We start from the raw sequence: 72,089 nt of genomic DNA on the forward strand, positions 1-72,089 counted from the left end.
ATACAAATAAGAAATCTAAACAAGAAGTTCAAGAAGAAATGACAAGAACTAGATTATCAGATGAGTACAAGAGCAACGCCAAGAGAATTGAGCTAGAGCTTCAAGAGATGTTTTGTTGAGACTGAAGAACTCTTCAGCCTCGACTCCTATATATACTACTGGCATATGGTTCTAAGGAAGCGCATCAAGAAGCTTCCCAAGAACTATAAAGCTTCTCGAGCAACTACCCAAGAGCTAGGAAGCTTCTCAAGTAACTTCCTAGAATCTACTAGAATATTCTAAGAATCTTCTAGAGCCTTCTAAGGGAATCTTTAGGGAATCTTTAAAGAATATTCTAAGAGAATATTCAAGGAATCTTCTGGAAGTTTCTAGAGACTTCTTTCTAGAAGGTTCTAAAAACTTGTCTCTAGAAAGGTCTAAGGACTATGTCCCTAACATCACCTCCTCCTTTAGCTTTGAGGTCTCCGAGAAGCAATGTTATCGTCAGTCAATACCAACGCAAGAAAATGAAGATTTGTCGCATAACCTCTGCTATGAACTCCAATTGTTGTTCACGAGGCAAGTGATTCAATGGTCCTTGAAGCCAACGGTAGTGGCCCACGCCTTCAACTTCTGACCAAGCATGAACCTCCGTGTCTTCATTGTGAAATTGTCCTACAAACACTCCTTCTGGCTGACCATTGTAGGCAGGCTCGACCTCAAATACAATCACTAGCGATCTGTTGCTCGGAATCCTTCGACGTCATCGTGGTGCAAGCGATTTTTCATCTCGCGATCATCTTCGTGAGCTAGTTGCTTGAGATGACATGACAAGTGTAGTATCTTGGCTATCCATATTCAAAGGCTAAAACAATAAGAACAAACTTGGGCTACTAACAAAGTTCTACGCTATCTTGGAGAGAATGACTACATCAACTATGGATTTTGGTGGTGCTCTCTCCTCTTTTCTGTTTTCTGGATGAACAAGCTTCAGTAAGAAGCTATCGTCGAACCGGCTTGGGTTTCTCAGGATATCGTCGATGAAACTCTTGTACCTTTTGCGGCGCATTCGCGAGATTTTTGACCGGCTCCCATGTTCGTTCATTAATATCGTAACCGCTCCAATGCACAAAGTATTCTAATTTACTCCGTCTTTGCCGTGAATCCAGGACCTTTTCCACCTCGTATTCTTCTTGGTTCTCTATTTCTATGCTAGGTGGTGGACATTGTACTCTTCCAAGAAAAGACAATTCTCGATAAGGCTCCAACTAAGAAACATGAAAGACAGGATGTACCTTCATAGTAGCTGGTAACTCCAGACGATACGCTACAAGATTGATCTGCTTCTGGATAACAAATGGTCCCAATCTCCGATAGTCCAATTTGTCACATGGCCGCTTGGTCTTAATATTTCGTCGAAGCAGCCAAATTTTGTCTCCAATCGTGAATTTAGGTGCCTGATTCCGAAAATTGTCCGCGGACGCCTTGTAAGATTCTTGGGCAGTTAGCAATTGAAGCTTCAATGTAGTTTGAAGCTGCGAAAGCTCCTTCACCAATCCTTCAGCTGCCGGATTGTTAATCGTTGACAAACTCCATAAGTCAAGCTTCAGATGGTATCCATAATTGAAAAAGAATGGCGTTTGTTGAGTTGACGCATGAAGGGTGTTGTTATATGCGAACTCGGCTAGTGGTACATATGCGACCCAATCATCTTGTTGATAGTTGATGGTGCAACGTAAATATTGCTCTAAAACTTGATTCACCCGTTCTGTTTGGCCGTCCGTTTGAGGATGAAATGCCGAAGAAAGCTTGATATCCACCTTCAATATTTCAAAAAGAGATTTCCAAAACTTTGACACAAACTAGGTTCCTCGATCCGATACGATATCATCTGGTAGACTATGATATCGATACATATTATCAAGAAAGAGTCTTGCTATGTCTTCGCTTGACGATGTCTTCTTGCAAGGGACAAAATGCGTCATCTTTGTAAGCCAGTCTACGACAACAAAAATGCTGTCAAATGAATTCGATGGTGGTAGATCCGTAATAAAGTCCATGGAAACCGAAGACCATGGTCGGCGCAGAATAGGCAATGGCTGTAGAAGTCCATAAGGCCGATGTCGAGGGTTTTTGGATCTTGAACAAATGTCACAAGATGTAACAAAATCTTTCACATCCTTCCACATTTGAGGCCACCAGAAATCGCGGGAAATAAGTTCCAAGGTCTTATTGAATCCAAAATGTCCCGCAGCTGGAAAGTCATGACGAGATTGAAGAACTCGGAGTCGTGTTGGTCCTTTTGGGATATACAACCGCTCTTCGAAATATACTAGATCTCCTTCCATCTTGAATTTATCATCACTAGCATGTTGCTTGATATCAAGGGCTAGAGAATCTTCAATGGTTACGGCCCGTACCTGGTCGAGGAAGTCAGCATCAATTGGTACAATAGCTGCGTTGAGCCAAAATTTCTTTGGCTTCAACAATGTCATGCACTGTTGATCAAATGCTGCATCTCCAGCCTTTGGCGCGAGATATGATCTCCTTGATAATGCATCGGACAACACTTGTTGCTTCCCAGGCCGATAAGTAATAACAAAGTCGAACCTGGATAGCGACATACTCCACCGAGCTTGACGCCGATTCAAAACCCGAGCCGACATAAAATACTCCAAATTCTTGTGATCCGTATATACGGTCACTGGATGTGCAGTTCCTTCGAGAAAGTGGCGCCACTCTTGGAAAGAATCTACTATAGCAAGGAGTTCCTTATCGTGGATCTCATAGTTGATCTCAGCAGCAGAGAATTTTCGAGAATAGAACGCAACTAGATGGAGCTTCTCATCTACACCCATCTGTGAAAGTACAGCTCCTAAAGCAAAATCCGAAGCATCTGTCTCCAAATAAAAGGCCTTTGTAAAGTCCGGATGTACCAAGATTGGAGCTGTAGTAAATACCATCTTCAAATCTTGAAATACTTTTTCTGCGATAGGTCCCCATTCGAGCTTGTCCTTACACGTTAACCGAGTGAGGGGGGCAGCAACTTGAGAATAATTCTTGATGAAGATCCGATAGTAGTTAGCAAATCCAAGAAAACATTGTACGTCCCTAACCGTCTTCGGAACTTCCCAAGACATGATTGCTTCCACCTTCTTTGGATCCATCTTCAAGCCTTCCGTAGTCGCGATGAATCCCAAAAACTCCATCTCAGTTTGGTGAAATAAGCACTTCTCCAATTTGGCATAGAGTCCTCGCTCCCGTAGTTTTTTGAGTACCAGACGAACGTGCTTCTCATGTTCTTCCTCGTTTTTAGAAAATATCAAAATATCATCTAGATAGATGACAATAAAATCGTCTAGATGCTCTCGAAAGATGTCATTCATCATGTGTTGAAAGACCGCTGGAACATTAGTAAGACTAAATGGCATGACATTGTATTCAAAATGGCCATACCTTGTTCGGAACGCTGTCTTCCATCCATCTCCTTCTTTAATTCGCACAAGGTTGTAAGCTCCCCTTAGGTCAATCTTTGTAAAGATCCTTGCACGCCCAAGTTGTTCTAGAAGACCAGAGATCAAAGGCACTGGGTAGCGATTCTTTTTTGTCACCTTGTTGAGACCTCGATAGTCCACGCACATCCGTAGTGAGCCATCCTTCTTCTTCACAAATAAGATTGGTGCCTCAGCTGGCGACTTCGAATGACGGATGAAGTTCTTGGCTAGATTCTCGTCAATGTACTTCCGCAACTCAGTCAACTCCGTCTGCGACAAATTGTAGATTGGTCCAAAAGGTGGTTGTGCTCCTTCTTGCAATTCAATGGCACAGTCATAGGGTCGATGCTCTGGCAGCATATCACCATTCTTCTTTTCAAAGACATCTTTGAATTCTTCATACTGCTTTGGAATAACCAAAGTCGGAGTTGCATCTTCTCGAGTCGGAGTTGCGAAGATGACAAGAGGTGTATTTTGCTTCGCTTCCTTCATGAAAGCCCTTGCACCTATAAACAAGGATTTGTTTCTAGACATTGTCTTGGCAGATTCCACCTTCAAGGAGTTTGTTGGAAATGTCACTTTCCGCAACTTCCAATCTATCAATGGATTATATCTATCAAGCCAAGATAGTCCCAAAATGATAGGACATGAAGGGGTCTTGATAACATTAAACACAATATTGCTCTCATGGTTTTCAAGACGTACCTTCAATGGTTTAGTTTCATGGATAACATTGCCCGAAGACAATGGTCGTCTGTCTATGACTTCTACATGGACACGCTTAAGTTTCTTTACAAGAGAAATATTGTGAAGCTTGGCAAACTCTTCATCTATAAAGCAAGCGGATGCACCCGAGTCTAATAAAGCATCGACTTGTAGTTCTTGAATACCCAGATGTAAAGGTACCATAAAACAATCTGAAGGTTGAGCTGAGAGAAAGGGACCTTGATTAATTTTGGATGTTGAGATGTCCAGCCGCACGGTCCCTATTGTGGCTGGGCGTCCTTGTTTTTCTGCATGCTTGTACTCCTGAGTCTTGTTGTTTGAGGCTTCTGTTTCTTCCGACAATCTACAGCTTTATGGCCCGCTTCTCCGCAATATAAACACAAGTTTTGTTCAAACCGTCGCTTCCTTTCCTCAGTTGTGAGAGGTTTGAAATGTACCACATCAATTCGCATGGGTTCGGGATCTGTGGAGTGATTCTCTGGACCTTTTGAAAATGTAGCAAATGCTCCATCATTTCTCCAGCCTGATCGTCTTTCTTGTCGTAATTCAAAGAGGCGGTTGTCACAAATAATTGCCTGAGATATAAGTTCTTCTAAAGTATCCGCCTTAAGCATGGTGATCAATAAGTTCTTGACATCATCTCTCAGTCCATATCGAAATCGTGTCATGAACGCCTTATCATTCCAATCAAGATCACATGTAAGCTGTTGAAATTCTGCAGCATAGATTGCAGCAGAACGTGATCCTTGTCGCAGATTTTGTATCTTTCTTTCAGCCACTCTTTCTCGATCGCTATCTCCAAACGTAGGAGTAAGTCTCTCTATGAAAGCCTCTAGGTCGTACAATATTGGAGAATTCTTCTCCAATAGTGGAGCAAACCAAGAACGAGCATTTCTTGATAAAAGAGTACATATGAAAGCAACCTGGGTAAATCCATTCGGATAACGAGAAGGGTATAGGCGTAGGTAAAGTCGTACTTGTTGCACAAAACCTCGGAAGTTGGGTCTTGTTCCGTCAAACTTGTCTGGCATACTCGCTTTTGGTTCTTTCGTACTAATCCTTGAAGTATCCATAGGGGTCGTATGTGACACATGTCTTGCTTCTCTCAGTCGAATAATCTCTTGTTGTAGGCTATGAATTTCGCATCTAGCTTCTTTCGTCACTAGATCAATTTGAGGTTCTTTACTTGGATTGCGAAGAAATGCAATCTCCTTTCGTACAATATACATAAGAGCTTGAAGATCTGCAAGAGTTGCCACTCTATTGTCTACTTGTGGAGATGCACTGTCTATGACCTGGTCTACTTCCATATTTAGAGAATAGATGGATTAAAATTTTGAGAGAAGAAGAAATTACTAAGTCTCTTGGAGAAAATTGTAGCACTACCTGTCACTAAAACCTACTCGGAGAAAAGAAAAAAAAACACTAAACGATTTCAGTTTTAGAGGAGGGTAATCCGCAACCTCTAAAAATGCCTCAATGCTTTCGAGAAGAGGGGTAATCCGCACTCTATCAAGAAGGCAAAGCTCTGAAATCGATGTTAATAGTCTTTTCTACTAGCTATGCTAAACAAAAAGAAGGAATTAATATCAGTCCAAGAGAGGGTAATCCGCAATCCTTAGAACGCTCAAGTATCTCTAAGGAAAGGGGTAGTCCACTCTCTGCCTCAAAGAACTAAGCTCTGATATTGTGCTTGAGAAAATATCAGTTTAGAGGAAGGTAATTCGCAACCCCTAAAGCGCTAGAATACCTTCAAGAAGAGGGATAATCCGCTCTCAAACAAAAAGGATTCAGCTCTGATATTAAGATAAAGGGAGTCTCGACAAACTGTCACGGACCAAAAATACAAACAAAAAATCTAAACAAGAAGTTCAAGAAGAAATGACAAGAACTAGATTATCAGATGAGTACAAGAGCAATGCCAAGAGAATTGAGCTAGAGCTTCAAGAGATGTGTTGTCGAGACTGAAGAACTCTTCAGCCTCGACTCCTATATATACTATTGGCCTATGGTTCTAAGGAAGCGCATCAAGAAGCTTCCCAAGAACTATGAAGCTTCTCGAGCAACTACCCAAGAGCTAGGAAGCTTCTCAAGTAACTTCCTAGAATCTACTAAAATATTCTAAGAATCTTCTAGAGCCTTCTAAGGGAATCTTTAGGGAATCTTAAAAGAATCTTTAGGGAATCTTTAAAGAATATTCTAAGAGAATATTCAAGGAATCTTCTGGAAGTTTCTAGAGACTTCTTTCTAGAAGGTTCTAGAAACTTGTCTCTAGAAAGGTCTAAGGACTATGTTCCTAACATAAAGAACTTCTTGCTATAATGGATTCTTTCAAAGAATGGCATCACTTTCTTGAAGGAGCTGCACATCCAGTAACCGTATATACGGATCACAAGAATTTGGAGTATTTCATGACGGCTCGAATTTTAAATCGGCGTCAAGCTCAGTGGAATATGTCGCTATTTAGATTCGATTTTGTTATCACTTATCGACTTGGAAGGCAGCAAGGACTATCCGATGCTTTATCAAGGAGATCGTATCTTGCACCAAAGGCTGGAGAAGCAACGTTTGATCAACAATGTACAACGTTATTGAAGCCAGAGAGATTTCAACTTTGTGCTACTATTGTATCATTTGATGTTGATTTCCTAAACCAGGTATGTGCTATGACCATTAAAGATTCAGTAGCCATTGATATCAAGCAACATACCAATGACGACAAGTTCAAGGTGGAGGGAGATCTTTTATACTTCGAAGAGCGATTGTAAATTCCAAAAGGACCAGCACGACTTCGAGTTCTTCAATCTCGCCATGATTTTCTAGCTGCGGAACATTTTGGATTCAACAAGACCTTGGAGCTTATTTCTCAAGATTTTTGGTGGCCCCAAATGTAGAAGGATGTGAAAGATTTTGTCCTCTCTTGTGACATCTGTTCAAGATCTAAGAATCCTTGACATCGCCCTTATCGACTTCTACAGCCATTGCGAATTCCACGTCGACCATGGTCTTCAATTTCTATGCACTTCATCACGGACTTGCCATCATCAAACTCATTTGACAACATCTTTGTCATGGTAGATCGGCTTACAAAGATGGCACACTTTGTTCCTTATAAGAAGACATCGTCCAGTGAAGTCACAGCAAGACTCTTTCTTGATAATGTGTATCGATATCATGGACTACCAGATGATATCATACCAGATCGAGGTACCCAGTTCGTGTCAAAGTTTTGGAGATCTCTCTTTGGGATATTGAAGGTGGATATCAAGCTTTCTTCAGCTTTTCTTCCTCAAACTGATGGCCAAACGGAATGGGTGAACCAAATCTTGGAGTAGTACTTACGATGCAGCATCAACTATCAGCAAGACGATTGGACTGCATATCTATCGCTAGCCGAGTTTGCATATAACAACACCCTCCATACGTCGACTCAACAAACACCATTCTTTTCCAACTATGGGTATCATTCGAAGCTTGATTTATTGAGTCCGTCAACAAATAACAATCCAGCAGTTGAAGGATTTGCGAAGCAACTATCAGAGCTTCAAATTATGTTGAAGCTTCAATTACAATCTGTTCAAGAATCTTATAAGATGTCTGCAGATAGATTTCGGAATCAATCACCTACTTTCAAAGTTGGAGACAAAGCCTGGCTTCTTCGACGAAATATCAAGACCAAGCGACCATGTGATAAGTTGGACTATCGAAGATTGAGACCATTTATCATCCAGAAGCAAATTAATCCAGTGGCATACCAGCTGGAATTACCGGCCTCTATGAAGGTACATCCAGTCTTTCATGTTTCTCTGTTGGAACCTTATCGAGAATCATCTTTTTTTGAAAGAGTGCAATGTCCGCCACCTAGTATTGAAATCGAGAATCAGGAAGAATACGAGGTTGAAAAGATATTGGATTCACGGCGAAGGTGGGGAAAGTTAGAATATCTTGTTCATTGGTGCGGCTATGACATTAATGAGCAAACGTGGGAGCCAGCTGAAAATCTTGCGAATGCGCCACAAAAGGTACAGGAGTTTCATCAACGACATCCTGATAAATCTAAATCAATTTGACGATAGCTTCTTTCTAAAGCTTGTTCTCCCAACAATATAAGAAAAGGGGAGAGCACCAGCAAAATTTGTAGTTGATGTAGTTATTTTCTCTAAGATAGATCGTAGTTTGGTCTTTTGATATGGATAGCCAAGAGATAGATACTATGCCAGTCAGAGTATCGCAACCGAGTAGCTCACGAAGGCGACCCCGAGATGAAGAACTACATGTACCACAACGACGATGGAAGATACCGAGTAACCGATCACTAGTGATTGTATTTGAGATCGAGCCTGCTTACGATGGTCAGCTAGAAGGCGTGTTTGCAGAACAATTTCACAATGAGTACACGGAAGTTCATGCTTGGTCAGAAGTCGAAGGTGTGGGCCACTACCGTTGGCTTCAAGGGTCAATGAACCACTTGCCTCGTGAACAACAGTTGGAGTTCATAGCAAAAGTTATGCGACAAATCTTCATTTTCTTGCGTTGGTACTGATCAACAACATTGCTTCTCAAAGACCTCGAAGCTAAAGGAGGGGGTGATGTTAGAGACATATTCCTTAGAACTTTCTAGAGAGAAGTTTCTAGAACCTTCTAGAAAACAACCCTTTGGAACCTTCTAGAAGAGAAGCCTGTGGAACCTTTTAGAGAGAAGTTTCTAGAAGCTTCTAGAAATGAAGTCTCTGGAACCTTCTAGAAGAGAAGTTTCTAGAAGCTTCTAGAAAAGAAGCCTCTGAAACTTTTTAGAAGCTTCCTAGTTTATAGAAGTAGCTCGAGAAGCTTCCTAAGTATGAGTATATATAGGGATCGAGGCTGAAGAGTTCTTCAGTCTCGACAACACATCTCTTGGAGTTCTAGCTCACCTTTCTGGTGTTGTTCTTGTACTCATTTATTTAATCTAGTTCTGCCACTTCTTCTTGAACTTCTTGTTAGTTTTCAAGTCTGTATTTTGTGTCCGTGACAGATATATTGCCTTTACATTCTTTAAAGATAGTTATTTGATATACATTAGACATTTTGCTCTACCCAATAATTCTTCTTTAGGTAATTCAACCTACATTTATAAATATTACTAAAAATTAATTATATTCTATACTTTATCTAATTTTAAAAATTCTTACTTATATAAAGACATCTAATCATCATCATATCACAAAGACTAGTATTTACTTATTACTAAAATCAATCCAAGGAACTTTGAGCATGTTGACCATAATTGCTTCTATAAGTCTTACCAATGGCATAATATTGTGGATTTTTTGTGGTTGTATATTTTAATAAATCATTTTTTTATAAATAAAAATGTGATGTTTTAATAATATCATTTTCTATCAAAGATTTTTTCTTCAAATTCATCAATATTTTACAAATACTTGTAAATTTTAGTCATTTAAAGGAATTCAATTTTCAACAATCTTCAATAAGCTTTGTTAGTTCATTACAATTTGAAGGCAAACTTGGTCTATAATTATTTTATATTCTATCTAATATCTCTTTTCTTGTAATGATATTATAAAATGAAGCTTATTTTGAAAGAATCTTGAAATATACTATTGCAAAAGAATATACATCTATTTTAAAAAGATACAACTTTATTGATTCGAATAAATTTTTTAATACTTCAAGAACCATATATCCAATAGTAATATAGAGATAATTATTTTTTCTATCTTTTGGATTCCTTCCAACATCAATCTTAGACATTCCAAAATTAATCAATTTCACATTAACATATTTAATAGTCTTATTTATGATTTCTTTTTTTATTGTATAAAGTAAAATATTCTCTAGTTTCAAATCTTGATGTGCAATAAACATGTCATGCAAGTAGTATGTTTCTCTTGCAATTTAATATATATGGATTTTTTTTTTTTTTTTTTTTATAAATATATTTTCCAAGTTTGTTTACATCAACTTCATTCTCAAATATAAACTTCCATTTATATGTAGTGTAGTACAAGATTTTCCATTTCCATTATCATCTTTTTTTGCAAAATAATATTTAATCTAATTGGAATGGCTTAAATCTATTAAAATGCTCACTTTTCTTACAAAAAAAACTTGTTATACCTAATATCCATTTTCTTTGTTGTATACCAAAGTCCTGCTACTTTGCCTTATAAACTTCTTCAAATGATCTTTTGCCTATGAATTGCATATTTTCAATACTTCTTCTCTTTGATGACAACTTCAAGACATCCAATTCTCCACCTTTTAAGCAATATAAGCCTTTCAACTTTTGTAATAGATGCTTTGTTAATTCACAATTTTTACAATTTTCATCTCTACTAACATAATTCTACTACATTTTTAGATCTTTAGTATTACCTTACTTTTCATTAAAAGTTAAAACATCAAAAGAAAAAAGTATAATGTCTTTATATATCTTCCAATTGTGCTTTCAAAACATATCACTTATGACATCACAATAACACTTCATATTCCAAACAAGTTCTCAAAAAATCTTTATTCTTCAATTAGAATATAGTTACTTGATACCAATTTTCAACTCCACAATTTTTTATTAAAAATTCTCCTTAATTAATCACAATAAATAATTCATGTAACAAAAGTTCACAATGCAATATATCATTATTGCAAGTCATTAATTATTGGAATACCTTCATAATATATACAATTTTCTTGCAAAAATTTGCACATTAGTTTTTCTTCAATTGTTCTTCTTTTTCCAATAAAACTTGTATTCTTCTAACACAAATTTGACATTCTTTCCAAATATCTTCAGAAGTAACTTGCATGCTTGATGTACTACCAATATGTTTAATATGATCATTATTTTGCTCCTCATTGTTTGCATATCCTTAAATCCAAAAATCAACTACCAACCTCCAAACCATTGATAAACACCTTATAAATGATTCTAAAAGATAAGCCATGATGAAATACTAAAAAGTTTTTGGCTTGATTCTAAATTACATAATCAAAAATAAATATTAGTTTCACTTGAAATTAGTCAAAAATTAATATAAATCCTATTAAATATAGATACTAACAAAAACATTAAAACTTATAGATATGCCAAATCTATAACAAATGCTCTAAATGTTAAATTAAGACATTCATTCAAATTTGGAACAATGCCTTTTCCACATACTATATGATATACATCTACCACTTTCTCCCTCAATTTCCTATCACAAACCACGGCATTTATCCTACACAATATTTCCAAAATGGAAACCCTCAATAAAACTTATTCACACTTTTTAAATGTAAGATAAGTACACATTTACATCATGAGGGAGGAATTTTTCATCCAACCCTAAATTTTCAGGGTGAAATTCTCACCAAATGATAGCAGCCTGCACTAGGGCAAGTTCACAGATTCCGAGCTGGAAGGCAACAGCAATCCAATGGTGATGAAGGCGGCGGCGACACAACTCCACTAAACGTCGCACTGGATGGGGAGTCGATAACAGGAGTTTAGTCATGTTGTGGACTTCTGATGGATGCCCGGCTACAAGGACTAGCACTACGGGCTAACTGCAAGTCCACAAGCCTCAGACTGCCAAGTGCGGCTCTGATAGCCACTGCTTCCTATTATCTGATCCGACTGCCATTGTGTCCACGAATTCCGAATAAAACATTGTTAGAGAAACACCCACACAACTGGACACTACTTAACGCCACGAAGTCGAGTCGACCACCAATTTAAAGTGTGATTGAAAAACAGTCTGAAGAGGAAGATATATCTGATTATGCTATATCTGAAGGGGAAGAAAACTTGATTACATATTGCTAAAGGAAGCAATCACTGGAGATCACGGAGCATTATCGCCAACGACCTAAAGAACTGCAACCGCTGAATAACTCGCTCCCACTAGATATTTCATAAAATGCGAGACGGCGGTTAACTGCGTTCTCACGTATCCCGTCGTAATGACGACGACCATAACTCCAGCCACAGCACCCACATCTATACGGCAGACTGTTCCATTCTAAGAACACAGCTTCGCAGACCGAACCGTGAGGCTGGAGGCCTTGTTTTAATCCGTCGCAGGAAGTACTGGTATATAATTCAGAATAATTCCGCCCAAAGAATTCACTTCAACATACTGTAGGTGCAGCCCGGCTACCACTACAAAATCATTGCTTCCTCATGGACAATAGATGCAGCATGTGAAAACCTCCAGTAGTGCCGAATTCAAGGAATGCAGCATAAGCCGAGAAACCTCCTAAGTCGATCGCCTACATCTGCCATCGTGGGCCTTCGGATCGCGGCTGTTGCTCAGATTCAATCGTAATCGTCGATCTAAATTCTGAGAACGGAGGGAGGGAACGTAAGGGAACCAACGGGTCGGGCAGGTTGGGAACGATTTACAACTCCTGCTAAGCGTTTGATTCTCCGATTTTGTTTTATCATGGCACAGCATGAGGCTTACACTTGCCACGGAGCTTATGGTAGATGAGCTTCATACTGGCAGTGCGCATTTATATTTTGGCCCCTACTGGTGCTCCAGGAAAAGCCCTAAAATTAATGCCTGACTACATCCACGGTATTACATTTTCCGATCGGCTGCTCCAGTTTCGGAATGAGGAGGGAGCAGATCCCTGTCGGCTGCATTGTGAGGCAAGTCTCAAAGCTGAAGAGGTCAGGATATCGGTTGCAAAAGTTTGCAACATGAACATGACCAGCCGAAGGTTCTACTCGCACAGTTGAACTCATTCAGCTTGCAGTTTGGTTGCTCATTCCAAGCACTGGGCATGCAAATCTCATGACTATTAGAATTTAACCCAGCCTAATCTAGACTTCTTCCAGCGGAGAACTGACAGGAAACTGAGCGGAATGTACAACTTCAGTGTAATGCATTTGTTGGGCTCCGCTGACTGAAAGGCAGACGGGTGAGAGTGAACGGGAGAACTAGGACTCAAACGATAGGCAGATTTGCAGACTGAAAACATATACTAGAGTGAGTGATACTGTTCCAGAAGAGAACAGTTGCAGGGAGGAAATCGAAAACTTATTGTTCCGGAACTGCAAAGCGAGCAGAGATTCGAAGAATCCTAGTTGGGTGTTGAGGAGAGTACACAAGATGCTTGTGCTTGCGGTGTCTGAGTTGGAAGTGGTTGTGCTCCGAACACCAGTTTTGCTAGTAAAGGTCTTAGTTTTCTAGTCGTGAAGGGGTTGAAGATCAGGTGGGTGCTTATCGATGCCCACGTCTTTCAGTCAGCCTTGAAGCCAAAAAGGGTTCTCAGGCCATGACCTGAATGACATTCAACTACCAGATGATGGGAGATTGATGGATGATTGCGCCGACAAATATCTTGTCTGTGTTTGTGGTTTGAATCCCAGCTATAACATCTCAATCTTGCTTAATGGATTTTACCATGTGGGTGTAAGTTTTTGTTGCAAGATAAAAAGAAGTATAAACCAAACAAATATTATTAGATTTGTATTGGCATCATTAAGAAAGCGAGTTAAATGTGTGTGTGTGTGTATGTATGTTTATTTATTTATTTATATAAACAGTTGTAGGAGGAAACAAAATTGATGCTAGAGAATTGTATTTGAAAATTTAATGAAGGTGATACCAATGCACTGTTGTGGAGCACAAAGGTGCAATAGTCAATGCATTCTATCTTATTTTGTTGGTTTTTGCATTGAAAAAGTTAGTAATAGAGGAGACTATTGGCACCATGTCCATTCACGTTAACAAATAAGAGTTCATTCCACTAATTTGTTCCTCCTTTTTTTGTACCCATTAAAGCAGACATTATTGATTTTGATATTATTTTATTATTGTCTACCATTTAAAGTATCTATAATATTGTTATAATTTTAGACTTTCAATTTTAGACTTGTGATTCCAGACTCAGTCCTCAAACTACAAGAGTGCAAAAATAAAATTAAAACCTACAATTGTAAGTCTTTAAACTTTTACAACTAAGAAGAAAGTAGCCTAACTCATGCCTGATTGTTGGTTTGTAAAATCCCTCATTCTTTTTCACAGTAAGAAACTTGCAATAAATTATCAACAAAGCATGGCATTGCCCTGTCCTGTGTATTTGCCATTAAAAATGGTTATTTTTCATGAGAAAAAAGGTACAAACAAATGGATCTATCTTACTATTCGATTAAACATTGTTGTCATTGTCATATCTCGTGAAAGACACCTATTTGTATATTTTTCCCCTTATATCCCAATTTTTATAATTACAGGAAAACAATCTAGAATAAAAAGATTGGAATAACGTGAAGTGTAAAAATTGTGTGCAAATTGATTTGATATTTGGCTAGCAAAAAGATAAGAAACACTCAATTTTGAAAAAGGCAATGTCACCTTCATGGCAAACTCCCATAGCATTTATGTTTTCATTCACTAAAACTTATCCTAAAGTTGGCACTCTTGGAGAGAAACCAACTTGAGTCTTTTCAAACTTTAGAATAATTTACCACATTAACTTCTTGTAGTGCATCTTTTAATTTAAAGCATTTGTTGATTCTAACAATACTTTGAAATTTACAATTATGTGAAAATATTTTTAAAATACATAAAATAATTGTTAAAAGATCACGGATGTGATTTTTATGTATTTTATGGTTTTATTTGTAGTGATAATTACAAAAAAACACAAATAAAATTATTTTAAAAAATAAATATCTATCTATTATACTTGAGTCAAATATTTTATAGACTTTTTTTTAAAATTATAATTATTTATTAAAAAAAGAAAACATAAAATAAGTAATTTTATCCAAACATCTTATTCTTTTGGGTATTAAATTAAAAGATAATTAAATATGAGTATGCATGTACACATATAAACAACTTTGTATGGAATACAAAATTAACAACTATAATTTTTTTAAATTCACTATCCATTATACAAACAGGCGTGTCTATACATGAACATATACACCCATGAACACATAGTTAAAAAATATTTTCAACATAATAATAATAATCATAATTCTATGCTATTTATTTAATTTTTTTCAAAACTTGTTGCTAACACAAAAAATCAGCTTGAAGATATGTATTCTTAATAATATTCTCAGCACACAAACTATACTAAACAAAAATGTAAGCTGTAAAATACCATGCTTCACTAAATTATATTATTATAGCTAGTAATATATTAGAATATCATGATGCATTTCTATAATTGACTTAATTTACAATATTGCAAATAATATTGTAGGTGATATTTGAAGTTATAAACAACCAAAACTAAGTAAAGTATTTAAGGAAAAGTATTGTTACTATACACAATGAAATATATATTTATATTTTGCATGTATAACAAACCAATTCTTTTATTTAATGAAAATTCTGAAAATCCCTTGACAATGTCATGTTTAAAAAACAAAAGAAGGATCTCTATATTTAGAGGGAAAATACCAAAAGCACACCTTTTTTGACTTTTGTAAAAGTATATTTTTGACCATTTATTGCTGTGAAAAGATGGAGACCATAAAACAAACTTAAGGGCACATTTCCTTTCAAATTTGAAGGGCTCCTTATTCAAATGAAATACCATCACATTTCTACTTATGCTCTTTCATTTATTGAGTATGCCATATCTTTTCTGAACCAAGTACTTTCATTTACTTCAAAAGATTTTTCTTTAGTCAAGGATATTCCATTGCACTACGATCTTGGTTTGAATTGACCTGCATTGATTTTAGTTTTCAATTTACAAAATTCAAACTTCATGTAAATTTTGTATTACTTTTTTATTTTTATTTTTTATTTTTTATAACTTGAATGATGTGTTAAACTAATATTGTGCAAACATATGGCTTATTAGAGTAATTTTAAAAATACGTTTGTAATACAATATATATATATATATATGTGTGTGTGTGTGTGTGTGTGTGTTAGTGCTACTTGTATTTTTAATTAAAAATAAAGTATATTTAAAAAAACAAATTGGGTAGAGGAAAATTGTAAATTAGTTGATTTGAATGACTAAAATAATATTTTCTCTACAATCTAAAACAAAAACTGGCATGGAATTCACAAGCTCGGCAACTTTTTAGATAGATTTTATGGAATACACCCACAAGTCCCGTATGAAGAATGTATCTTAAAAACTTGACCTAACATCGAACAAGTTCTTTAAGACCAAGAATGAAAAACAACTAATTCTTCTACAAACCATTAACACATCTCCACCATTATTTGGTGGACGTAACGTGGACGCGTCGTCGTCGAGAAGCGACGACCCCACACGACGACCGCCCGTCGACATCGACGAGGTCGTCGTCCGCATCGTCGTCGTCGTGGTCGGGGACAGGGCAACGCGATGGCGCAAAGGAAAGGGGGGAGCGATGGCGATGACGACAAAAGGCTCTGGAACTGGATAAGTGGAAGCTGTGAACCTCTCACTGTCATGTGCGACTCTCGGCACTCGGCCTCGAAGTCCGATTCCCACACTCTTCCAGTTCTCAGCCGTCGGATAACTGTGGGGTCGTGTGTCATGGCTGCCACAATTCTGGCTATGGCGAGGAATGTTTTGGGTTGATGGAATCCAGGTGCCACTGGACTTTTTGATTATGCTTTCGTTGGTATCGTGCTGCGCTGGCTGGCTCCCACTCGAGGAGACTGTTTGGGTGGGTGGGCCATAGCCTTGGGTGCGATCCTTACGCAGCCTGATATGATTTTTGCTTTTTTGGGGGGACGGAAGACGAGGTGGAGCTGGGCCGGGAATTCACCGCTGTGGTGTGTGGGAATGGGACCGAGAACTCCTGCTCTGGTCGGACCTGGGAATAGAGAAGGTGGGAGTGCGAGGGTGATTTTGTTTTGTCATTGCTCGTCATATTCGTTGAACGTGCGACGTGCTTGTGGTAGAGTTGTTGAGTGAGTGCAATTGGGGTGAAGAGTGGGAAGTGACGGAACCGAGCGGCTTCTAATGGGAGGCCTATTCGTGGGTAAGAGAGACAGAGGTAGAGATGGAAGGTGCCGAATGCTATGGAATTAGAGGGGCACCGAAGGCCACCAGCGCCGTAGAGCCGATGGTGCAATATCTATTGTGGTCAGAGTATCTGCTGTTGTGGAATCAGGAAGGTGCTCTGGGCAATTAGTGTCAAGTTGGAATAGGAACGGAGGTTGCCGCACGCTGGTGCGGAGGCAACTGAGAACAGCAGCAGCCAAAGCCATCAGAACTTAGGGGAGGGCGTGGAATTCAGCCGGATAGGACAAGAAGAAGTGGCAGAACATGTTTGTGCATTTGTAGGGCAGTCATGCATGCAATTTGGGACGTAAGCGCGTCGTCTTTGAAGCGGAATTGCAGCCTCAAAGGTATGAACCCCTAGCTCCTGTTTGACACCTTGCCCGTAAGTGCTGTGAACAACTTTTTTGGTCCTTCGTTATTGTCATTGTTACCAATATTTTTGAACTTTTCTCTTTGCTTCGGTGTATGCCCTGGGAAGTGCTCAGGGTTCTGCCGAAGTTGTTGGAATGGATGAAGGATAAAGTGTGGGACAGCAAGGAGTGCATAACTTGAGAGCGAAACGCATGAAGTTTGGATTCCGCGAATACCTCGTGTATTAGAACCTCTCTTCTGTTATATCCACTGGAGCTCGTTCTTTTATTACGTACCTGTTTTTCTCTAGCCTGAAAGCGCGGACGACGTGACTGACTAACTTCAGTCTGTAGGAGGATCTCGTGATCGGAATTATCTTCTTGTTTATCAGTCAGCGAACATTTTTTCTGCTATAGTAATTATCGAAAATGAACGGACATGACAATCAAATTGGTTTTAGTTGGAGCCTTTTTGTTTGGTTAATTGACGCGGCGCCTGTATGTATTTCCTATTGAGTTTCTCAGCGGGGATTTTCGGTGTTGCTGGAAGAGGATTCTGCGTCTTACTTCTTACGCATCTTGAATTACCCTGTTGTGATTTCCCAACTAGAACTAAATCTTCGAGAATTCGAACAAAGAAACAATCTATGAGTGAAGCAGGACGTCTTATCCGGGTGCGTGATACCCGCCGCAGTGAATTCGAAATTCCTGAATATTTTGATGATTGTGGTCTTCTCTGCATGCGTGACTAGCGATGATGAAGACTTTCCAGTGATGCGCACTGCTACAATCGACAGTGCTTCGTGGTATGAAATATTTTAGAATCTAATTCTCGTTATAACCTTTAAATGTTTCAGGTATCCTCTTCAGTGCCTAAACACAATTTAACGGGGTCGCTCCATCCTCGAAGTCCTCTTGAATTTAAGCAACAGCGATTGCTAGCAACTCGTGAAACATTGTTTCAAGGATGGGATGTGCCGCTTCCAAGGATGGGTTGGTGTCGAACCGCAAGTCCCGCCCTGCACAACCAGGCAGGAGCATGTCCATGTCAGTTCAAGCGCATGGCAACAGGGATAATGGCTTCCATATGGTAGCTCTTGCTTCTAGCACCTACGGCATTTTGAAGGTGGATGAAGACAAAGGAAACGATTTTAACTTCGATATTAAACCCGATTCTGCTCATGATGCTTTCTATGAGAAGCTGAAAAACTTTGATGTTCCTGAAGATATGATTGCGAAGCCATGGTCTGAGGTTAGTCGTAATCTTCCTAAAATCCCGCCCCCGACGAGAACAGATAGTCCACGGCGAACTGATAGTCCCCGGCAGATGGGTGCTTTGCGGGGAACTGATAGTCCGCGACAGACAGGACGTAGTTTTCGGGGAACGGATAGTCCACGGCAGACAGGACGTAGTTTTCGGGGAACGGACAGTCCACGACTGGCAGGACGTACTAGTTTTCGGCGAGCGTCGGAGAGTCCGCACCAATTACCGTCGCAGGCTGCGAAAACTGATCACGAGACTATCAACTTGTGGGAGTTGATGGATGGTCTGGAGGAAGATGGAACTGGGAAATCGCAGCCGAAATTGAAACCAGTCGATAGGGTAAGCCGTTCTCCTGTGATCAAACCCTTCGAGAGATCCGTCACCTTTTCGACTATCCATACCTTAAGTGAATTGGACTCTGAAGATCCAAGCAAGGCTATTGCGCTTGGCTCGGCTGGCCATGTTTTGAGCAGCACAGGGACTGGAGAAAGTGGTATTAAGGAGAACGGTATGCCAGGAAGGGCAATGTCTATGCCTGCGAGGTCACCTGTGATGCCTGCGAGGTCGCCTGTGATGCCTGCGAGGTCGCCTATAATGCCTAAGAGGGATGACGTTTTGGTGAGGATGACGCCGTCGTCACCAGCACCTTTGCCCAAAGCTGCTACTCCAAACAGTAACTCCTTACGTCCTCGCCAACCTATCGTTACACCGATGACGCTTACACCAGAGGGGAATGCCTCAATTCAAGAAGTTAGCCATGCCGTGAGCAAAGCCCTTCTTCCGCCTCCTTCACCATCTGTGAGACCTGTTTCAGCCAAAATAAGCAGTGCATCTCCCAGTGTTGCACGTCCTCGACAACCTAATGTTGCACCAATGACGCTGACACCGGAAGAGAATGCTTCGATACGGGAAGTAAGTGCCGCCGTAAGCAGAGCTCTGCTACAGCCTCCTACATCTTCGGTGTCGACTGCTCCAGTCAAAGTAAGCGGTGATTCTCCCAGCGTTGCTCGCCCTCAGCAACCTACCGTTGCACCAATGACACCGACACCGGATGAGAACGCTTCAGTTAATGAAGCAAGCAAATCCCTCCTTCGGCCACCTTCACCTGTGCTGAGGTCTGTCGGGACTAGAAATGCGAGTGCTACGCAGGCGCAAAACAAGCCACCAGAATTGCAGCCACGTCAATCCCCGATGTTGAAGGTGGACAAACCTCTGATGTCACTCAATACAAAATTAGAGGCTGAAGTCGAAAGAGCTCTCTCTGAAGAGCGGAGTGTAAATCCAAGGCGATCACAATCGACTACGACGACATCGTCGGAGTTTAGTGTGGAAATCAATCGTGATTCTGGTCGTGCCCATGTTGCCACAGCGTCCTTTGGTCAGGAGGGTGCAGTTATCCGTCCAGAGCACGCTCTTGGGAGAGTTGAGGCTGATGAATCGTCGAGTCAGCCCAGTCGGCAATTGCCACGATTTGCGTCTCCCATACATGTGCTTTCACTGGCGGCCTCGTTTGAGCTTGAGAATCGGAAGAATTCCATGGGCCAAGCAGATCTGAAGGTCCCTCCAATATCGCCAGGTCCCACGACGATGAAGGCTGGTGGGTTTGGTCAAACAGGTAGACAGTCATTTTCAAAGCAGAAGTCCATGCCTAATACCTCTATGAAATCCACACCGTCCCCAGGCCCAGGAGTTGGTTTGCAGTCTCAGGCTCCCATTCCTAATCCTATTAGCGATGGCAATTACAATGCCAACAATGCAGCTGTGGGGGATCAAAAAGGTCGTCAACTGCCTGAGAATGGTTTGTCGTCTAATTTGCAAGTTTCCGCTGGCGAGGCTCTTAGAAGAAGTAAGGTGATCATTCCTCCTGCAGTCAAGGGTTTTCCAGAGAGAGTGGAGGGGATTTCGTCAGGAGCTGTTAAAAGCCCAATAGGTGCTTCGGAACGAGCTGCGAGCACAAATGCTACAAGCTCATTATTTGTGGATGGAATTGAAGACTCGGGGATGGACTCTGATCTCTTGGCTTCTTTTGAAGAAGCTCTGGAGATGTTTTCTACAGATGAGTGGTACGAGGTGAGAGGTAGCAAGGATGGGGCTACGCAAGCTTCTGATGCCGCTGAGAATGAAGGTCCTTCGCCAATGTCATCTGACAGACAAGAAGACAGGCTTTTTGGAGAAAAAGTACCTCAGGGAAATGGAAATAAGGGAACAACACCGAAAGCAATCGTCCCTCCAAGGATTGTGAAACCTGATCCGTGGGCACGGTTTGAGAAGAAATGTCCACCTGCTGGTGAGGACCGTATTGTGCTCTACACGACCAGCTTGCGTGGGATTCGCAAAACATTCGAAGATTGTAACAATGCAAGATTCATCTTCGAAAGCTTTAATGTTGAAATCGATGAGCGAGATGTGTCCATTCATGCGGAGTTTCGGCAGGAATTGAAGGATCTGGCTGGAATGCCTGTACCAGTTCCTCAGGCTTTCATTAAGGGGCGTTATATTGGTGGGGCTGAAACCATCACACAACTGCATGAGGATGGCACCCTAGGCACTTTAGTGGATGGTATACCTCCTCAAAAGTCACGGGAAGAATGTGATGGGTGTGGGGGAGTGCGCTTTGTTCCTTGCTCAGACTGCAGTGGCAGCACAAAGGTCGTAAACGATGCAAATGAGGTGGTGCGGTGTAGTGAATGTAATGAGAATGGGTTGATGCGGTGTCCTATCTGCTACTAAAGGACTCACAGCTTCAGTTCCTTTAGACTGTACAGAAAATTTATCATAATCATCTAGTATTTGTGTGGTCTGGTATGTCACATCAATTTGCAGATAATTTGCTGTGGTTTCGAAGTAGCAAGCTAGTTTGAAAGCTAGATATGATATATATCGTCCCGTAGGCTGCAAGGTTCTACCTCTCAAATGTTTGTGTCAATGATAGCGAGAATGAGTTTGCGAGGGTTCGCTGCCGATTACAGTGAGGAAAGTGAGTATCCACATAATGGGCTGGATACCTCACTCTAGTTAAATACTCTGGAAGTTTAGTTTTTCAAATTACTCGAGTGTTTGGACAAGCGTTTCTTCCAATGCTTGTCCCATTCGGCTCATTTTATCCCATCTTTCTTGGTGGAACGCTGCATGATGTCATGATATATTTTCTATTGCGGATTGGTTAGAGTAGGCAATTTTGTTTGCTCTATCGTGTGGCTCATCAACTAGACTCTGTAATATCTTTCGCTGAAACACATCAACGATACAAAGCAATCAGAAGTCTTTCAAGTATGTCGACCAAGTTCGAGATAACATTCTACGAGTGTCATATATTCTCAGATCAGTATGCATCTGGAGACAGTACTCAAGTCCGACTGTAAGGAAGAGTTGAAGTTAGTTCACCAGGCTTGGCCCAAGATTGAAGAGATTGACTAATGCATGAAACAATTTTAGTCTTACTCGTCTAACGAAGGAAATAAAAACCTTTCAAGTCATCGTCATTAATTTTTCATAGTTCCACTTCATTCAGGTTTTAGTCTGGTGTCCTACTCCCTTTCCTTTCAGTCTTTAATTGAGCTTGTGACAGGTGCTCCACAACATGTGCTCTTGTTACTTTTCTTACAGGAAGAAGAAAAGACCCTCTTTCAACGCTTCACAACCAGACTGACCAAATTGCCATAATTAACACGTATTGTGAAATCCAAGCGAGATCCTTCAACATAGATGTGAAGTAAAGGCTTCGGTGAATGTGGTGCGTTGAAATTCGTTTGAAAAATGTAATTAACACAGTCCCCTTGACCATCGACCTTGAATGTCGTTCTGAAAAATTCAAGTTAGCCGTGTCTGCCTGTTAGATTCATAACGCCCACAACTATCCTACACGTTTCATCAGCACTGGAAGCTTGCGATCTGTTCTAACGAGAAAGGAGGAGTGTGCTTCGCAAGCTGGGTGATCATAGATCAACGATGCAGAATTCAGCAACAGTTGAGTTGTTCTAGCGGCGTGCAAGAGCCCCCGAATTGCTTTTCAACTGCGAGCGACGTCTGTTACAGCCATTATTGGACGCAGACCACTCTGAGGGACAGCCGCAATGGGATCATATCCGAAGCTACATCTGACATTAATGAGTTCTAGGGAAATCAACTTCTTACATTCTGTTGGAAGCTGTTTTTTTCTCTATGAGTAACTTGATGGTGAAAAGGCAATAGTTCCGTTCAATATCGATCATTGTTTTAGTGGTGGTCGTTGGCCTGGTCATGACATCTTCTAGACTTCGTTCAGCTTCTTGCGCTTCCAACCCGCACACAAAAATCACAAGACCACAACGAACGATAAGGAAACATGCTCTTCAGGACAATGAAAGAATAATTCGTCTAGACAAAGTAAGTCTAGTTATAAGTTTAACTGAAAGACCGCACCGCAAGAGTGGACTGACAGTTGCAAATCTAGAGTTCAGCAAAACCAAGTCTAGAGTTCTAGCAACAGTTGAGGCACCGCAAAAACCTAAGAAAAGTTACAAATACTGATCTGCCAATGGCCACTGATAAATCCCCGGTCAGATTATTGCCTGGATGGTCGATGCTTTCATCACCTGCACCCAGTGCTGCATCATATTCTTCAATGTCACAGGAAGAGCCCAACAATGAGGATCCTTCTTACGCTTGCTGATGTGTTGTCGCTCCCAATCCTCGGCAGCCTTTCTCATCACACCAACTGCAGCACCAAGCCTATGTTTGAATGTTTCAACGATCCCACCACAACATTTAAGCAAAGATTTCTTCGAGTTAATCGACTCTTTGTTGAGAAACATCACCGGAATTGCTTGCAGTCATGTCTTCATAATTTAGTTCGACGTAGCAGAGCTTTCCAGAGCTCATCATGTCATAGCTACAAGAAGGTGATCAATGTTAGTGGGAAAAAAGAGTGGAGAAAATGGGTGGAGAAAAGTAAATGGAAGAATTGATGTGGAGTACTTCAATCAAATTGAAGTTATTGAAGAGTAAATCTATAGAAAGATAGCTATTCCAACAAATCATTTTTCATTAAAATTTTAGTAAGAATTATATAGAAAAGTGGATATGGAAAGATGGGTACAGATAATTATCAAATAAATTATATGCATAGTTCAAAAAAATCTTTTTTTGTTAATTTTTTTTATAAGATTTATATATAAAAGGTTGTTTTGTTAACAAGAACCAATTTAATGGCTGATTCAATAAGGTTTAAATGAAATAAGATTAAATTTATGATATTCGTTGTAGAAACTATTATATGTGTGTATAATTCTACTTGTACTCTCCAATACTTGTTTGTTGCATCCTTTTCCTTGGTCCTCTCTTCCTTGCTTTTATTAGTAGTTTTTGGCATTTAACAAAAAAAATTTATTAAAAAGAGATTGCAATTTAAATAATAAGTTGCTTCTTTTAATCTACAATATTTAAGAAGAAAGATGAGATTATAAAAAAAAATTATCTAATGTGTGTATATATATATATATATATATATATATTTTTAAAAGAGCCACAAAAGAAGAAAAAAATATTCTTTATAGTTTGATTGTTCAAAATATTTGGTAGAGATTATCTTTAAAGAGGCAAAAGCTAAAACATAGGAAAAAAAACTTTTTGATTTTTTGCCTCTTTGTAGGAATCTAATCTTTCTCAAAATGGTATTATTAAGCAAATCAATTTAGTATTTTAAAATTTGAATACACATTCTCTACAACTCCAATGTCCTTGATCTATTATAGACAATTAAGCTTTAGCTTTCTTCAATAACATTAAAGAATATGATTTGTTTAATACATATGTAATCTTAAATCTTTTTAATACATTTTAATTGGTGCATTAATTAAAATATTATTAAAATTATTAATATAGAAAATATTAGCTTATATAATTTATTTAATTTTTAAAGTGATTATAAGGATTTAGAAGATTTTTAAAGTAACAAGAGTCCAAAAGGATAGATAGAGCATGTAGGCAAAAGAAACATTGAAAAAACAACCTAAATTTTTTAAAGACTAGCAATAGCAATATAACAAATATATGTCTTTTATAATCTTTTTTGCTAAGAAAGTATATAATAGAATGCAAGTAACAATTGTATTGTTGGTTCAAATATTTTAAGATATTTATGTTTATAGGACAAGAAATGTATATATTTAAAGAAATAGAAATTATATTTTTTATTTTAATAATGGTGTATTTATCCAACTAAAGAAACATATTGAAATTATTATCATATTAGAAACCTTATATAAAACATATTCCAATGTCTTCAATTTAAAAGAAAAATACATTTTAGCAATCATTAAAGATATGCAATAGATTTGAGGTGCACATAATATACTTTTGTTAGTAAAAATCCTTTAAAATAAATATTATAGTTTTAAATTTAATAAGAATGATTTTTCTTGGATTTAATTCTCAAATTTATTATTTTAAAAATAAAAAATATAATAATAAAGCTTATGATATGTTATGTAATATCAAAGAAGTTATAACAATTTTAAATTCATAGATTTAGGATTAAATCATTATTAAGTGTTATTAGGCTTTAGTATATGTATTAATGCAGATGATAAATAAATATATATATATATATATATATATATATATGCATATTATTAATAGATTGAATATCAAAAATAAAAAAGAAAGAACAACAGCTTCTAAGTATTACATAATCAAAAAGTTAATTAGACAATTTTTAAAAATAAACTCACAAACATTAAAAAAAATTATTTTAGCTATTGTAGTCTTGCTTTCTTTTAAACTAAGAACGAAGTTGTAACAAGATATAAGATGTTAAAATTTAATATAGAAAAGAGAATTGACAAAAAAATAAAGTCTTTTTTTTGCTAAAAAAAGTATAGATATTTTCAAGATATTGATTTGAACTTCAAGATCAAAGACATTAGACACTTAACTATTCTAGTATGTACATTTGAGATTGTTGGCAAAGCAAAATTCACACTCTCAAGTAATAAAAAATTGAATTGTCATGATTAAATATATGCAATAAGATTTTTGATATAGAATTATAATCATCTTCTACTTCTTTGTTTGGTAACAAAAGACCAAATAAAATGTTCTACAATAGAAAATCTTGTAAAGCCAATGCTTGTTATTTTTACTGTATTTTTTAGTATTATAAATTTAAATATAAATGTCAAAAGTTTACAAAAAAGTTAATAAAAAATATTATTTATTTATTTATTGATTTAGATATTTCTAAAAAATATTAAAAAATTAAACATAAGGTTAAAAAGCCATTACCAATAAATATATGATTTATTTTACTGAAGTGATAAATTAAGAGTTTTTTGAAATATCACTTTTTGGAAATTAGAAAATATTAGGTTAGATATAAAATAAAAGACTCAAAACTAACACCAATGATAGATCTTGACTTAGTTGAACAAGAAAAAAAATGAAGAATATTAGCAATAATTAATAGCATAAAAAGGTGATAATAATTCGGCAAATAGTTTTTTAATGCAAGAAGAGATGTCATTCAACTTAGGAAGTAGATGATAATTTTTTCTAAAGCGATTTTAATCTTTCAATTAAAGAAATAGATGTTGTTCATATTTACCAATACATGGAATTAGGGCATAAGACAATTCAGCAAGCTACTACCTCAACTTTTAATTGAAAAATAGAGACATTCTATAAAAAAAAACTTGATTTTTTAAACAAATACAAAAGATAGAAGTTTGTGATTTTTTTAAGTGATAAGAAAGCTATTGACTTGAAGTAGGTTTTTCAAAAAAAATTTGTAAGTAATATATTTGTTGAGGTTTAAAAGGCACAATTTGGAGCAAAAAAGAATTCTAAATTAGAAAGTATTATTTACCACAAAAAAATTATGTTTTTGATTTAATTTTTAAGAAAATAAGTAAATTTCTCAAAAATTATAAAATTTAAAATAAATAAATTTAAATAAATTTCTACATTAATTGAATCCAATCACTTTATTAATCATATTAATAGCAAAAAACATGATGTAGATAGTTGAATCAATTAAATTTTAATCAAAATCTATGAATTTATTAATGTGTCTTACAAATGGAGTAAGTATAATATTATGTTTCTAATTAGCACTTTACACAATACATGTTACAATCATGTGTTGTGTATTAAAAAGAGGTCAATAAAAGAATTTATTATTTATTAAGAATAAAAAAGTTGATGTTTGAATATGGTGGCAAGGATGTAAGTTTGCAACTTGTAGATTATAGTAATGCATTTTGGAGTAGTTGCAAGGAGATCCACTGTTCAATGGATAGATTTGCATTTATATTAGGAGATCTAATAGTTGTTTGGTCAAGAAAGAAGCAATCAACAAACCCACTTTTATCTACAAAAATTAAGTATGCAATTGTAATTGTTGCAAAAAATAATATTTGGCTTCAAAATGTCTTAAGAAATCATAGGATACAAAAAGTATTCATAAAAACTAGTTCAACAAGGTTTAAATAGTACAAGAACTCTTTTCAACTTTGGTTTTGAATTACATTGTATATATTTATAAAATCTTTCTTACATTCTATGGCACTTGCTTGCTGCCTTCCCTTTCTTCTCTATTCCTTCCTTGTTTACTTCTACTAGTGTTCTTTTTTGTTAAAAGATTTTTTTTTGAAATATAACAACAGTGTAACTTATAGTTCTTTGTGAGCAACTTGCAACTAAGACAAATAGATAGACCTACTTGAGTTCAATGCTTACAATTAATTAATTAGATGTTGTTCATCAACATAATGTCTAGAATGATCTATGTAACAAATTTCTTCATGTGGGTGCTTTGTTTTTTTAATACAAGTTTTATTTTGTTAAAAATAATAGCTATCATTTTTAATATATCATGTTCCATTTGTAAGAGAGAAAAAATAGGATGTGTTCTCATTAGTTTTTCTCTCTTTAAGAAGAACTCTCTAATTCTTCTTCTTACTTGAATACCTCTTATTATAATTACTTGTAATATTTTAATTAAAATATAATAAATAAATGATTGTATTAATATTCTTAAAAATTTAAGTTATTTGAAATCATATTAAATATCTAATTAAAATCAATCTTTTAATTTTCTAATATTGTATTTTTTTTAAAAAAATCTTAATCATGTAGCTTAAAATCACGTTAATTTTCTGTGAGAGTACTTTTTAGCCATTGGATCATCAATTACTAAACAATAATATAGCTTCAATATTTTGTGTATTGTTGATTCTACTTAAAAGTTAGTTTAACTCCTTAACAAAATCATATTATAATGTACATATTAACAATAACCATTTGCAATGTCAATAATTTTCAAAGAATTGTTGTCAATTCCTCTAAGGATCTGTGATGCAACCATCTGTGTATTTATATTTAGCTAACTAAAACAGGAACAATATTTGACTACTCCAAAGACAGTTGTTTAATTAGAACAAATCCAAAGGCTTTTACCAAAAAACTAAAAAAAATTCTTACACTAAAATGTCAAAAGCAATAGCTCAAATGAACCATAGTATGATTTCAAATAGACAAAAACATGCAATTACAAAGTGTTCAATTCCAACAAAAGTTTATGCTTTACTTTACTTACATTTTTAACAATGATGACGATTGCTGCCAAGGAATGTCTGGTTGTAGTTGTAATCACCAAATTGCTTACAACCCCTACTTTTATTTGAATACATTTTTAACTTGGTTAAAAATCACAATGAGCAAGGGATCTTCAAGCGAAAGCATCTGTAAGTTGGTTATTTATCATGATGCTCAACCTCAACAGCAAACCTGAGAATACAGAATTTTGAAGCTGAGCGGATAGCTGCGAAGATGCCAGCTCTAATACTGTTTCAGATAACACCTAGTTCTCGAACCAACGTATCCATCATTGCTGGCTTACCACATACCCAACTAAGAGAAGTGGTGAACAGCATGTACAAAACAAGCCCTGTAACACAGAGATGGAGCAGTAAGAGAAAGCACTTACAATATGTTTATAGCTTGAATAAGAGCTTTGTTCTACGTCAAAGTACTAAATCCAGTTTATTTCAGTGAGGTGGAAAAAATGTAGACAAGTTTCATCTTCTGAATCAATTTCCGCTAAATTGATTAATTTCTATACAATGCTGGTTACGTCCTTCAGTATACACCAATTTAATGCATGACCTCGATCTTCACTCCCTGCAATGGATCAACTACACATAGAAAGCAACCAGCTCTTATCTCTATCGTATTGACTGAGCTTCATACTTCTGAGCAGCAAATAAATCCTCTCCATGATTCTTACTCTGGAGGACCCTACCCCAAGGCTCATAACAGGAGCACAACTGGCCACAACGCCGATCTTCATCTATGAAGGCCACTTGTTACAATGCACAATGCCATTGCTTACTTCTCACAAGACAGTGGCACGTGAACAGAATTCTGCTATCTTGGTATTCAAAGGAGTGTATTTTGTTGCATCTAATCGTTGAGATTCTACATCTTCAAGGAAGGGATAGTCTGTGTAGCCAACAACAGGATCTTGTGAGTAGAAAGTGTCCCTGTTGTAATCGTTCAATGGAGCATTCAAAGCAAACCTCTTCACCAGATCTGGATTAGCAAGGAACAACCTTCCATAAACAACCATATCCGCTTTCCCATTCCTAACAGCTTCATGCCCCTCTTCAGCCCCGGCACTAGCACCGATGAAAAAAGTGCCTTTAAAGGCCTTCCTCATGGGCCACAAGCTTTCGGCTGACTCCTCATCACCACACCCGCTTGCCTCAACTCCCATCAGGTACAGGAGGTTGTACCGATTCAGAGTCTCTGCAAGGAACACAGAGAGACCAGTAGCGTCAGAATCGGTGGCACCGTATGAATGTGAGAATGGAGAGAGTTTCACTCCAACTCGGTCAGCACCAATCTCTTCTGTCACTGCTTCCACAATTTCAACCAGGAAGCGGGCCCGGTTTTCCATGGATCCACCGTACTTGTCTGATCTGTCATTGATGCCATCTTTCAAAAATTGATCGATGAGAAAACCATGTGCACCATGAATCTCGACCCCATCGAAACCTGTCAAATAATGAACAGAACCAGGTCAAACCACAGTTTGGGTACTATTTTGAATGATGGTCAGACCCCGTTGTCAGGATATGTAATTTAGACAAATAGTACTATTCACACGACGAAAGCGAGTGCATGTGACTTGTTCTATCACACTCTATTTTCTGCACTCAATGCGAGACTGCATAAATCCCTGCAAGGTTTGACGCCTCTTATGTATCCGAAAGCCTCACCAGGGAGATCTTACAAGCAGGAGTCTCATGAAAGGGGAAAAAGCACAGGTTTAACCTCAAAGGGTAAAATAAAGTTTGACACACATGTTCTAAAGCCTGGTAGGACTTTACGCGGAGAGGGGCCCTCGTGGGCAAATCTCTACCTATACCACATACAAAATCAGGACAGTTTGAAATGATAACCTGCTTCAATAGCATTGCGGGCAGCCTTACGGAAATCGTCCACGTACTCAGCAATCTCATGAATCTCTAATGGTCGGGGTGTGGAACATTCCACCGCACCATCCGCTTGTGGCAGGTATATTTTATCTGAAGTGCAGGTTTGGCTGCTCGAAGAAACAGGTGCTGCGCCGTTGGGTTGATACGCTGCGATACTGAAGCATCAGCAAATCTAACAGGCTATCCAGATCAACTTTTTACTGAAGACCAAATCAAAACCTGATGCCAATAAAAAGTAACAACTAAATGATCCTGATTACTCACAGCATTACAAACACATATGTCTCCACTTGAGTGCTTAGTCACATAAATTACAATTCACATGATTTTAGTACAGGTTATTAAATTCGGAGCCCCTTTACGTAGAGATTTCACGCTCCAATAGTTTTCCTTCAGCTGGTCATAATTGATGCAGATGATTTGAGAGTAGATTGTCTGCTTACAAGCATGAGACACTCGGCCGACGTGCCATATCTGACAGAAGAATACGCCTCCCTTATCATGAACAGCTTTTACAATAGGCTTCCATGCTTCCATTTGCTCTTGCGTCCAAATCCCTGGAGTGTGTGGATACCCATTCGAGGTTTCATTAATCCCAGTAGCTTCGGCTATGAGGAGCCCCCCGCGTGTGGTGCGTTGCGCGTAATAGAGCGCAGCATGTGATGGTTGCGGTATAGTGTGGTATGATCGACATCTGGTAAGTGGTGCTAACACAATCCTGCAGTAGTAGAAGAAACTTATAAAATAAAACGCCGCGTCAACCCACAAATCACACAACGTTCTGTTGCAACCATAAAATCGTCTCAAGGAATGCAACCTCCCCGCCCCGCCCCCATCCAACAGCAGCAGCAGCATCAGCATCAGCATCAGCATCAGTAAAATTTTAAATAAAGAAATAAAAATAAAAATAAAAATAAAAAACACTCACGAGAATGAAACCCTAGAACCTCAGCTAAATCGGAACTATCGATGCCTGTAAGAACATCCCACCCAGAATTATACAGCACATTCAGACATGGAAGTAAGCTTGAAGGGTCCTAAAAGCTCCCAACCTGTGAGAAAGCTTGAAAGGACCCAGCTGGTAAGGAGACAACAAGGGCTTCTTCTCCAAGCCCACCTGAGGAACTTCATTATCTACTGACAGAGAACCACTCTCCATATTGCCTGTCTCCACCGGCACGAACGCACCCACACTGTAACCCATCTCTCACGCCTCCACAGCTTCAGTACAGCACACAATCAAGTCACAGCTCCTTCCAAGCGTTTTTCCACGCAATACAACCTCGGCTTATCCCCAACGACACCCACTCCCCAACTGCCTGCTGCTACAGCAACAAATTGAAGCAGGAGAGATTTTACATCGTTCTCTCGTAGGACCAAGATGAAAGAACCTGGTCAGTGCGAGACAGACCTCCTCTACAAGATGATGCGAAGTGATAAAATCCTCGCCTAGGACTTGGATTTTAGCGTGACTTGTAACAGCCAACTGCCAAAGCTCTGGAACACAAGGCGGTCTCGGGTGGGGTCACGATTGCCTCGGGCACGTGTGGCGGGTCGGAGCACGTCGAGAATCCCAACCTCGCGCTGCAAAACCTGCAGCAGCCGAGAGGAGAAGGAGGATGAGGAACCTACCCACACCCGAGATTGACGGGCTCCAAGCACCCACTCGCGCCGGACGTAACCCTATATTAGATCGACATGGCTTGACGAAGCAACGTCGTGGACGTAGATCAACAACCTTGACTGGGAGCCACGGACGAGATGTGTTCTACATTTTCGACGATTTCGTTCCATCGGTGAGTTGGGCCAGGGCTATCGGTAAGAATGTGGGGCTCTTGTTTCCAAACTGAGGATAATGTTCCACAATATATTTGTTATGTGATTAGGTCCATCCAAGGGTAGATTAGGTACTATCTAACATTTTGTGTTTGTATTTGTGGTAGGCAACACAGATTATTGGCATATACTTCTTATGTTATTAATTGTAAGAAAATTAATGTCTACAAAAAAGCTCTAAGAAGAAAGTACTATGAAAAGAGTAATAAAATATTAAAAAAACATTTATGCGTGTTGCTGATGCCACCACAATTTGCCAATCCATCGCATGGTGTTGATAATATCACCACCAGCTGCCCTAAACTTGAGTAGCACATCACAATGCACTTTTCAATCACAAAAGCTAATTAAACCATCACGTGACCTGTGATCCTTAATCACTCTTTGTGAAGAGAACAGTGGATGGGTTGCATACAATAAAACCGTATGATTGGAGTGACAAAAGTAACATTTAAGAGAATTGAACCAAATCATGAGACCGTGCATGAACCTGGTGTCCGACGCCCACTTAATTGCTATTTTCCAGGTTTTAGGGTTTGGGGTTGACATATCTGCCAACAATCTTATATACGATCAAGATTACGGTATAAATACATGATATAAAATAACTAAGTGAACAGCGACAGCACCTCAAGTCCATCAATAGAAACTTTTGTGGGGAATAAGTCCCAAAGATGAAGGCTAACTTGAAGACTCATCGACTTTCCACACAACAAAATTTCTTGCTTGGACTGCATCTGACATTTCAACTATCGGACGGGAAACGAAGGATGAAACATGAGTCGGAGATAGGAACACAACTGAACATGGTCAGAATAGCCAAGTGTAGAAATCGCTGTGGCAAAATGACCAACTGCTATGAACTAAAACTGAGACATCTTGACGGAGGTGATTTGCAGTCATGCACATAACAATTTACGTAAAGGAAATTGCCAATAACATCTTTCCGAAAAAATTAATGTCCTCTTACTCGGGCAGAGTTGATATAATTTAATCCCTCACGATGCCACGGGGGTCCCCCAGAATCTGAAGGCAAAGGGACGATGATCCAGAAATACTAAATCCCTACTCAATAAATTGATGAAACCTACAAAATCAGAAAAGAACTGCAATGCAATGCAGCCAAACAAACACATCGAGGTCCACAACTCTGGTGAGAAGTGGAGGCCTGATGTTCACGAGCAATGTGACACGGAAAATTGGTTCAATAAGGATACACTCTGCAGATATTAAAACTAGACGATTACAGATAACCTCGTTGCTAGACTCATACACTTGAAACTCCACTCATGAACCCTAAGTAGTTGCCTTCCGACGTCCAACCAAGGCAACGAAACCAGCCTTGATAGGTGCCACCGATCTCGAGCATCCACACTAGTAGACAAATCATCAATATTAGTACAGGATTCTTGTGGAACAGGACTTACTTTGAACATACTAACAACGTTAGAGCAGCAACATATTGCGAAGTACGTTGCCATACTTCGAACAAAATGAATAACAAAAAAATAGTCAATAGAACTGAAAAAGTGCACAGAAACATGACCAAACACAACATGGCTAAGCGCAGCCTACGATTACACACCTGCTCACAACGAAGAAAGAACAAACGGTTCTCCTTGGTAAGGATGGTGTCCGGACTCTTACAACCATTGCACATAACATACTCATCTGCAACAAGATGAGTCAGTGAAAATGATGTTAGCTCATCCCAACCGTTTCATGTACTTCCGAGGCAGCAAAAGCACAATATTGCGCTGAAAAGGTACAGCATCGTCATCAGAAGCAGAAAACTCAACAAATACATCAGCCAATCTGCAGTTGATAATATCGTCCAAATGTCAACACCAGAGCAAACAAATGTGAAGGGACTTACTGATATAGCGCCTCAAAATACCCTCAAAAGCCTTCGGAGCAAATCGACCTTTAACAACCAGACGCTGTTGTCCGTCCAACGATCCATTCGTACCCAACTCAGCCAACAAGAAGGTCATGACGTGCTCTGGTTGTCGGTGCATACTGCACAATAACAGAAATGATTCAATATAGTACGTTCCGACTGTCCATGGCATGCGTTCTGTCAAAACTTTGAGTCTCAAGTAAATATGTTAGCCAATGAAAAATATTTAGCCTTCGACGGTTAAAGTTATACATTGGCTGCTAGTAATCGTAATCAATGAAAGAGAACTTCCACGAATAACAAGCAAGTGCACAAGCCGAAAGCGCGAGTCGGGACACATACGTCTTGCAAAGGTCCATAAAGTTGACAAAAACGGTTTTCTTGGTTCCTTCTCGGAGAACCTGAGGAGGTCTCATGATGGTACGCCTTCTCTCTGCAGATAGCTCCGGGTTGTTTTCTCTCAGAATATCAAAGACCCGCCCTAAAAGCTGCAGCCGCCCACCAAGATCATTCATACATATGCATATGGTAAAATTCGCAAAGTAGAGTATGATCTTGTTACTTTAACACCGCAAAAGCAACTCACAAAGCCAGCTGAGATTGTGAACAGAAAATCAAATGCTTTTCCAAGAAGCTATTGCAAAAATAAATAACAAACCGGTATTTTAAACAAGTTTAAAATCCTACCTCTTCGTATTTATAGTCTCGTTCAGTTCCTTCCCAAGGATAAACGGGACCTCCCAATTCAATACCCTCACCAGGCTCATCATCAACGACTTCACCGTCGCCTGCATTAGGTCTAAGAGTCTAAGAAACTGTATTGCGATAATAATTCGCACAATCGAAATTTGGTTCCTGGATCAGAAAAATGCACCTAAATACAGCTAGGTAATATTCTCCAACTATAATCTCGATCACACACGTCATGAGCTATCATTCCACATGTACAGCAGTAAACCTTCCGCATATTATCCTGTGAGATCCTAGTGAACAGGGAGAACTCTGACCGGTAGATCCATCTTCAGCATCGCCATTCTCTTCCTCCAACGATTCACCCTCAATCTAGCCACAAAAATTACCATCGGCTGGTCAATTAAGAAGGTCACTTTGAGAAAGTTAACAGGCAACTATGCGTACGAAATTTCTAAAAAGACCATGAGCTGCATAGACACAAACAGCAACACCAACTAGATAAACCACGTTAACTTCAACCCTAAACCTAAACATTGCCCCCTATATAAAAAAACAAAAAAACTCACTGGTTTTTTCTTCTTTTTCTTCTTCAGACCAGCAAACGACGAATCCAAGCCAACTTCAGCAGTAGCAGCTTCCTTCACAGGCACGGGCTCCTCATCTTCTTGCATACGAACTTTCTTTTTCTTCTTTTTCTTGGTAGGATCGAAGGCTCCAATCTGCTTATAATGTCAAAACCCTAATTTTCATTAGATCTCACTAACACTTCCTGCTGTTCTTCAGTTCAAAAAACACCACACCTTAGCACAATCCCTGAAATCCGCCAACACAAAACCTGGCAATTAAACAGAAAACCAGGGTTCCGACAAAACATCCGCGATCGCCACTCAAGCAACATAATTCGAGACTGGACAACTAACTAACTAACTAACTACCTCCACTCCGATGTTGTCCTCTTTGTGATCCGGCACAGACTCATCATGCTGGACGTCCGCCATAGATAGGGTTTAGCAGAAGAGGCGCGGAAACGAAATAGGGGCAAATAGGGCAAAAGAGGGGCAGACAGATCAGCAAAAGCAAAGGCTTCGAGAGAATTGCAAAAGGGGCGAGGAAACACGGACTCCAGTAGGGCTAAGAAATGGGGAAATGAGGCGTTCTTAATGCCTTGAGAGTGTACCCGACGTCTCCACCAAAGCGATGGGGTGTCGCTAATCCTGTGTGCTTCGAGGCACACGGGAGACGCGTCGACATCTGATAGGCCGAAATCCTGCTCGAGGCAGTCACAAGAGAGGGCGTGGAATGAAGCACCTGTAGACGTGAAGGATGAAAACTACAATCGAGATGAGAATCCTCGTAACGAAGCCCTAGCACAGCACTCGGAACTAGATACATCCCTCAAACACATGCCTTTCTGACAGTGTGTAAGACTATATATTAAAATATCAGATAAGTTAAGTACATGGAAATCCTTAAACTAGGGTCTCTTGCATTGTAATTGGTTGTCACAAGATTAACGTCGCGACCAATTCATATACCTACATGTGTAGGACTACTCCCCCGCATAGAAATCTGAGCCGGCTCGTTTTTCTTGGTACGTAGTCGATATCACGTTCTGCCATCTTAATGTAAGTGAGATCAGATTAGAGATTGTAATGCACCAAGTTGAATGTAGGGACCATGAAATCTATTTGTTCAGCATCAGCGTGGGTTGGTTTGAGTTGGCACCGACGACGTTCTTCATCAAAGGCTAAAATTTTGTATGGACCAACAAACTTTGCTCTGAATTTCCCTCTCTTTTGCATCGTTTCTCCTTGTGCTAAGCTACCAAATTGCCAATCACAAACTTGCGCACGTAGCGGAAGCGCTTGTCATGGCCTTCAATCTGCATCAATTGCGCTTTGGCAATGTTGTCATGAGCGTATGTGTTGAGGTATGTTCGATGTGCCTACATAGAGCCCATATATTGATTGAGATAGGCGGACTACTCGACAAGCGTTGTGTAACCCGAGGGCATGACTGGAAGCCTGGGCTCGAACGGCAATATATTGGTACGCTAGTGCCGTACGCAAAGGTGATGGCGAGCAGCATCGTGTGTCAGTGGGCATCGTACACTCTATTTTTCTCGATCAGTGCACACAGTGTTAGGTTGAACTGTTCTGTGAGGCTGTTGCACTACGGATGATAGGGTGAAGTTGTGGTGTGTTTGGTGCGTAGGTGGATCGCCAACACATCCATAAGAGCATTGCAAAATTCACTCCCATTATCCGTGAGGATTTCGGTAAGACTGCCATGTCTCATCATAACTTCGTCAAAGAAGAATTGTGTGATATGTTCACTCTCCTTTGAGATCAATGGTTTCAGTTCGACCCATTTGGTCAGGTAATCTGTAGCGACAATAACACACACGTGTTGCTTGGTGGTGGTTATTAGGGAGACTATGAGGTGATTGGGATGGATGTAAAGATTCGTAGGTTGATTCCTTTGCTGTAATCCCGTTTGACTTGACATATGTCACAGCCTTTGATGAATCTGGTAACGTCAGCTAACATGCATCAATGATACGCTTCTTTCAAACGGTTCAGTGTTTGTTTGACGGCAAAGTGGTCGGAGGTGAAAGATGTGTAAAAGAGTTCCAAAATTTGCGGTAGGTCTGCTCTCTTTGGTACTTGAAGGATGCAAGTTCCATCCTAAATGTTTTTCTTTTAAAAGAGGGCACCATCTCAAGGCACCATCTCAAGTGAGGTACTAAGGAAGTTGGTGTCTTACTCTTTTCGCTAGTATTTTGTCTAGTCCAGAGTTGATAAAACCATTCTGGCAAGCATTAACCAATCCGTCATATATCGCTGCCTCCATAATGCTTGCTCACGTTGATTAGGAGCAATCTGTTTATTTGTGGGGAGGGCAAGGAGTGATCTCCGTCCTTTGTTCCCTATCAGATTGTCACAACAGTGGAATGCACCATGATTTAGTCGATACTGGTGTGAGAGAGCAGAGACCACTATAACAGAAGATACTCTCACCATTTGTGTTAGTTGATATTAGAGAGGATAATAACAGAAACAGAGTGACAATGAACAAGGAACAAGAAGACGAAACCAAAAAAATAAAAAGTTACAATGAGAACAATTGTGCATGTATTGTCTCATGATCGTATTCCATAGGCAACAGAAATGGAATAAAAATGACAATGAAAAGGGAACAACAAGGTGAAATCTAAAAAAATAAAAAAAATAACGTTGAAAACAAACTATGCAGATACTCTGTGACCGCACTCTGTAGGCACCTAGATAGTCGTTGTTGTCACCAGTTGTTGTTTACTGGTGGAAAGATCCTGTAGCAGTCAAATGCCGTTGGTAGTAACTGATGCATGTGGAATGAGTGTGTGCAAATCAGCAACAAGATCATTGAATGTTGAATTTGGCTTTGGTTGCATTTTCTTCAAACTGGTTAGAGGGTTGATGTTGGCATGGAGGTAGTCTGACTTGTGAATATTAGTGCAATTATATGACTGTAGCACCAGTGCCCATTAATCTGATCTCCTTAGTTGTTGGTTTAAGAAAGCACAAAGCTTCCTATTGTAGAGATATTTGTTGTTTATGTATATCTTAGTTAGTTTCTATCCTCTCCTTTGCACTAAGTTATCAACCAAATCCTCACTTACACCTAATCTAACCAACCTCATTTTGAACTCATATAATTCAATATAAAATCAATAGAATAATTTGATACCTTTTGCAATAGATTAAATATCTCATCTTCTCTTTGTATTTAATTTTTTTTAAAGTGATTGATGATTTAAAACATTTATAGCAAGTAAATTTCCTAAGATAATTTTTTTGTCACTACTTCTTTCTTATAATTCTATAGCGAGTTACTCTTTGTACATATCTCTTAAATAAAATATTGTAATCTCTTAAATATTGGTGATTAAATTTTTTATTTAACAAAAAAAAATTATATTCAAAGTCTCATAACTATATCTCACTAAGTTATAATCCCTCAAAGTTGTTATCTTTGACTTATAAACTTGTTAGATCTCCATTGCTTTAGCATTTTTTTTCTTGTTGATTTTATTAGTTTTTTCTTTCAAATTTTGCATATAGATAGATATATTTATCTTAAATATTTATTTAAAAGCTTGCTTTAATCAAAGACACCAATCAATCACAATAGACTTTAATTCAAGATCTAAAAACTACCATCTTTATTAATCAAACAAAAGATACAATAACCATAACAACTATATCTTTGTGTTTTTCCTCCTTCCCTTAAGTTACCTTGACACTTCAAAAGTATCATTAAGATGAATTTCCAAAAAGAATCAACCACATATAGTCTATCTTATTTTTATCTTTATTCTAAAAATTATCACCAAAAAGACTCTAAGATGAATATCCACCATATATAGCCTACCTTATCATTATCTTCATCTTCTAATCTTCTTGATTATTAATCTTATAGCCAATTCTCTACTAATAAATAACCAAGTATATGAACTAAAACAACAAATAGGTATATGAATTAAAATAAGTATTTGAACTAAAAAAGAGTATATAAATTAAAACAATAAAGTACTAACATCATTTTAATTGTATACTTAAGGTAGATATAATATACATGATTGCTTACTATTTAACTAATAAATGGCCTATATCACAATATCATTAGGTCATGTGATTTCATTATAGCTTTAAAAGGCACATGATCAGTTTCAATGATAAATTTATTGCCATAAAGTTAGAGATAGAAATGATTCATTCCAAATATTATAATAAGACCTTCTTCATCATTGATATCATAATTTTTTTAGCTTTAAAAATTCGGCATGAAGCATGTGCAATTACTTGTTCCTCTCTATTAATTATTTGATCCAATATTACTTTGGTGGCATCTAAATTAGCATCAATTTATAGAAAAAATAATAGATGAAAATATGGATATGTAAGCATAGGAGCTGTATTGAGGTTCACCTTGGATTTGTTAAATGATGATTATTTTGCTTCATTTCAAAGGAAGGCTATACATTTTTTCATGAGGTAATATAAAGATGTGGTTAGTTTTCAAAGTCATAAATAAATTAATAATAATAGTTCACTAATCCAATGAAAGATTGGATGCTTTCTAAGTTGATCAGTTGTAAAAGAAGTACAATAAATTGGATCTTATCTTAATCAAGCCAAAGATTATATACAAAAACCATATAATTGAAATAGATTCATTTGAAAGGTCTATGATACACTTCTTTGCTTTTAATTTGATGCATGCTTTGTCACAAACATACATATTTATTCTAATATTTACCTATATAAATAAGTAGAAGTAAATAAAAATAGATTTATTTCATAATATTTTTTAGAATAGCTTCCTAGAAGCTCATAGATGCTACCTTGACTTTACATGTGTTTATAGTTGATTGATAGGTTAGAAACTTGGTCAACAAGTTAATTATATATTGATAGTTTGCGGAACAAGCTAATTATGTAGTTCACATACAAAAAAACATATCTTGCAAGTTAAGATAGGTATTTTATAAAGTCAACATGTTTTAGAAGTCTTATAGGACATTGTCACATAGCTCCTAATTAAGAGTATATATGGAGGCAAGAATAAAGTCTTCTTCACTCTTATCAATGCTTTTATAGTCCTTAATCTTATTTTAAGACTTTCTAGTCTTCTTGTTTTTGGCAATAGCCATTCTAATTCAATATACTATCCTCTTTAGTGATTTTTTAGTCTTTTTGAATGACACAAGAATATATTGAGGATTTGTTTCTTTAAAATTTATGTCCTTGATAGTTTAATAAGAATATTAATTTATTATTTTTGTCTTATTTTAGAAGTGAGTGGATTATTCTACTTCTATTGTTATATTTTAAAGGCTATAGACTATCTATTTTTAAACAAATAATCTTATTTTTTAACAGTAAATTTGTCCTTAAAGAAAGACGAAATTTTCATTTGATATTAGAGGTTATAAATTATTCTCCTCTAATTTAATTTTTATTTTTTTTAAAATTATCTATAAAGAAAATATTATGGATGCTACTTTTAATATAAGTAAGAATAGATTTGCAACAATTATAGATTTTTATGAACTTGTAAATATTCTTAGAACAAAAAATTTATGAATCACCAGTGCCAATTATGGAAACCCTATCTTATGCCTATAGAAGAATTTTAAAATCTGTTTCAAGAAGTTATGCAATTGAAAAAAGTAAGTAGATTGACTTCACAACTAAATCTATGAAGTTTATTTTCTATAAATATGACAAAGATATAGATTACTATGCCCAATACGTTTGATGGAATAAGTTCAAAATTTCAAAAAAATTTGCAACAAATTAAGTTCTATCTAAGATTATATCTCTTCTAATATCCTTATAGATTTACACAAGTTGGATTTATAGCACACTTCTATCTGAAAGTACTTTTTTTTTATTTGTATTATTAATAGAAAAGAATTTATGACTCTTTTATGATTTGAATTTATTCCTTGAAATATTTACAACCACATTTGGAGAAGGAGATTAAAAAAAAGTAGCGGAGATCAAATTCTTATCTTTAGAATAAGGATCACAATCACATTTCATATCTATTACTAAATTCCAAAACCTCACTTATGATGTAGATTGGAATGACAAAGCCTTCATCAATTAATTTTAATATGGATTGAAGGATAACATTAAAGATTTGTTATTCACAATGCCAAAAGCAAAATCTTTGGAACAATTTATTATTGAAGCCATTGCATATAATAATTAATTATTTGAAAGGCATGAAGAATAAAGACTTGGTTAGAAAGAAAAAAGTTAAGTAATGATAACAACTTTCAAGTTTTCAAAAACTTATTTATTATGGCCAAAACCAATATAAATTGATATGATATGTTATTATGTTGTAATATGACTATATGGTGAAAGAAAATAATATGGATCTTATTACAAAAGAGCCAAATTAAAATATAAAATAAAAAAATATATATAAAAGATAGAAAGGTAGTAAATTTTTTAGAAGTAATGCTACTTTTTTTAAAAAGTGACTTCTACTTACTTTGTTGGATCATAAATAAGGCAAAATAAAGTAGATTAGGAAAATAAATGATACAAGCATTTAAAAGAGAAAAGAAGGAGTTGATTTTAACAAAAATTAATTCAAAAAGATAAAATTTGATACTCGAAGAGGGTCAATTATCAATCTAGGTCAAAATCAGACCTCGAGGCACAAAATCAAGCACCTACGTGTCACAGACATATATTTATTGTAATTATTATCTAATTGATATGAATGGATAGAATTAAGTAAAAGTAGATTAATTTCATAATATCTTCTAGAGTAGCTTTGTAGAAGCTTCATATATGTTGCTTTGACTTTATATGTATTTATACTTGATTGATAGGTTATAAACTTGATCAACAAGTTAATTATTTGCCACACATGTTAGTAGCTTGCAGGACAAGCTAACTATGTGGCGCCTACATAAAAAACTTGCTCTGCAAGTTAAGATATGTATTGTGTAAAGTCAATACATTTTTGTAGGTTCTACAGAACGTCACTACGTAGCTCCTAGGTAGATAGTATATATAGAGGCAAGAGTGAAGCCTCCTTCACTCCTGTCAATTCTTTTTTTTGCTTCTAATCTAGTTTCAAGGGTTTCTAGTTTTCTTATCTTTTGGCAATAGCTATTCCAATTTCTTTTTTAATATACATATTTAGTTATTTCTATTTTGTCATCTTTGTTTGAGAAAATTCTCACTTGTTTATTTATTTTTATCAAGTTCTTGCCCTTGACACTACAGCAACTTGAGGATTTTTTTGGCAGATTGGAGAGTGGAATTTGAGGGCAAACTAGATAAGATTTCTATAAGCATTGGTTTTGTATGATTTGGATTTGTAATGACTTTGTAAGGGCTTTATAAAGTCAAGTTTTTTTTCGGATGCCAAAGATACACAAAGAATTTGAAGATCTTAAAGCCTCAAAGGATTTTTATTAGACGCCATTGTAAAGCTGGATTGCAATGGTAAAAAGAATAAAGGCTTCTTGTCAAGTAGAAAGGATGAAAATATTATAGGATTATCACGAGATGGATATATCATATTCAAAAATTTAAATAATTTTAGAATGATAGATAAGAAAAATATCAAAACTATAGAACATGAATTAAAAAAATATGATATAATTGATGAAGATGTATACATATCAGGGATATTTGAAGAAACTTGTTTTAGTGATACTATAGATGATTTACAAATATTATTGAATGAAGATTTTGAAGGAGGTGATAAAATAATAAATGTGCATTCTAAGTAATTTTATGATGGAATAAAAGAATACATGGATAAGTATGAAGTGAATATAAATACAAAATATAAGATCGTTGCAAGAAAGATTAAATTAGTAGTAATGCCACTACTATTGGATTTTGAAGAAAGAATTAAAGGGGCTTCTATGTAACTAAACTTAAGGGATCCAAAGAAAATAGGTCATGAATTTAAAGATGATTTGACATTACATGATTTAAAAATTGGATGTGATAAATTTTTAATAAAAGATGAGGAGAGATGTTTTAAAGAAATACTTTCATGACATGGTAAAGCATTTGTATTTGAATCATATGAAATAGGGTGCATGGATTTAAGTATTGTAGTACCTATGGTTATTTTTACAATTCCACATGAACCATGGAATTTGAGGCCAATTCAAGTTCCAAAGGCCCATTTGCCAAAGTTAGTTGAATTACTCAATGAAAAGTTTAAGATGGAAATTTTAGAACCATCTATTGCTTTATATTCCAATCAGTGGTTCATGATACCTAAGAAAAATGGAACATTGAGGTTTATTCAAGATATGCAACTGGTAAATAAAATAACTATTAGAAACATGGGTTCAAGTCCAATTGTAGATGAGTTTGCACAAGCATTTGCAGAAAGAGCAATTTATTCTATAGAAGATCTTTATTTGATGTACGATAAATTTTAATTGATAATGCAAAGCAAAGATTTGACAACTATGAAGACACCACTAGGATTGGTCAAAATGTATACCTTACCATAAGGAGCTACAAATTCAATGGCACACATGATGAATGAAATACATAAAGTATTAAAAAATTTTATTGCAAGTATAACAATGTATTTTTTAGATGATGTGCCAATTAAGGGATGTAAAGAAGAAAGTAAAGATGAAACTTTGGATTTGAAAGGGTGTAGGAAGTTTGTGGCAGATCATATTGATGATTGTAAAAAGGTTTTGACAAGATTAGAAGAGGTTCATTTAACCTTATTAAGGACAAAATTAATGTTTGGAATTTAGAAAGTTTTGGTGGTTGGACATATGTGTGGATCATATGGATACAAGCCAAATATGGAAAAGATTGATGTTATAAAAAAGATAAAAGAATGATCAAATACAATAGAAGTTAGAAGGTTTTTAAGAGCATGTATTTTCTATCATATATGGATACTACATTTTGCACATGTAGCAAATCTATTATATGAATTGTTAAATAAGAATAAAAAATTTCAATGGAAAGAAGAGCAAAGAAAAGCTATAGAAAAATTGAAAAGCCTTCTTTCTTCACCTCCGACTTTGAAGAAAATAAATTATGAGTGTGAAAGACCAGTGGTATTAATAGTGGATGTAAGTCCAATTAGAATAGGTTGAGAAATTAGACAAGATGATGAACAAGGCAATAGATATGTAATAAGGTTTGGAGCAAGAATTTTGAATGTTAGACAAAGAAGATATGTACAAATTAAAAGAGAATTATGGGATGTAGTAACAGCTATGAAAAATGAAAGGAAGTATTTGATTGATACATTGGTAGTTATAGAAATAGATTGTCTTCTTTTATTGGTCATGATTACGAGTTATTCAATATGAGATATTATAATATTAAGGTGAATTGGATATATAAAGTCTATAAATCCTAAATTTAAGGACATTTTAAAAAAAGACAATGTAGTTACAGATATGTTATTACAAGTACAATATAATGATGAAGATGATATGATTGATGATGAAAAAAATCTCCATACTAACTTTTATTCAACTTTGTGTGCAAGAAGGGATGGATTATCTTTGGCTACACCATTTAAATTATTCTCAGAAGAATTATATGATGGTGAATGATTGTATATAAGAAAATACTTAAGTATATTAATGTAGTAAGAAGGTTAGATGGACAAAGAATTTAAGAGGATTTGAAGGAAAGCATGTGGATATTTTCTTTAAAATGGATTTTTATCAAAGCATCCAAATAAAAGGGGTGGAATACCACAACGAGTTGTAAATGGGATTGAAAGACAATAAAAGATCATTAAGAGATTCCATGAAAGTGAATGGGTTAGACATTGGGATATTTGGACAACATTTACTAAGTTAAAAGAAAAATATTGGTGGAAGGACATACACAGAGATATAACAAATTTTGTAGAATCTTGTAAAATTTGTCAAGTATATTCAAACATTTGGCATCAAGATGGATTACTGTCACAGACATATATATGTATCTCAATAGTTACTTATATGATTAAGTAGAAGTAAGTAAATATAGAATAATTTCTTAAAATCTTCTAGACAAGCTTTCTAGAAGCTTTATAGACATGGTTTTGACTTTAGATGTGTTTGTAGGTTAAAAACTTGGCCAAAAAGCTAACCATGTATTGGTAGTTTATGGAACAAGTTATTTCTATGTAGTAGCTTATGGAACAAGCTAATTATATTGCACATATATAGATAACTTGCCTTGCAAGATAAGACATGTGGCTAGCAAAATCAACACATGTTGGAGGTCATATAGGACATCGCCACGTAACTCTTAATTAGATAGTATATATGGAAGCAAGAGTGAAGCCTTCTTCATTCTTGTCAACGCCTTTCTAGTCTTAGTCTTATTTCAAGACTTTTTAGTCTTTCTTGTTATAGGCAATAGCCATTCTAGTTAATATTACATCACCTTTTGAGTGACTTTCTAGTTCTCTTCAGTGATAGAAGAGTATATTGAGGATTTTCTTTCTTTGAATTTCATGTCCTTGATACTTTGATAAGAGTACTAACATATTATTTCTGTCTTATTTTAGGAGTGAGTAGATTATTCCACTTCTATTGTTGTATTTTGAAGGTTACAGACTACCAACCTTTAAACAAAAAATCTTGTTTTCTAACACTAATCTTTTTTTTAAAGAGAGTAGATTATCCCTCTTTGTGGGATTTTTTTTTAGAGTTTGCAGATTATCTTCCTTAAATTTAACTTTTGAATTTATTTGAGTTGTCTATAGAAGAAAAGATTATGGATGCTACTCTCAATGGAAGTGAGAATAGATTTGTAACTATGGCAGATCTTCATGAATTTGTTAATACTCTAAGAGTAAAAATCTCACGTATTTTCAACATGAATCATGGAAGTACTATGCCTACGCCTATAAAAAAAGTTCAGAGTCTGCGACAAGAAGTTGTGCAGTTGAAAGAAGCAAGTAGATCAACGTCACAACCAAATCCAAGGAGTTTGCTTCTACAAATATGACAAGGAGAAGGATTAGTATGCTTGAGAAGTTTGATGGAACAAGATCAAAATTTCAAGGATTTTTACAACAAGTCAAGCTCTATCTAAGGTTGCACCCTTTCCAATATCCTGATGGATTTACCCAAGTCAGTTTCGTAGGTGGACTACTATCAGAAAGTACTCTCTCTTGATTTACACCTTTAATGGAAAAAGATTCATGACTTCTTTATGAATTGAATTCATTCCTAGAAGTGTTTACGGCCATATTTAGAGAAAGTGATCGAGAACAAGTAGTAGAGATTAAGCTTTTATCCTTACGACAAGAATCACAATCAGCCACTACATATGCTGTTGAATTCCAAAACCTTGCTTGTGACATGGAATGGAATGACAAAGCACTTATCAACCAATTTTGATATGGATTGAAGGACAGCATCAAAGATTTGTTATTAACAATGCCAAAAGTAGAAACTTTGGAATAATTTATTACTCAAGTCATTGCATGTAATAATTATTTATTTGAAAGGCATCAAAAACAAAGATTTGATTAGAGAGAAACAAGTCAAGTAATGGCGACAGCTCCCAAGTTTTTTTAAACGTATTTGTCAAAGCCAAACTAATGTAAATTGATATGATACATTTTAAACTTCTCACAAAGCAGGAAAAGACTCAACATCGCGAAGATAGCTTGTGTTTATATTATGGAAAAGCTAAGCACAGTACTCAATATTGTCCAAAGAAGCAACACAATTACAAAATGAGGAGCACAATTATCAAAGAAGATAATGTGTCAAAAAATGAGTTTCTCCAACTACAATAGATACCGTGTGGCTGAAATCATGTGGAATACCTAGTAAAGGTCCTATCTTCTCCTCAGACCTTTCACCTTGTTTTATAATAGAAGTATATTTAGGACCTAATAATCACAAAATCTTTACCTTGTTAGATTCATGAAACTCAGTATGTTTTATAGACGAAGATTTTGCCAAAAATCAAAAAATACCTTTAGTAAAGAAAGTTAAACCCATACATGTAGAAGTCATAGATGGTCGTTCGTTGTTTTCTAGAAATATTATCCATAAAACTATTCCTTTAGATATAGCAATTAAAGATCATAACAGCGTAGTAGTATTTAATATAATAAAATCTCCTTCTAATTCGGTTATTTTAGGATTATCATGGCTAAAAAAATATAACCCTCAAATAGATTGAATTTCTTGTAACCTTAACTTTCTTGATAGTATAATCTAAGATCGAATTAGTAAAGTAGAAGTACATGAGTCCAGTATATCCAAACTTTTACTAGTAGGTACAAAAGCTTTCATGCATGTTGCAAAAGAAGGATCATCTTTTGCTATATATGCTACAGCCATTTCTAATGGTGAAATAATGTCGAGTGGTATTCCTAAGCAATATCAAGAATTCCAAGACGTTTTTGAAAAGATGAATGTAAATATTCTCCTCAAGCATCGACCTTATGATTGTTCAATTAATCTACAAGAAGGAGCTCAACCACTATTTGGACCAATCTATAGCTTATCGCAGAATGAGTTGGCTACATTAAAGGAGTACATTGATGAGAATTTGGCAAAGAACTTCATATGCCATTGTAAATCTTCAGCCGGGGCTCCTATCTTATTTGTGAAGAAGAAAGATGAATCTCTACAAATGTGTGTGGATTATCAAAGACTCAATAAGATCACCATAAAAAATAGGTATCTTTTGCAGTTGATTTCAAGACTTCTTGATCAACTCAATCAAGCAAAGATTTATATTAAAATAGATCTACGAAGAGCATACAACTTAGTTTGTATCAAAGAAGGAGATGAATGGAAGACTACTTTTCGAATTAGGTATGGAAATTTTGAATATAATGTCATACCTTTTGGACTCACAAATGCACTGGTTGCTTTTCAACATCTTATGAATGATATTTTTTGTGAGTTTTTAGATAATTTTTTTGTTTATTATTAAGATGATATTCTATTCTACTCTAAGAACATAGAAGAACATGAGCTTCATGTTTGTCGTGTGTTACATAAACTTAAAAATGCAAGATTATATGTCAAGTTGAAAAAGTGTGTATTCCACACTATTCAAGTTGAATTTTTAGGATACATCATTTCCAACGAAGGCCTTATGATGGATCCCAAGAAGGTTCAAACTATCATAGATTGGAAGATTCCAAGAATAGTATGAGATGTGTAAAGCTTTTTGGGCTTTGCTAATTACTATCAAATCTTCATCAAAAAAATTTCTCAAGTTGCAGCTTCACTTACACATTTGACTTATAAAGACAAGCTTGAGTAGAATAAAGAAGCAGAAGCATCATTTGATGTTTTAAAGAAAGAATTTATTCTTGCACCAATCTTATATTGCATTGACTTCTCTAAGATATTTTTTATAGAAACAGATACGTCAGATTTTGCTATAGGTGTCGTATTGTCGTAAATAAAAATAGATGATAAATTCCACTCAATAGCTTTCTATTCAAGGAAATTTTTAGCAACCGAGATTAATTATGAGATCCATGATAAAGAGTTCCTTGCAATCGTAGATTCATTTCAAGAATGATATCATTATCTACAAGGCACCACAAGTATAGTTACCATATATACAGACGATAAGAACCTCGAGTACTTCATGTCAGAATATATCCTCAATAGTCGTCAATCTTGTTGAAGCATGTCTTTATTTAGATTCAATTTCAAAATCACTTATCGACCCAAAAAATAACAAGGTCTTTCGGACGCTCTTTCTAGACGTTCTTATCTTGAACCAAAAGAAGAAGATGAATCTTTCGATCAACAAAGTTCAATTCTCTTGAAGCCCGAGCATTTTCATCTTTGAGCTATAAAATCAACATTGTCTATTGATTCAATATTTATGAAGCAAATTCAATCAAATATGTCCTCTGATCCTCTTGTTTAGGATATCAAAGATACTTCTTCTAAGTCTCATGATACTTCCAAATTTGAATTCAAGAATAATCTATTATATTTTGAAGGACTCCTATATGTTCCAGAAGGTGAAGCTTGATTACGTGTTCTTTAAGCTTGTCATGTCTTTCCAGCAGTAGGACATTTTGGGTACAATAAAACTTTAGAATTAATATCCAAGGATTTTTGGTGGCCACAAATGTGGAAGGCAATCAAAGATTTTGTACAATCTTGTGATGTTTGCTCAAGATTAAAAATTCTTCATCATCGACCTTACGGACTTCTTCAATTGTTACCCATTCCAAAAAAACCATGGATCTTTTGTTTCTATGGATTTTATCACAGATCTTCCAATCTTAGATTCTTATGACTCTATATTCGTGATAGTAGATCATTTTACCAAGATGGCACATTCTGTATCATATACAAAATCTATCACACGTAAAGAAAAAGCTAAGTTTTTCATTAATAATATCTATTGCTATCAAGGATTATCAAAGGATATTATATCAAATAGGGGGACTCAATTTGTATCAAGATTTTGGAAAATCCTATTCAAGATTCTAAAGGTGGATATAAAGCTTTCTTCAGCTTTTCATCTTTAAACTGATGGACAAACTAAACGGGTAAATCAAGTTCTGGAGCAGTATTTGAGATGTACCATCAACTATCATCAAGATGATTGAACAACTCTTTTACCATTAGCAGAGTTTGCATATAATAATTCGGTACATTCTTCCACTCAATAAACACCTTTTTTTACCAATTATGGTTATTATCCACATCTTAATACTTTTGACTTTTCAAAAGTTGATAATCCTATGGTGGAAGATTTAGCAAATCGCTTATCAGAGCTACATACAAAAATGAAGATACAATTAAAAGAAGCTCAAGAACGACAAAAGACCAATATGGATGCCTATCGCAAGGAGCAACCACAATATAATATGGGTGACAAGGTATGGTTACTTCGTCGTAATATCAAGACTACTCATCTTTGTGATAAATTAGATTATTATAGGCTAGGACTTTTTCTTATTCGTGAACAAATCAATCCTATTGCCTATTAATTACATCTACCAAAGTCTATGAAAATCTACCTTATATTTTACGTATCTCTTTTGGAGCCATATAAGACAGTGAAAATCTTGGGAAGAAGACAAATACCACATCTTCCTATAGAAGTGGATAATAACCAAGAGTTTGAGGTAGAAGAAATCTTAGACTCAAGGTGGCACTGAAATAGGTTAGAATATCTTGTTCATTAGCACGGATATGATATTAGTCAATGCACATGGGAGCCATCAAAGAATCTTACAAATGTAGCAAAGAAAGTTGAAGACTTCTATCAACAACATCTATCAAAATCAGGATGAAGAATAGTAAATCTTTGGTATAAAGAAACAAGATCAAAAGAAAATAACATTCTACCTTCTATCTTTTATTATAACTTCTGTGTATTTGTGATGAGATGGAGTATCAACAACTAGCAAATTCAACTCAAGAGCTTTCATTTGCAGACTTCCCAGACAAGACATTGTAATTGTCACAACCTTGAAGACAACGGAATCAAGATAAAGATCCTCAAGAATAACAAGTCCTTCCTCGAATAGATGGCGAGATATAATGTTGTCATGTTGTGATTTGGCTCCTATATGAAAATAATGTAATTATGTACTTAATATATAATTCATTAAGTAACATGGTGAGAGCCATATTAGTAGATTTTAGTTGGTTGTAGAATATAATTTGATTATTACCTTGAGAAGAGGTTGTTTAAAAAGATTACTATAAAATTTGTATAATTTTAATTTCCTTTTGATAGTGGATTTTAAGATTGGTTTTGGTTGATAATAACTTCTAAATATTTAGAATAACCTTGGTTAGACATTGGTGACCTTTGAAAACTTCTTTTGGTTCTTTTATTTGGTGTTTAGAGCATAAATTATGTAAATCTTATAAGAAAAAGGATTGAATAAGGATTTTGATAGCAAAGGGAGTAATTAGGGCACCAATATAGATGAATGGAGATGAATAATAAAAATCTCCATTCCTATTGGTCAAAAATCATGACCAATAGGCTTTGAGGAGGCTGCTCGAGGCCATATTAGAGATTAGGGTTAGTTTCTTGAGGCCATTCAAATTTTGAAGGCTAGGATTAGAAGGTTTAGGTTTTTGGCTGTGGTTTTGGTACAAGTTTTGTATATTTTGGAGTTTATAAGAAAGAGATACAAGCTCTCAAAGTTAAGGTATTGATTTGGGAGCTACTGTCACTCTTTTTGGCATAATGCACGCATACAGATAGCAATTGAGGATCGGCGACTGCGACTAGAGAGAGCACTTTTGCGGCTACATTTTTTATATACTGCTTACTAGATTCCAAGTTGAAGTAAAGGAGTTATTGGATTTTGAAGTCAACGCATGCAATCTAAGGTTAGTAAGTAATCCGATTTGCTAGTGGTTTTTTCTTAAGCTATATCTTGAGAAATTTGATAAGGTTTTGGCTCAAAATTTTAGAGAATGTGTAATTTCATGTTAATAAGCTTTGTACATAAGTTTTATGACATTTGAGTATTGGATTCTTGAGATATTAAGAAAATAGTATTCAGGTGCTTGTAACTTAGGGTTTAGAGCATCTACTAGGATTTCTTAGATGCCAAAAGATTGGAAGTGAATTTGTAGTTGGTTTTTTTTTGTAATAAAAGTTAAGGGTGAATTCTACCTATCTTTTAAATTTGAAATAAACTGAACGGTTAGATCAAGAGTTATGATTTTCTAAAATTTAGGACAAGAAAATTCTTCGTGGAAAAAATATGCTTTGAAGGGGTTTTGTTATATTTTGAGTCTTATGCAAAATAAAAGAGTTTTGGGAGGCTAATACAAGATTCATATAAAGTTTTAAGCTACATTCTCTATAGCTAGATACCTAGTGTATTCCCAGATAGCAAATCATGCCATATGACAACGTATTTGGTATCATGACCTTGGAAGAGACTCTCGATGTTGAGTGATTTTATTAGAGGTACGAATAACTCTTGATGATGTTCCAATTTTTTTATTATAAGGAAGTTATGAAGACCTCAACAATGACCAAATAACAGGGTGGTCTTCTTGCCCTAATATGGAACACTATAAATGGTTGAGAGGACCTATCAACTATTTTTGAAGAGAGCAAAGATTGGAGTATGTAGCAAATACAATTTGCCGCATCTTAGACTTCTTCAACATATGAAGACCACTCCTTGTGGAACTCATTCCTAGAAGGGAGAGATAATATCTTGGACATATATAGTTACCTCAATAGTTACTTATATGATTAAGTAGAAGTGGGTAAATATAGAATAATTTCTTAAAATCTTTTAGACAAGCTTCCTAGAAGCTTTATAGACGTGGTTTTGACTTTAGATGTGTTTGTAGGTTAGAAACTTGGCTAAAAAGCTAACCATGTATTAGTAGCTTGTAGAACAAGTTATCTCCATATAGTAGCTTGTGGAACAAGCCAACTACATCGTGCATATATAGATAACTTGCCTTGTAAGATAAGACATGTGGCAAGCAAAGTCAATACATGTTGGAGGTCCTATAGGACATCGCCACGTAGCTCTTAATTAGATAGTATATATGGAGGCAAGAGTGAAGCCTTCTTCACTCTTATCAACGTCTTTCTAGTCTTAGTCTTGTTTCAAGACTTTTTAGTCTTTCTTGTTATAGGAATAGCCATTCTAGTTAATATTACAACACTTTTTGAGTGACTTTCTAATTCTCTTCAGTGATAATAGAGTGTATTGAGGATTTTCTTTCTTTGAGATTCATATCCTTGATAATTACATCCAATATATCATTTAGCTTTACATTTTAAATAAGTGGTAGATTTGATAGCAATGCCAATGGGACTTAGTCAAATGAAGTATTTGGTACTTACATGAGAAGTTTTATCAAATATAATTGAAGGACAAGTATTAAGAACAATAGATATTGAAGATGTATGCCAATTTTTATTAGAAGATGTTATTTGTTGCTACGGTTATATTAAAAGAATTATAGCAGATAGGGGTGAATTCGATGCAAGAAAAGCATGAAAATTCTTTACTAGAATAGAAATTAAAATTTCATTAACAATAACATATAATCTAGAAGGTAATGGAAAGAGTGAGCATGGATATTCACCTATTGTTAAGACATTAGCAAAGGCATACAATAGCAAAATACATAAATGGCCTAGACTATTACTATTTGTACTATGGGTAGATCATACAACTTATAGTTTAGTAATAGGTTACATGCCTTTTGAATTAATGTATGGACAAAAACCAATAATGCTAATAGAAGAGGTAGTACCTATATGGAGTGTATTGCCTTGGAAGGATGATCTCAATATAGAAGAACTTTTAGTATTACGGATTCAAAATTAGAAAGAAGACCTAATGATATTGAAGTAGCAATGATAAGCTTGAAAGAAGAGAGGAAAAGAAATAAAAAAAAAGATTTGATAATAAAAACATCAACTGCAATCTAAAGCAATTGAAGATGGTGATTGGATGTTAGTTTATGATAGTAGCTTAGACAATCAACATAGCACGGCTAACAAATTTGCAAAGAGATGATTTGGGCCATATGTTGTGAAACAAGTGTACGAAAATGGAACATAATTGTTACAAGAATTTGATGGTATAGAATTGAGGATACCTATAACAGGCAAGCAAATCAAATTCTTTAAAGAAAGACGTGAAGATATTTATTTTAATGAAAAACAAAATCTATTAAAGGATATTGAGAGGAGAGAAGGAGAACAAGTTGAAGATCAAGAATTTGATCAAGATGAAGGCCATTCTATATAAAAATGATATAGAAAGCTTGGTGTATGCCAGAGGATGTATGAATTCAGGGGAGGTAGATGTCATTATAACACAACTATATGGTGAAAGAAGATAATATCAATCTTATTATAAAAGAGCCAAGTTAAAATATAAAATAAAAAAATATAGATAAAAGATAAAAGGTAGTAAAACTTTTAGAAGTAATATTATTTTTTTTAAAAAATAACTTCTACTTACTTTGTTGGACCATAAATAAGGCAAAATAAAATAGATTAGAAAAATAAAAGATACAAGTATTTATAGGAAGAAGGTAGAAATTGATTTTAATAAAAATTAACTCAAAAAGACAAAATTTGATACCTAAAGAGGATCGTTTATCAACTTGGATCGAAATCAAATCCTAAGGCACAAAATCAAGCACCTATGGTAACTTGAGGGTTTTTTTTGGCAAATTAAAGAGAGAAATTTGAGAGCAAACTGGATAGAGTTTCTAAAAGCATTGGCTTTATATGATTTGGATTTGTAATTATTTTGTAAGAGCTTTACAAAGTCAAGTTTTTTTTTGGATAACTTGGATTTTGTGAAATTAAATAAGATTGATATTTTGGGCAATTTCAAGAGTTTTATTATAGATCTACAAAAGAAATTTTATAATTTAAAAATTATAGTTGTGCTTAATATGTATTGTGAATTTTAGCTAGATCTTATCGTTGAATTGAGGGTTATTGAGGTTTAAGTGGGTCAAGGTCTTAGAAAGTAGAATTTTAGGTCTAGTGAGGATTTTTAAGATTTCTTATAATCTACTAGTTGGATTAGAGTGAAAATTATGTATTTGGATAATAGACTTGTTTTTCTTTGTATGAGAGAATTTTGAGATTGATTGAATGGTTTGATAAGAAGAGATTGGCACTGGAAATTCAGCATTCAGATTGGAAAAGAAGGCCAACCTATATTTGAGCACATTTTTGTGATTATCATCTATTTGAAGTTAAGAATATTATCTTATTCCTCAAAAAATTTGAGCTCAATCCAACAATTGAATTGAAAGAAATTGAGTGCTAAAATTCTATAATTTTGAAGGATATTGATTTTAAGTACTGGATATTGATTTTTACTACTAGATATTTTTCATTTCTCCTAAATATTGGTTTTTACTATTAGATATTATTTTTTGCTACTAGATATTAGTTTTTACTACTAGATATTGATTTTTGCTACTAGATATTCGTTATTACTACTAGATATTGGTTTTTGCTACTAGATATTGGTTATTATTACTGGATATTGGTTTTTGCTACTAGATATTGGTTATTATTATTGGATATTGGTTTTTGCTACTAGATATTAGTTTTTACTAATGGATATTGGTTATTGCTACTGGATATTTGCCATTGCTATTGGATATTGGTGTTTGCTATTGGATATTGATTATTACTACTAGATATTGGTTTTTGCTACTAGATATTGATTTTTGCTATTAGATATTGGATGTTGGTACTAGTTATTAGCTACTGCTATTTGATATTAGGTATTGCTATTTATTTTTGGTTACCGCTATTAGATATTGGTTAATGCTATTGATTATTGACTATTGCTACTAGATATTGGTTACTGCTATTGGTTTTTGGTTACAGCTACTCGTTATTGGTGTGTATTATTGATTATTTGTTGTTGCCACTGATTACTATTACCAAAGCTAATTACTATTACTAGTTATTTGCTATTGTAATTTTTCCTTTATCTTCCAGAGTCAGGTGTCCAGTGCGTTCTCAAGCTAAATGCCATATAATACAACAACGTTTCAAATTTCTCACTAAACAAGAAAAAATTTGATGTTGTCAAGAAAATTTGTGCTTATATTATAGAAAAGCTAAGCACACTATTCTATATTGTTCAAAGAAGTAATGCATTCACAAAATGAGGAGTATGATTGCCAAAAAAATCAATGTATTGGAAAAGAAGTTTCTCCAATTATAATAAAGACTATGCAGTTGGAATCATATGTAACACCTAATAAAGGTTCTATTCTTCCTTCAGATTTTTCACCTTGTTTTATAATAGATGTATATTTAGGACCTCAAAATTATAAAGTCTTTGCATTATTAGATTCAAAAGCCTCAACCTATTTTATAGACAAAGACTTTATTAAGAAATAAGAAATATATTTAATTAATAAAACTAAATTTATACATATAGAAATCATAGATGGTCGTTTGTTGTCTTTTGGAGACATTAGTCATGAAACTATTCTTTTAGATATAGCAATTAAAGATTATAATAGTATAGTAATATTTAATGTGATAAGATCTCGTAAACAAATTATTTTAGAATTATTGTACTTGAAAAAATATAATCCACAAATAGATTGGATTTCTTTTAATTTTATTTTTTATTTTTAATTTTTTTGTAGTTTAATCTAAAATCTCAAGAGTAAAGTAGAAATAGATAAGACTAATACATCCAAACTCTTACTAATAGATATAAAAACTTTCATGCATATTACAAAAGAAGGGTCATATTTTGCTATATATGCCACATCCATTTCTAATGGTAAAATGATATTAAGTGGTATTCCTAGCCAATATTAAGATTTTTGAGATGTTTTTGAAAGAAAGAATGCAAATATTCTTTTAGAGCATTGTATTTATGATTTTTCTATCAATCTTTAAGAAAGAGCTCAACAACCATTTAAATCAATCTACAACTTATGACAAAATGAGTTGATTGTACCAAAAGAATACATTAATAAGAACTTAGCTAAAAACTTCATGTCATTTGAAATCTCTAATACGAGCTCCTACCTTATTTATAAAGAAAAAAGATGGATCTTTACAGATATACATGGACTATGAAGGATTTAACAAGATCACCATTAAGAATAAATATCTCTTATATTTGATTTTTTTTTAATCAATTCAATCAAATAAAGATCTATAAAAAAATAGATTTATGAGAAATATATAACTTGGTTTGTATCAAAAAAAGAGATGAATAGAAGATTACTTTTCAAACTAGGTATGAATATTTTGAATATAATGTCATACTTTTTAGACTCACAAATACACTAGGTGCTTTTCAGAATCTCATAAATGATGTCTTTTGTGAGTTTTTTGATGATTTTATTATCTGTTATTTAGAAAAAATTCTAATCTAATCTAAGAATATAAAAAAATATAAACTTCATATTTTTCATGTATTACAAAAATTTAAAAATATAGGATTATATGTAAAAATAAAAAAAATTATTCCATATTATTTTAATTGATTTTTTAGGATACATCATTTCCAACAAAGGATTAATAATAGATCCTAAAAAATTCCAAAATATCATGGATTAAAAGGTTGTAAAAATAGTCAAAGATGTGTAATATCTTTTAGAATTTGCTAATTATTATAAAATCTTTATCAAGGACTTTTTTCAAATTATGCCTTATCTTATATGTTTGACATGTAAAGACAATTTTAAATAGAAAAAGAAGCCAAAACAACTTTTAAAGCCTTGAAAATAACATTTATTTTTGTACTAATTTTATATTACATCAATTTTTCTAAGACATTCTTCATGAAAATAGACACATTAGACTTTGTTATGAATGTCATTTTATCACAAATGGAAGCAAATGATATGCTCTATCTAATAATTTTTCATTCTAAGAAATTTTAAATAGTCAAGATTAGCTACAAGATCTACAACAAAGAACTTCTTGTATTTGTAGATTCATTTTAAGAATGATACTATTATCTAGAAGGTGTTTTGAGTCTAATTAATGTCAAGGACAAAGAAAGAAATCTTCAATACATTCTTATGTCACTGAAAAGAACTATAAAGTCACTTAAAGCTGATATAGTATTGAATTAGAATAGCTATTGTCAAAAATAAAAAGACTACAGAGTCTTGAAATAAGAGTAAGGACTAAAAAGGCATTGATAAGAGTGAAGAATGCTTCATTCTTACCTCCATATATACTCTTAATTAGGAGCTATGTCACAATGTCTTATAAGACCTCCAAAATATGTTGACTTTGTAAGACATGTATCTTAACTTATAATATAAGTTTTCTATATATAAACCACATAATTAACTTTTTTTGTAAGCTAACAACTCGTGGTTAATTTTTTGACTAAGTTTTTAACCTATTAATCAATTACAAATACATGTAAAGTCAAAGCAGCATCTATGAAGCTTCTATGAAGCTTTTTTAGAAAATATAATAAAATAAATCTACTTTTATCTACTTATATTTTATTACATAGATAAATATTAAAATATATATATATATATATATATATATATATATATATATATATATATATATAGTTGTGATATTATCTCCTTTTTTAAGGACATATTCCATGAAGAGCAATCTTCATATGTTGAAAAAATCTAAGATGTGGCAAATTATGTTTTTCACATATTCAAATCTTTGTTCTCTTCAAAGATAATTGATAGATCATCTCAGCTATTGATAATGTCGTATATCAGGATAGAAAGACCAACTTGTTATTAGTCATTATTAAGGCCTTTGTAACTTCTTTCAAATAAAATATTTAAAATATTGTAAAGAATTATTTTTATCTCTAATAAAATAATCAAACACTGAGAGTTTCTTCCAAGATCATGATACTAAATATATTATATTTTGCCATCTATTCAAGGTAAGACATACTCTTTTTTAGGATCTTCTTCTTGATTATGTCATCTTAAAGGTTGTAACAATTATAATAACTTATTTAATAAGTTGGCATATAAAAGTTCTTGAATTAAATCTATTAGTTGTTGGTTCTCTATCTCTTTAATGTCACAAATACATAAAAGCTATAAATAAAGATAGAAGGTAGAATGCTATCTTCTTTGGATTTTATTTCTTTTATAGTGAAGATTTTCTATTCTTTATGTTGATTTTAATGGATATCATCAATGAAAAGCTTCAATTCTCTTTACAGCATTTGCAAGATTCTCTGCCGGCTTTTATGTGCATTCATTAATATCATATCCATACCAATAAACAAGATATTCTAATTTATTTTGGCACTACCTTGAATCTAAGACTTCTTCTATCTCAAATTCTTGATTATTATCGACTTCTATAGGACGAAGTGGCATTTATTTTTTTTCCAACATATTTATTGTCTTATATTGTTTAAAAAAAGACATGTCAAATATAATATGAAACTTCATAGGCTCTGGTAGATGTTATCAATAAACAAAAATATTGACTTATTTTCAAATAATAAAAGATCCAAGCCTATAATAGTCCAACTTGTCAAAAAGACAAATAGTCTTGATATTACGATGGAGTAATCATATCTTGTGATCCACATTGAATTATGATTGTTCTTTGTAATAGGCATTCGCATTGATCTTTTGTTGTTCTTAAGCTCCATTTAACTACACCTTCATTATTGCATGTAAATATGATAAATGATTTGCCAAATCTTCTCTCACAAGATTATCAATATTTGAAAAGTTAAAAATATAAAGTCATGGATTATAACCATAATTGGCAAAAAAATGTATTTTTGAATAGAAGAGTGTATTGAATTATTATACCCAAATTCTATCAATGGCAAAAAAAATTATCCAATCATCTTGATAATAATTGATGGTATATCTCAAATACTATTCTATAATTTAATTCACATATTTTGCTTGTCTTTCAATTTGAGGTTGAAAATTTGAAGAGAGCTTTATATCCACCTTTAAAATCTTAAAAAAGATTCTCTAAAATCTTAATATAAATTAAGTCTCTCTATTTAATATAATATTCTTGAGCAATACATGATAACAATAGATATTATTAAAAAAAAACTTAGTTATTTCTTTACTTGTGATAGATTTTGTATATGGTACAAAATATGTTATCTTCGTAAAATAAACTACTATCATGAATATAAAATCATATAAACCTCAGATTGAAAGATCTATGATAAAATCCATAAAAATGAAAGACCATAGTTTTTCTAGAATAAGTAATGGCTGAAGAAGTCCATAAGATTTATAGTGAGTAGTTTTGGATCTTGAATAAATATCACATGGATGTACAAAATCTTTAACTACCTTTCACGTTTGAGGCCACCAAAAATATTTCAATGTTAGCTCAAAAGTCTTATTATATCCAAAATGCTCAATTATTGAAAAGTCATGACAATCTTGAAGAACATGTAATTGTGCTTTGCTTTTCAGAATGTATAATTGTACCTTGAAATAAAGAAGGTTGTTCTTTATTTATATTAAGATATATTTATTCTAATATTTATTTATATAATTAAATAGAAATAGATAAAAATAAATATATTTCATAATATTTTTTAGAATAGCTTCTTAGAAGCTTTATAGATGCTACTTTGACTTTACATGTATTTATAATTAATTGATAGGTTAAAAACTTGGTCAATAAATTAATCATGTATTAATAATTTATGAAAGAAGCTAATTATATGGCATACATATATAAAACTTATCTTTTAAATTAAGATATGTATCTTACAAAGTCAACATCTTTTAGAGGTCCTATAGGACATTGCTATATGGCTCCTAATTAAGAATATATATGGAAGCAAGAATGAAGCCTTCTTCATCCTTGTGAAATTCTTTATAATCTTTAGTCTTATTTCAAGACTTTTTAGTCTTCTTGTCTTTAACAATAGCCATTTTAGTTTAATATACTACCTACTTTAATATTTTTCTAGTCTTTTTGAGTGATATGAGAGTATATTAAGGATTTCTTTATTTAAAATTTATGTGCTTGACATGCTTACTAAATTTTGCCAAAGATTTTATTCAAGTCTTTTAAATTTGAAGCAAATTCATAAGAGTATATATTGACAATGTCAATGTACATTTAGGTACATGCCTTTTGAGGCTTTTCAAATACCATATCTATGAGGCATTAAAAAATGGGTGTGACATTACATAGTTCTATAGAGATGGTGTTGAAAGAAAAGAGTCCCTCACAATATATAGATGTTATTTTTCTCAACGGTGTTGGTTAAGAGCACCTACCAAAATTAGAGGTGAAGTTGATTGAAAAAAAATTATCATATTTTGGAGTAGATTTAATATTTTTTCTATGTATGACAATAAATGTGTATATTTTTTATTTATTGTAATAAGGCACATGTAATCAATATAAAAACAAGTTGTGTTGTCTTTTTTTTCTATGAATATGACTAAAAAAGCACAAGGCAAAATAGAGAGCCTAGTAATATCAATATTCAATAGCTATTGCAATTCATTACAAATAATGCTTCATTCCTTGTTGCTTTCATAATAACAAGCTTTATAAGTCGAAGGAACTTCTATGATAATATCATCTTTGATGAGTATTATGTAGCAAAGCTCAATGGTATCAAAGCTAAATTCTTTTAGATTAATCGCAATAAAGAACTATGAGTCTTAATCTCACAATTAGCTATTTGTAATTTTTGGCAATTGAGATACAACAAATAGAAGTCATGGCCCAAATTGAAATATGAGTGTAGACATGGAAATTATTTTTGTTGGTTCATTTGGAGTACCAAAGATCATACAATATTTGGCAATATCAAAGAAGCATAAAGTTTTAAACATCTAATTGAGGTCAAGAAAAATCTTGTGACTTGATGAAATAATATTACTAATAATAGTATCAATCTTTGTGACTTAAATGGTAGCTACCAAGGTGCCTAAAGGATAATATGTAGTACCGTCAACAATAGAAATCAATAAGATGATAAGAAATATGTAGAAATTGAATAATTTGGTAATAAAAAATAGGATGGATATTATATCACATCCCATATTGACCAAAAATGGTTGATTAAGGCCATCGATTTGATAAGCTATAATCCAAGGTTGAATAAGCTCATTTTTTTTTTAAAGATGGAGGCACAAATTAGCTTGAAGAAGTTGCCAAACACAAGCACAAATAATAGTGGTCTTACTTAGCATTGTTCTGTATTATTATCACTCATAGATATGACTACTAGTTTAAAAAAAGAATTTTATTTTAGACAATCAACTCTATACACTATTATTCTAAATTCTTCTAGACAAATGGAAAGAATCAATATTATATAATATTATATTCAATTTCTTCACAAAGCCCGCAAAAAAAGATTTTGTGGTGAAATGTAGAATTACAAGTTATTTCTTGTCTTTTCTTATTGTAAATCATCAAATCATCTCATTAATTTTTTTTAAAATAAAAGAATACAATTAGATAGCCAAATTATAATTATTAAGAAAAGATTAATATAGAATATTTTAGATAAAGGTAAATTAGTATTAATAAATAAAAAAATATTTTACTATAGAAAATTTAGTAGAAAATTCTAACTTTAGAAAGTATTTTAGATGCATCAATTTAGTATCTTTTTAAATATCTTTAAAGCATCTAGAAAGAATGAAGATTAGTCAATTTTTTTATATAATATGGATTTAAATACCATCAACATATGATATATATGGTATATAATATATCACATATTAGATATTATATAAGATGCCATACTAGATACAATATAGTATGTAGTTGGTATACTATGCCATAGATATCATATTACATATAGAATATAGGTAGCATACAAATATAAATAGTAGATTAGATATTGATTTTGTACTAGACGTATAATATGTAAGTATCAATCTAAGCAGATATTAGACTCTGTATTTTGAAGACAACCACTATTGATAGGATCTAGGAGCAAGAAGTTTCTCCCATCCTTCTTTTTTTGTATTTTTATTTTTTGTTCTTTCATGATCTTAAAATCTCTATATTATTTGATGGTTGTCGCTTTTCTTTTCTCTCTAGATTTTATATATGTGGCAATCTTTAGATGACTCAAGTTTTTTCTAATTTTATTACTATGATAGGAGAGGTTCAATCCTAGCTCAATTCTTTCTTCACACTTTTGTTTTCCTCCATCAATAGTGGTGTTGTATTGAAAAGTAGTATAATATGTATAAATAATATAAAATATTATAAAAATTTAGATTTGAAATTTAAAAGAGATATTCTTCTATTTTTAAGCTTTTCAAAAATCTCTCATTCACTTCAAGAAGAAAAAATAAGAACATGGAGGATTTTTTTTGGAAAAATAATGAGCCAACCACTCTTTAGAGTAGTTCTTTGGAAGTTTTTTCAAAATATATTTTGAATTTGGATTTGAGATTTGAAAGAGATGTTTTTTTCTTTTTTAGCTTTATAAAAAGTATTCACTTTTTTCAAGAAGAGTTGATATGAAGATACAATGTATTTTAAATAAAGAAAGAGCCAACTACTCTTTAGGATTATTTTTTAGGATTTTACTTTAGGATTTTTTTTTTGAGGTTTTCTTATAGTGTTTTGAATTTTAGATTGATATTTTGAAGACTTATTTCTTTCTTCATAAACTTTTTAAAAAACTCTTAGTTGCTCTAAGAAGAGTTAGTATGAAATTGTAGTAAATTTTTGAATAAGAAAGTATCAATTGCCTTGTGTTAATATAAATAGTGGCTTTGTTTGCTCATAAAATATATTATAGAAAATTTTAAGAAGTTATATTTGTTATACATATGTATGGACTGAGTAGCTTTTTAAAGAGCCATCACATAATCAAATCTAATGAAGTATGGAACTATGGCATCTAATCGAATGAAAAAGAGGTAACAACTATCATATACTATTAAGACATATCATATACAATGGTTTTTTTTATTCATAATATATATTATAGAAAATGCTAGGATATCAGATTTAGTGTATTAATGTATAGACTAAATAGTTCTTTAAAGAGCCATCATATGCTCAAATCTAGTAAAGTATGGAGCTATGGTAACCAATTGAATAAAGAAGAGGTGACAACTCTCACATTCTATCATAAAAATGAAGTAGTGGAGTTCATTTGAATGAAAGATATTATTTGACCATATCTAATTGTAGCTATAAATATTTTTTTTCTAAAATAAATAATTTCATCTCGATAGTAGTATTAGTGGATTTTTTTTTATGTTGTGTGCCAAAAGTAGAGCTTGAAGATATAGTGTTTCTTATTACAATTGTGATTCCAATAACATAGAGCTCAAGATGCAGCTAAATATTTATTTTTAGGTTGTATTAGAGCTACAAGTACTATAGCTTATATTTGATTATGTTTTTTTTTATTGCGCTACAACAAAGAGGTTTGTAATATCGACTATTCCATTGACTAGAATCATGGTGGTGTTCTTAGTTTTTGGATGTGACAATTCTTATTTGAATTGATCACATAATTGCGCAGCAAGATGCAAGTATTGCGAGTGATCAAAGATAAATGATAATATTGATTTATCTTAATCCTTGATCAAAATTGAGATCTTCTATCAAAATTATTAGAAGTATAGCTCAAGTGATTTGAATAAAGATATTATAGAATATTTCATCAATAACATTATTGATTTCTGTTTTTTTTTTTTTTTTTTTTCTGATTTTTGAAAAATAAAAATATAATTACAAATTTGAAGGTTTCTTAAGTTTTGTAGTATATATATATATATATATATATATAAGTGAATTTTGATAATGTGTTGTTGTTCTAGTTATTAATGTATATACAAATTTTGAAGTGGATTGAATGGTTAGATCAAACAATATGAAGGTTTTTGTAGGTTAAGGTCTCAGAAATTGGAATTTGAGGGTCAATGAATATTTCTAAGATCTCTATCAAAATATTAATTGGATTGGAGTGAATTTTTTTTGAATGGATACAAGACATAATTTCTAACATTTTAGATGAAATTTTGGAGGAATTCAATGGTTCAAGAAAGAGATATTGTTGCTGAAAATTTAGCATTCAGCTTGGAATTAGAGTCCCTCAAATATCAGATTGGATTATCTTACTTTTCTCTCAATTGGTATGTGTGATTGATTTCATCTTTTTTGTCCTTGTTTCTAACTAAGACAATAAGATGTGTGCAAAATTCGAATAGACATCAATAGTTTGATTTTAGTTGTTAAGGTTCTATTTGCTATAGAATTTGTTAAAAGTTTGTTTAAAATCTAGGATTTTATTAGGATTGGTTTTGGATTTGGTCTAGGATCTGCTTAGGATTTGGTTTAGATCTAGTCTAGGATTTATCTAGGATTTAGGATTTTATTAGGATTTCAATTAAGATTTGACTTAGGATTTAATTGAAATTCAATTAGGATTTGATCTAGGAGCTGATTAAAGTTCAATTAGGATTTCAATTAAGGTTTGACTTAGGATTTGGTAAAGATTTAATTCAGATTTTAATTAGGATTATAATAAGATTTCTATTTTAAATATGATTTAAATTTTTTTTTATTGTTTCTTTAAAATTTTCTATTTCTAATATTTTTATGAAATTATTATCATTTCTTTAAAGGTTTATTTTTATATTTCTTTAAGATTTCTTCTTAATTTTCTTTGAAATTAGTTTAGAACTTCTTCATGTTTCTTTATAACTTCTTATTGGAGATTGTGGTATTGAGATTGTGAAGAAAAGTTTGATTCCAGTAATTCAAGTTATATACTTGGCTGGAATTGGAATAAGTACTAACATTGCTTGCAATAGAAAAAATATCATGAGAGATTTTCAATTAAAGCAATTATTGTGCCCACTTAGAATTGAAAAAATATACTGTCTATTGTCAATATAGCAATAATAAGTTAATCAAACAATTAGAATTCATGCATTGGCAGATATTACATTCCAAGAAGAACCATACAGAAGATACAAGTCCATTGGGTGAATTTAGGATCAAAATTCAACAATACAAGTTTTCTTAGTTCTTTCTTCATCTTATTATACAACTATACAAAGCATTTATGTATGATGTGGTAGTTAAAATTAATTCTAGATTCTTTCAAGGATAATATCTTTAGATGATAAGAGAGTAAGTTAGTCTACTAAGAAAACAGTTCAAAGTTTAACTCCAACTCAACATCTACAAATTTAATATTAGAATGGCACCTTAGAGATCTAAAAAACTAAAGAAATATGAGATATCCTTACTATTGAATTTGACAAATAGGTGACATTAATTGAATTAATAAAAATTAGTCTTTTTATTGATATTCAAATTTGTCCTTGGAATTTTAATATATGCATGAGTGGACAAAGTTAGATTAAAGTGAATGATTTTTGGTTGGATGAACCTTGGCTAAGTATAGATAAATTTTTATTTATAGATAAAAAATCATTCTTGAATAAAATTTATTATTAAATAATAAAATTTAATTTAATTTAAATATCAAAAAAAATCTTTCAAATTATGTGATTTTTGAATTATTTTATGTTATTAGTATTGTTGTTATGGCATGTGTGAGTGGATAATTGAACAAGTTTAGGAAATTTAAGGATCTTTGGTAAGAACTAGATTGATATTTCATATAAAAAAATAAAAAGTAATTAATTGTAGAAAATTAGGATAAATCACTAATTAAAAGAATTTTATTTAATTCACAATTGAAGAATATTAGAACTTATTGAATATAAGTTAGATAATAATCATAAAATAATAGAGTTATTAGACAACTTAGTTGCTGTGAATTAAAATAATCTACTAACTAATGGGAGGTTATTTTAGTTCACAGCCATTGTTGAATGAAAAAAATTATTTCTTTTTTATCCATTATGTGCTAGAATATAGGACATATAGTTGATTTCAAAAATCATTAATGACAAGTTTAAGATTTTATTCATCTTTATAGAAATTATTGGTGGTATTAATGAAGAAGTGGCATGAATGTGCATAGGCAAGTGCATCTACCATAGTCACAACCTTTAGCTTTAATGGCCTGATTGGAGTGGGATCAAAAAATTGAATACAAAACTTGAGGTAGCAAAGCATTGCATTGTCGAATATGAATGAGTGGATTCCAACCTTTTTCATGATTTCAATGAAAATAGACGTGATGAAGTAAAAATGTGTATTTTGGTGCATGAAGTTACTATCATCATTTGTTGTGAGCTTAGAATGCTTGATGAACCATAAAAAATAAAGATCAAGATTGTATCCATGATAGAATTTGATTTGATTCATGAAAATCCATGCATTATTGTATTGATCGATAGGGACAAAAAATTATTAAACAAGATGTTGTACTTGAAACCAACTAGGTAATCTTAAAGTATTGATAGAAGAGTTGAATAAGACTTGAGCATCTTCTACAAGCCATCTACAAATTTAGGAAATCTATTAGAAATTAGATACATTTTATGTATCTGCAATAATGATAAAATCTCACAAAAATATAAGGAAGTCATCAAATAAGGAATACTTCCTAAAAGATAATGAAGGTAATTTTTCTTAATCAACTCACAATGATAGTGGTTTGTTTGCTTCCAATAAGATTGGTGCAGAAAAGATTTTGGCAGTATACATGTTGGATGATGGTAGCATGTAAAGAAGCATTAAAGAATTCATACTATTAAGTAATAGTAATAAGATATGAAGTATTTGATCTTCTAATAGGAAGTTGGTGACTTTTTTTGGCATTGTGGGCAACAATTATTATTGGAGAGTTTTTATTTGACTTGTGGTATTAAATAATAGGCTGAAATCAATTATAGTGATAGAAAATTTAATGATTAGAAGGAGGTTTTATGGAAGATGTTGTAACAATGGCAATAAATCCTTCTATAGAGGCAAATTAGAACATATCTAGAAAGCTTGTCAAACTTACCATTAGTCTAAAAAATAGCATTTTTTAAATTTTGATAGGAATAATAGCTATAAAATATAATATAAAAGATAAAAAGATTATTACATGTTGGATTGGTTCCTTAAGATAGAATGGAAGTTCCAATATGATGTAAAAAATTCAACATCAAGTTATTGATATGCTTTCAAAAATATGTCCAAATTATATTCTAAGAATCCTTGTTTGGTTTATTGCCAAGATATAATATATAAGGATATTAATCTCCTTCTAAAATATAAGCGAGATATTATATAACCTATATACTTATAGAAGTTTGCTAAGATGATCCACTTCTTAAGTTATAAAAGTAAGGTAAGGAGCTTGTTGAGTAGAAAAGATGATTTGTGAATCTTATGGAAGTGATAATAGTATGGTCTATTAAGGAGATGTAATATTATATTTCTATTGAATGATTAGTTTTTGACTCTAATTTGTAGTATATAAAAACATCCATGATAATTGTATACTCAAAAATTCTAAATAGTATTGATATTGATTGAACCTTTATAGGAATTTGGATCCTAAATAACACAAATTAAATACCATATTTGAAAGACTGAAGATTAATATTATTGACATAAAAAATTGTGATTTGATTTAATAGTACTATGATACTTTGGCTGTACAATTTGTGAAAAAGAGAAGTTGTTATTTCTCAACGTTATAAATTAGAAGAAGATACTTATTGAAGATTTGAAAGGTGTAGATTGGATATGGATTCTTCTTATAATTAAAAATACTCTATAAATGATGCTATGTATCTAAGACTATAGAACAAAATGAAGCTATCTTCTTCTCTTGCAGTCTTAAGTTGTTGGATCTCCTATGCTAAGTACTTGTCTAAGTCTTGCAAGCATTTTAATGTCTCCCATAATTATTGGTTTAGTGATTTTCTTGACTTCATTCTTCATCAATTGGCCTCAATACTCGATCTACCATTATCTTCTTGTTCCTATACCATGCATTGTAAGAGTGTATGCAATATCTCTACCGAAGAAATGAAGCATTGTTGATTCCATTTGCTTTGATAATTCCATAAGATACTCAAAAGATGCATTAATATTTGATAGGCCAAAATCTTATTTGAAACAGTTATAAGAGACTTAAGGCATAGAATAAAGCACTTATATACATGAAAGATAAAAACTACAATCAAGATGAGAATCCTCAATACAAGGCTCCAATACAATACTTGGAACTAGATATATCAATCAAATACCTATCCTTCTTTTGACATTGTATAAGACTATATATATATATATATATATATATATATATATTAAAATAGAAAATAAATTAAATACATCGAAATCTTTAAATTTTAGATTCTCTTGTATTATAACTAATTGATTCTATAACTCATACTCTAAAACTCTCAAATTCTAATTGGCATTTCCTTATTGTATTTCATCTTCCAATAAAATTGATGGAACTTGATGCCACCATGATACTAAAGCCTCTGTTATCTACCACAATTCCTTGATAATTCTAAAAATGATAATTCAAATATACTTACTTTTTTAAATTAATAGATTATGACTCAATTTTTTTTGATTTTTTTTGTTTTGATATGTCAAAATAAGTAAATCAAGTTATATTAACAAATCAAAATAGAAGAAAGAAAAAAAATAAAAAATAAAGTATTTTCTTTTTTTTTCTTTTTTTTATTTTTTTTTTGATAATTATTTAAGTTCTAATTACAAATGATTGTTTTGGTTAGGCTTTTTTTCAATGTTTTGAGTTTATAAAAAAAATAACTCAATAGAGCAATTATATTTTTGATTGCTAAATTATAGTATTTGTTTATTATTTGAAACATAATGTTTAATTTTAGAACCACAAAGTAGTTTTATTCTTGGTTTTTATATTAAAAATTTTCATTTTAATGACAATATTAGAATAAATATCTTAAACATCCTAAAAACATTTTTATCTTCTTTAATTTTTTTCCTTGGATTCAACTTCCTAAAAACTCATACTATGTTTGTTGCAATTGTTGTTTGGCTAATCTTTTATTTTCTTTCTTAACTTAAATTTTTTATTTGTATAGATTGTACAAATCTATGCTATTAATTAATGAATTTTTATATTTAAAGTGGAAAATAGAAAACAAACATGCAATTTAGAAGAAGTGAATGTTAGATTGAAGAAATTTAAATGATTTGATGAAGAAAATGATATCAACACTAGGTATAATGAACCCAAAGAAAAGGAAGAAATGATGAGAAGAAGAATTGAAGAAAAATAATTACCACTTCAGAATGTGACAAAGATTAAGATACAAGAGAATAGAGAAAAACATGTGGATTACATGTTGATAGAAAAGGTGAATAGAAAATGATTAGAAAGAAGTTATGAAAAGTAGGCAATAAAGAAGATGATAGAGATGAAAGATCTCAAAAGAAAGGTCCCAAAATAAATTACAAGAGATAAAAGATGATAACATAGACATGTCTATTTTATTTAAGAATATTGTTAGATTGATAGGTCAACCAAATCTTCAATAGAGGTAATTTGTATCCATATATCTTTTTCAAGTGATATTAAATACTTTAATATATGACATAACATTGATTTTAACATTTTAAACAATTGATTGAGAGAGAGAAAAAAAATCTTTTCTTTACTACAAAATGATTATGTGAATATATATTGTAAATTATTGAATATATATACACACACATGTGCATGCATCTATCTGCCAAGACTTACTTATGTGCGAATTTTATGACAAGGGATTAATCAATCTATTGATATGGCTTCAAGTTTGCAAAACATCATAATTACAGTGTTGTGGAGCAGCAACAGACAATCACTAATACTCTATACACAAAGATGTACCATTATCCAATTACTAGTTATGCAAGTATCAGTAATGTAAGGAGGGTGTTACAAACTTAAGACTTATTTCATCAAACTAGTAACAAAAGATATTGCTAAATGAGTGAACTAGCTAAACAAAATGCACAAGAATAGGAAAGTCAAATAATTATTTAAGACACTGAACTGATATGAACTGTATTCATTTATCATTTCCAAATCAGTGTTATAATTTTTTTCATATATAATGTTTTATATGAAATTATGATTTTTTTACTTATGTTTGAGATGATAATATGAAACTATTAAATCATATATTTCATCAAACTAAATAAAACGGGATATGAAATCATTCCACCATACTAAATTGTATTAATGATAGAATAGAGCACGAATAAAAAATGAAAACAAAAATTCTTGACTCATCTCAAATATAAATAATTGAAATAAACACATAAAAATAGGAGCCTTCATTTAACTTTACTTTGGATAAGATTCTAGAATTTATCGATGTTACTTGCAAACATCAATATGTGCATATCACCACAATATAAATATTATTCATGATTTATTCACTATGTAATATTATTATACAAAAATACCAAATTTACGATTGATGCTCTTGTCAAGAAGTTTCGAAAATGAGCTCGTTACTGCATCAGAAGTTCAGCTTCAAGGACTCATCCTTAATGATATAGTTGGAGGCTCCATGGTCCTCAGATCTTGTTAACTACCTGCTTATGTGCAAGAGAAAATGTATGATAAAATTCCCTTTCACAAAAGTGCAACATGTTGCCTTAAACTTGCCAACAAGGCTCGTTCCACTTACAGGTTTAGTTGTTTGAAGCAATGAGATGAAGAATTTGCCTGGAGCTGGTGTCGAGAACCCACGTAATATTCTCGTTGGAATTCTAACCCACGTTTGGTTACACGAAGCAAACGTCCAGTAGTTCACTCGCTGTTTAACTCGATGGAGGGTAGCCATGGTCGTTTGAGTACTCTGCTGATTACTGTACCAATCCGCCTTCGTCATATCAACAGTCGAATTTGTTCGGCTCGAGTTCCCCTCATCGCTTTCCAGGATCTCCAAGTTTATTGTAACCTCCAACCTACTAAGCAAGGCCAAGTCTCGGCACATTTATTTTCTATGTAAGTTTACTGTAGTCTGTTGCAGGGTTGAAAACGGAGATAGACCATTAGTAAAAGATGTTAAGATGGGTTGGTACATGCCCTCAGGATTGTTAACGCAAGAGGACCCAACACGAGACGCAGTACCAAGGAAGTAGAATTAATCAAGTCTCTTTCATTTAAGAGTTTGGGTCACACTCTCAAAAGCGCTTTCCAGAAGATTAATGAAACAAAATCATTTTGCAGCCATGAACTTCGTCACGTCATTTTGTCATCTAGCTTAAAATTCCTTCTAATGTAACTCTTTAACCACGGTGTAAACTCACTGCACAACTGCCGACTTCTCTTACTACTACAATTCTCTAGATATGGCTTTCCTAACTTGCGTCAAGTCAAATGCATCTAATTAGTGCCAGAACTTGAATCCTACAACTTACTGAAATCACTGCGCCTTGTAGAAATAAAAAGCTAATGTCCGACGCTGTGAAGGGTATCCAAAATTCAATGACTTAGGTTCCAAATATCAGCACTTTC

The 72,089-nt window shown here is 33.7% G+C and overlaps 4 protein-coding genes and 2 long non-coding RNA genes across 13 annotated transcripts in view; 3 read left to right on the forward strand and 3 right to left on the reverse strand.

Moving 5' to 3' along the window:
• Positions 1 to 16,907: 16,907 nt before the first annotated feature.
• On the forward strand, positions 16,908 to 21,887 carry LOC112282442 (uncharacterized). Of its 5 annotated transcripts, none has more exons than XM_090250616.1 (3): positions 16,908 to 17,512; positions 17,651 to 18,189; positions 18,373 to 21,887. In XM_090250616.1, exon 3 carries the CDS (start codon positions 18,483 to 18,485, stop codon positions 21,507 to 21,509), a length of 3,027 nt encoding a protein of 1,008 aa, XP_090106742.1. In that variant the 5' UTR covers positions 16,908 to 17,512; positions 17,651 to 18,189; positions 18,373 to 18,482; the 3' UTR covers positions 21,510 to 21,887. The 5 variants fall into 5 exon arrangements, with proteins under 5 accessions (XP_090106742.1, XP_024375788.1, XP_090106743.1 ...); XM_090250617.1 differs by having other exon boundaries at positions 17,023 to 17,512; positions 17,644 to 18,189; XM_090250618.1 differs by having other exon boundaries at positions 17,074 to 17,512; positions 18,041 to 18,189.
• A 6,882-nt stretch (positions 21,888 to 28,769) lies between these two features.
• LOC112282381 (putative 12-oxophytodienoate reductase 11) lies at positions 28,770 to 31,918 on the reverse strand. Of its 2 annotated transcripts, none has more exons than XM_024519908.3 (4): positions 31,309 to 31,918; positions 30,700 to 30,974; positions 30,221 to 30,403; positions 28,770 to 29,813 (listed from the first exon to the last, which is right to left on the reverse strand). In XM_024519908.3, the coding sequence occupies exons 1-4, from the start codon at positions 31,458 to 31,460 to the stop codon at positions 29,152 to 29,154; spliced, it is 1,272 nt and encodes a 423-aa protein (XP_024375676.1). In that variant the 5' UTR covers positions 31,461 to 31,918; the 3' UTR covers positions 28,770 to 29,151. The 2 variants fall into 2 exon arrangements, with proteins under 2 accessions (XP_024375676.1, XP_024375677.1); XM_024519909.3 differs by having other exon boundaries at positions 31,374 to 31,903.
• Positions 31,737 to 32,313, forward strand: LOC141045459 (uncharacterized). The gene is made up of 2 exons (XR_016503044.1): positions 31,737 to 32,052; positions 32,200 to 32,313. It is a non-coding gene; the product is annotated as an uncharacterized LOC141045459 (long non-coding RNA).
• Positions 32,314 to 33,012: 699 nt separating this feature from the next.
• LOC112282382 (eukaryotic translation initiation factor 2 subunit beta) lies at positions 33,013 to 36,263 on the reverse strand. Of its 2 annotated transcripts, XM_073534084.1 has the most exons (9): positions 36,221 to 36,263; positions 35,863 to 35,993; positions 35,252 to 35,404; positions 35,000 to 35,054; positions 34,680 to 34,780; positions 34,335 to 34,480; positions 33,969 to 34,111; positions 33,678 to 33,763; positions 33,013 to 33,466 (listed from the first exon to the last, which is right to left on the reverse strand). In XM_073534084.1, the coding sequence occupies exons 1-9, from the start codon at positions 36,246 to 36,248 to the stop codon at positions 33,389 to 33,391; spliced, it is 921 nt and encodes a 306-aa protein (XP_073390185.1). In that variant the 5' UTR covers positions 36,249 to 36,263; the 3' UTR covers positions 33,013 to 33,388. The 2 variants fall into 2 exon arrangements, with proteins under 2 accessions (XP_073390185.1, XP_024375678.1); XM_024519910.3 differs by lacking the exons at positions 35,863 to 35,993; positions 36,221 to 36,263 and adding an exon at positions 35,621 to 35,800.
• A 38-nt stretch (positions 36,264 to 36,301) lies between these two features.
• LOC149989299 (uncharacterized) lies at positions 36,302 to 37,925 on the forward strand. Its single transcript, XR_016503045.1, has 3 exons — positions 36,302 to 36,442; positions 36,900 to 36,963; positions 37,116 to 37,925. It is a non-coding gene; the product is annotated as an uncharacterized LOC149989299 (long non-coding RNA).
• Positions 37,926 to 71,710: 33,785 nt separating this feature from the next.
• Positions 71,711 to 72,089, reverse strand: part of LOC112282739 (RNA cytidine acetyltransferase 1) — a 9,861-nt gene continuing 9,482 nt past the window's right edge. For both annotated transcript variants that reach the window (XM_024520764.3, XM_024520765.3), the window contains one exon: positions 71,711 to 72,089. This exon is cut by the window's right edge and continues 409 nt beyond it. The gene's annotated coding sequence lies outside the window, so the exon portion shown is untranslated.

The sequence above is a fragment of the Physcomitrium patens genome, chromosome 5 (assembly GCF_059467195.1).
Source record: "Physcomitrium patens ecotype Gransden chromosome 5, ASM5946719v1, whole genome shotgun sequence".
NCBI lineage: Eukaryota > Viridiplantae > Streptophyta > Bryopsida > Funariales > Funariaceae > Physcomitrium > Physcomitrium patens.

What these genes read in the sequence shown, in the direction of transcription:
- LOC112282442 (XM_090250616.1), top strand. Translation starts at nt 18,483, where the DNA reads ATGGGATGTGCCGCTTCCAAGGATGGGTTGGTGTCGAACCGCAAGTCC.
- LOC112282381 (XM_024519908.3), bottom strand. Translation starts at nt 31,460, where the DNA reads ATGGGTTACAGTGTGGGTGCGTTCGTGCCGGTGGAGACAGGCAATATG. An exon ending in CGGCCGAGTGTCTCATGCTT is followed by an intron (nt 30,404 to 30,699) that starts GTAAGCAGACAA and finishes TCAGTATCGCAG; the next exon opens with CGTATCAACCCAACGGCGCA. An exon ending in CCGCAATGCTATTGAAGCAG is followed by an intron (nt 29,814 to 30,220) that starts GTTATCATTTCA and finishes ATTATTTGACAG; the next exon opens with GTTTCGATGGGGTCGAGATT.
- LOC112282382 (XM_073534084.1), bottom strand. Translation starts at nt 36,248, where the DNA reads ATGCGGGGGAGTAGTCCTACACATGTAG. An exon ending in AGAAAAAGAAGAAAAAACCA is followed by an intron (nt 35,055 to 35,251) that starts GTGAGTTTTTTT and finishes TTTTGTGGCTAG; the next exon opens with ATTGAGGGTGAATCGTTGGA. An exon ending in TATTTTGAGGCGCTATATCA is followed by an intron (nt 33,764 to 33,968) that starts GTAAGTCCCTTC and finishes ATCTTGTTGCAG; the next exon opens with ATGAGTATGTTATGTGCAAT.